Here is a 66,425-nt window from a genome sequence, read left to right as displayed (position 1 = left end):
ATCAAAGTCCCACTTCATGTGGTGTCTGGAGGGGATCGGGGCCCCACCCCTCACGCACTGTCTGCGGGGGTTGGGGGAATCAGGGCCCCGCCCCACACACAATGTCAGGGGGATCGGGGCCCCACCCCTCACGTGTTGTCTGGGGGGTTCAGGGTCCTGCCCCTCACATGCTGTCTGGGGGGGTTGGGAGGATTGGAGCCCCGCCCCTCATGCAATGTCTGGGGGGGAGGATGGGGGCCCCGCCTATCCTTTGCTGTCTTGGAGGGGGTCAAGGCCCCGCCCCTCGTGTGCTGTCTGGGGGGGTTGGGGTATTGAGGCCCCACCCCTCACACACTATTTGGGGGGTTGGGGGTTGAGGCCCCGCCCCTCACGCACTGTCTGGGGGTGCGTGGGGAATCAAGGTCCTGCCTCTCACGCACTGTGTGTGGGGGGTCGGGGGGAATCGAGGCCTCGCCCCTCACGTGCTGTCTGGGGGCGTCGGGGAATCAAGGCCCTGCCCCTCACATGCTGTCGGGGGAGGGCGCCTCTCACTCGCTCTCTTTGGGGGGGGGGGTGGAGGCCCTGTCCCTCGTGCGCTGATTTGGGGGGGTTTGGGGTCGAGGCCCCGCCCCTCACGCGCTGTCTGGGGGGTCGAGGCCCTGCCCCTTGTGTGCTGTCTGGGGGGGGTTGGGGTGTGATGGTGCTGCCCGTGGGAGCCAGCTGAGGTCACTCAATCAGGGTGAACTGCAAACAAAACGGGGCAGACAAACCCCACAAGCTGGTGGATATTCCAATACTTAGATTCACCAACCAGCACAAAACAGCTTCTGTATTACCTCACTGGTTACTCAGAAATACAAACAACGCAGTTCCCTTAAAGTACCCAGGCTCAGGCCTCCGTCCAGACACACACGTCAGATATGATGATGATTAATGAAAATCTTATCTCATCATATAAAAGAAAAGGTTCTTCCAATCCCAAAGGAACTGCCAGATACTCAGATTCAATTATAACTTAGATCCTACCCAAAATACACACTATAGTCAATTCTTATTAACTAAACTAAAATGTATTCAAAAAGAAAAGAGAGAGAGAGTTGGTTAAAAGATCAATATACAGACAGACTTGAATTCAATTTGTGAGGTTCAGATGCATAGCAGAGGTGAGCTTGTAGTTGCCAAAAATCCTTTTAGAAATAGTCCAGAGGTTGTAGTCCAATGTCCATATTCAGGGTGGTTCCAGTCAGTGACTGGGGATCTCAATCCTTGTGGCTTAAGGTTTCCCCCTCTTGAAACCCAAAGCAGATCTGAGCTGAAGAAGGATCGTGTCCCAGGGTTCTTATACATTTCCAGCAGCCTTTTGGCCTGAGAAAACAATAGGCCTAACTCTCCTTCTCCCAAACATCCTGGCAATTAGCACAGGTTAATTTATCCATTAAACAGTTCAGATACAGGTTACCACAACCTTCAAAGAGACATAGAGACAATAATACTATTTCACTCAAGGATCATCATAAATGTTAATATTCCTTTTTTGATCTTTGAATTAAAACTACAGCAATAGACAAGACTTGTTTGCTTATATTACAAGCCCTGAGCAAACATCTCCCCTTTTACCTCTAACAATACAGACTTACATTGCAAAGCTCTATTCATTTATCTATCTTCCTAACCAGTTTCTACAGTTCACCCGTGGGTCAGGTCAGTCTGTGAGCTAATTAACTCTTTCTGGCCCTATCACCTTTCAATGAAATATTATTTTACACTCATAACATCAAACCCCCAACGCAAAATTGATGCAGGAAGGGATGACACAAACATCACTGATTGCATCCCAAAAACTCCCCATCCTTGGCTCTCTCATTACAGCTTGTACTGGGTTAGAAGCCGTATCAGGGTAGAACAGAAATGGCTTATTAAAGTCCTGTTCAATCATATGATTGAATCTCTTTATGAACTTACGGTAAAACTTGGTTAGCACCATAGTGGATTGGATCTTCTGTTGCAGCATGGTTCCTGTATGATTCATGTGATCTTGCCCAGAGCTAAAGAACATAGCTACTTTATCCATACAAGCTCTGGCAAATGTTTGGAACCCAATTAACATCAAATCAACGTCGATATTAATGTTGTTCACAGTGTAGGAATCTTGGCATTTAGCCGTGAAAGCAATCTGGTAGTGTGTCTCCGTTTCCCTTTTCATACAGCCCATCAAGTCTGGAATGTCTTTTCTCCTGTGAAAAGTTCTAGTACTGTTTACAGGCACTAACAGTAAAAAGAACAGGAGTACTTGTGGCACCTTAGAGACTAATACATTTGGTAGTCTCTAAGGTGCCACAAGCACTCCTGTTCTTTTTGCGAATACAGACTAACACGGCTGCTACTCTGAAACCAGGCAGTAACGGTGCAACATTAGCATTACAAGGCCTTTTAACGTAAGGTGTGTTCTTATGTTTCACTTTCAACATGTTCAAGGGATTTTCCAATAGATTAGGCACATTGTACATTTTCACAGTTCTTGGTAATAGCAAAACCAAAATTACCCTTAGCAACAACAACAAATTCATTGCAAGTGTCCATTTGCTATGCCACACCTTTGGCTCAGTACCATTGGGGTTTGGGCCTTTTAGGGTTACCCTGTGGTTTCCCTTTGCAAAAGTAAGTTTTCTCTTTCCTCCTTCTCCTGAAGGATTAAACCCGGATTTCTCTTGCTTAACAGAATTCACTGGCTGATTGGCTGGGCTCTCTGTGCTAACAGCTATTAGCAGTAATAGCTCAAATAAATTTGTTAGGGCTGGTCTACACTGGGGGCGGGATCGATCCAAGATATGCAATTTCAGCTACGCGAATAGCGTAGCTGAAGTTGAAGTATCTTGGATTGAATTACCTGGGGTCCAGATGGCGCGGGATCCACGGCCGCGGCTCCCCCATCAACTGCGCTACCGCCGCTCGCTCTGGTGGAGTTCCGGAGTCGACGGTGAGCGCGTTCGGGGATTGATATATATCGCGTCTTAACGAGATGCGATATATCGATCCCGGATAAATCGATTGCTACCCGCTGATACGGCGGGTAGTGAAAACATACCCTTAGTCTCTAAGGTGCCACAAGTACTCCTGTTCTTTTAGCTATTAGCAAGTCTTTCTTCTCCCCATCAGCCAGGTACTTTGCATCAACACAGATGCTAGCGTTTAGCTGCTACCAATTCCAAGGCTGGACTCTGTCTTACAGAGATACCACACAAATCCAAAGAGTCTGAGGCCTTGGCTACACTGGCAATTCACAGCACTGCACTTGCTGCGCTCAGGGGTGTGAAAAAACACCCCCCCGAGCGCAGCGAGTGCAGCGCTGTAAAGTGCCAGTGTAATCAGTGCCGGACGCTCGCTCGCAGCACTGCAAGCTATTCCGCTCGGAGAGGTGGAGTACATACAGCACTGCGAGAGAGCTCTCGCAGTGCAGGCGGTGCGACCACACTCGCGCTTCACAGCACTGCTGCGGCAGCGCTGTGAATCCGCGAGTGTAGCCAAGGCCTGAGGGTGAGAGTTTGCTTGCTCTCCCCTGCAAACTGTTCTGCTTTGAAACACCAGTAACTAGGGTTACCATATCTAATAAATAAAAAAAGAGGACCCTCCACGGGCCCTGGCCCCGCCCATTTCCCCACCCCCTAGCCCCGCCCCAACTCCGCCCCTTCCCTGCCCTAACTCCGCCCCCTCCTCCCGATGAGACGCGATAATTCAATCCCCGAGCGATCGATTTCTACCCGCCGATTCAGGCGGGTAGTGAAGACGTAGCCTAAGCAACAATTCACCCCTCACAGAAATTCTGCTCTTACCCTTTTCACCTAGGGCTTGCTCTGAGCCACAACAGACTCTTTCTGGGTCTTACATCCATGATCACCTTTGGCCCATCAGGCGGATTTCCACACAATCCCCTTTCAGGCAAACTCATAGACTCACTAGATAAAAGGTTAGAGGTACTCGCCTTCCCTCTGCAACTTTCCTCAGAGTCACTGGCAACTTGCAAGTTGTTAAGCTCAACACACACAAGTTTAGGAATCATTTTTTCCTTGTGGCAAGTTTCCACACCATCAGTAGGTAACACAATTAAATTATCTTTCTGCTCTCCTTGTGCCCTGGCTAGGATATCACCCTGATCAGACAGTGCTACACCCTTTTCCAGCCACACATTGGCAACAGGCAAAATATAAGCACCAGAATTATCTGGTCTCTGGGATTTTGCTAAGACACTAACCGGATGCAACCTAGTTACAGGACCGTTCTCCCCAGCACACACAGACTTAGGACCGTTCCCTTCCAGGGCTTTAGTTGAATTCAGAACCAACTCTGAGACAACTGCACTATTCTCAACCACCACAGGCTGAAAGGCACCTTCTGTTTGCTCCAAAGCAGAGCTGAAAAAACCTTTCCCTTTAACAGACACAGCTCGGGATTTCATTTCCCTTGTCCCAGCACACAGGGCTGTTCACAGACACTGGCTTGGAGGCTGGGGTAGCTCCCTCCATAGGCAAGTCAATCCCCCTGACAGACACAGGCACATTTCCTTCACTGTTAGAATTCTCCACGCAGGTAACAGGTAAGGTCTAGGGACGCTGTCACCTTTCAATGAAATATTTTACACTCATAACGTCACATGGGGTATTGAGGCCCCGCCCCTGACGCTGTCTGGAGGGTCGAGGCCCCGCCCCTCGTGTGCTGTCTGGGGGGGTTGGGGTCGAGGCCCCACCCCTCGTGTGCTGTCTGGGGGGGTTGGGGTCGAGGCCCCGCCCCTCACACGCTGTCTGGAGGGTCGAGGCCCCGCCCCTCGTGTGCTGTCTGTGGGGGTTGGGGGTCGAGGCCCCGCCCCTCACACGCTGTCTGGGGGGGGTTGGGGTCGAGGCCCCGCCCCTCACGCTGTCTGGAGGGTCGAGGCCCCGCCCCTCGTGTGCTGTCTGTGGAGGTTGGGGGTCGAGGCCCCGCCCCTCACACGCTGTCGGGAGGCCCCGCCCCTCGTGTGCTGTCTGTGGGGGTTGGGGTCGAGGCCCCGCCCCTCACACGCTGTCTGGGGGGTCGAGGCCCCGCCCCTGACTCGCTGTCCCTGGCTCCAGGCCCGGCGCTGGTGGCCTACAACGACGGGCTGTTCTCGGAGGCCGACTGGGACGGGATCCAGAGCACGGGCGACAGCCACAAGCTGCGCGACCCCGGCACCGTCGGCCGCTTCGGCCTGGGCTTCAACTCCGTCTATCACCTGACAGGTGAGCGCCCTGGGGGCAGGGACCTCACGCGCTGGGAAGCTCGGGGGGGTGGGGGGTTGGGTCACAACTGGGGGGGGGTCCCTGGGGCAGCTCGGGAGGGTCTGCGTCATAGCTGGGGGGGTCTCTGGGGGAGCCCAGGGGGTCGGGATCACAGCCCGGGGGGTTTCGGGCAGAGCCTAGGGGCGTCTCTGGGGAAGCTTGGGGGGGGTCTGGGTCACAGCCCAGGGGGGTCTCTGGGGGAGCTTAGGGGGTTTGGGGTCACAGCTAGGGGTCTCTGGGGGAGCCTGGGGAGGTTTGGGTCACAGCCAGGGGGTCTCTGTGGGAGCCCGGGGGGGGTCTGGGGGAGCTTAGGGGGTTTGGGGTCACAGCCAGGGGAGCTCGGGGGGAACTTAAGGGGTTTGGGGTCACAGCTAGGGGTCTCTGCCGGAGCCCGGGGGGGGGGTCTGGGTCACAGCTAGGTGTCTCTGCGGGAGCCCGGGGGGGGTCTGGGGGAGCTTAGGGGGTTTGGGGTCACAGCCAGGGGGTCTCTGGGGGAGTCCAGGGGGGTTTGGGTCACAACCAGGGGGGTCTCTGCAGGAGCCCGGGGGGGGTCTGGGGGAGCTTAGGGGGTTTGGGTTACAGCCAGGGGGTCTCTGTGGGGTTTTGGGGTCACAGCTGGGGCTCCCCGTCTCTCATCCCCTCTCCCTACAGACCTGCCGGCGGTGCTGAGTGGCCCCTGGCTGGGCGTGCTGGACCCGCAGCGTGTGGCGTTGGCGGACGGCGGGCAGCAGTGGCACCTGGAGGAGGCAGCGGAGCTGGCCGACCAGTTCACACCCTTCTGGGGGGCGCTGGAGGTCATGGGGCACGGCAAGGGGTCCCCGGCGGCCGGCCGCTTCCCCGGGACCCTTTTCCGCTTCCCGCTGCGCCACGAACCCTCCGGCATCTCGGACAACCTGTACAGCCCCGAGCGCGTGCGCCAGCTCTTCCTGGCCTTCATCCACGACGCCCCCACCTGCCTCCTCTTCCTCCGCCACGTCCGGCGCCTGGCCCTGAAGATGGTGGATGGCCAGGGGGCCACGACGGAGCTGCTGGAGACTACAGCCGCCCTGCGCCCGCTCAACGGGCCGGGCTCGGTCCAGGACGACGTGGCCGCTGCGGCGCTGGCCACCGCAGCCTGCATCAAGGCCGTGGCTGCGCACGGCACGGCCGCTGACGGAGACGCAGAGCGCGAGTGGCTGGTGGTCTCGGCCGTGCCAACCGAAGGTGCCTTCCCGGAGCTGGCGGAGCTGGCGGGCGCGCTGGGGAGCTTGCCTGGCGTGGCTTTGGCGTACCCGCTGCGGGGCGGCTGTGCCGGGCATCTCTGCTGCTTTCTGCCACTGCCAGCCACGGAGGAGAATGCCACAGGACTGCCCCTCCACATCAACGCCCCCTTCCACCTGACGGACGACCGGCGGCACGTCCAGTGGGTTGAAGAAGACTGCAGCCGGGACCACGCCGCCCGGTGGAACCAGCTGCTGACCGAGGCGGTGCTGCCGCTGGCCTACCGCCAGGCCGTCGTGGTGGCGGCGGCTTGTCCCGGCGACCCGTATGGCGCCTGGCCCGACCCGGAGCTGAGCCGGCACCAGCAGCGCTACCGGAGCCTGGCGGAACGGATCTGCCAGCAGCTGTGGGGCATGGAAGCACTGGTGCCGGCCGGCCAACCCGGCACACGCCGGCTCCGAGCCACGGACGCCGTGTTCCTGCCGCAGAACGGGGCCGGCGAGGCCACGCTCCGGGTGCTGGAGGACGCCCTGGTGCAGGCGGGTGAGCCGCTGGCCACGGTGCCAGCCCATGTGCGCCGGGCGCTGGCCGCGGGCGGCCCGGCAGTGAAGGAGGCTACTCCGGCCTATGTGCGAAAGGTCCTGGGCCGTGTGGGGTCTGCCCGATACCCGGCCGACAAGCGGCTGCTGCTGGAGTACGTGTCCGGAGACCAGCGCTACGAGGGACTGGCGGGCCTGGAGCTGCTGCCACGTGCTGATGGGGGCTTTGCCTGCTTTGGGGGTGCCGGCGGCACGGTCTATGCTGACAGCGAGGCCTTCCCCAGGTAAGAGAGCCCCTGGCCCCTCCACCCGCCTCCCGGGCCAGAGGACACCTAGTGAGCGCGGCTTCGCCAGCCCGCGGCACCTGGGAAAAGCAGGTTCTGTTGGGAGCCGGGCTGAGACACAGGGACCCGGGCCACGAATCAGCCCATGGAACGGGGATCCCACTGCCCCCGCCCAGCCAACCAGCCCCCTGGTGTGGGGCCAGATGGGAGCTGGTGCCTCCTAGAGAGGAAAGGCCCCATGTCCCATTCCCCACCCCCCTGAGCCAGCCAGTCCCTGCCCTGGGGCCAGATGGGAGCAAGCACCCCCTAGAGGGGACAGGCCCCATTCCCTGCCCCCCCCCCCCCCCCCCGCCTACTGTCTTAACTCTCTGAATTCCTGGTTTTCAGGATTCTGCTCCCTGGCCTGGCTGACAGTTTTCTGCCGGAGGATCTGACGCCCGCCCTGCTGAGTCACCTGCACCGGATCGCGGAGCAGGGTAAGTGGGAACCATCCGTCCTTAGGTGCCCGTCTCTGCCCGGTGTGCCTGGGGCAACATGAACGTTGCTGGGCCCCGTTACCCAGCCCCTGCACCCCATCCGAGAGGCAGCCGCATCTCAGTGCCGGGTGAGGGGTCCCCGTATAACCAGCCACCCGCACCCCACCCCAGAGGCGGCTGCATTTCCGGTGGACTATATTACGCTGCTCTGGGTTTGCCTGCGGGACTGGGAGCCGACGTGGTTCTGGTCCGGCTGTGATCCCGGGTGTCTCTGGTTCTTGCAGGGCTGTTCAGGAACCTCGTCTCTCTGGACCTGGCTGTCATTAAGCAGAACCTGAAGGCCGCCCTCCCCGCAGACTGGTTCAAAGGCGGCTCTGCCCACGTCACTTGGTGCCCGGGCGACCACCCTCGCCAGCCTCCCCGCCAGTGGCTGGCTGCCTTCTGGGACTTCCTACAGCACCATGTCCGCTCCCTGGAGCTGTTTGAGGGCCACCCGCTCATCCCCCTCACCCCCCCGGGCAAGGGCGCCCGTAGCCTCCAGCTGGCGCGGCTCTCGCCCACGCCCACGCTGCTTTTCCGGAGCTGGGAGGGGCGCAGCCTTACTGAGGATGAATCTGGCGTCCTGGAGGCTCTGGGCTGCACGGTGATCCACAGTTGGGACCAAGCACTCTGGCACCGGCAGCTGATAGACTACGTCCTGGCGCCCACGGCCGGCAACGCGCTGAGAGCCTTCGACCACCTGGGCGTGGCGGGCGTGGCTGCCCGGCTGCGCTCCCTGCCCCCAGATCGCGGCAGAATCCTCTGCCAATTTCTCTCCCAGGCGCCCGCTTCCTCCCTCTCCGACCGGGAGGCCGTGGTGCTGGGCAGCTTGCCCATCTTCCAGAAGATGCCCTCCGTCGTGCCGCCTTGCCCGGCCGGGCTGGTGGCAGCCGGCAGTTACCAAGCTTTGGAGAGGAGCACGGTGCCGGCGGTGCCTGAAGACCTGGTGCTGCCGGAGCCGGTGCTGCGGTGCCGGGACGAGGCGGACCGCCGGCTTTTGCTGCAGAGCCGGGACAGGCTGCTTGGCGCGGCAGAGCTGGCGTTGCTGGCGGTGAGGGCGGTGAAGAAGGGGGTGTACGCCAAGCGGGCGCCGGACGCCGAGCGGCTGATGCTGTGGGTGCTGCGGCACGGGGACGCCCTCTTCGGGCACAGCAAGGAGCTGCAGGCGCTGTGCGAGGAGCTGGCCTTCATGGACCGCGGCGGGACCCTGGCACGTGCCAACGAGCTCTTTGACCCCCAAAACATGATTTTCCGGGCCTTGCTGGGCCCCCATTGCTTCCCACCCATGGCTTTCCGGGAGGCGGCCGTGCTCCGGTCCCTCTGTGCCCTGGGGCTGAAGACCAGCGAGACAGCCATCACCCCAGACCACGTGCTAGCGGCAGCCCAGGAGGTGGGCCGGCTCCAGCAGGCCAGAGACGCCCCCGGGGCCACGGCCAAATCCCGAGCGTTGATCGACCTGTGCAACCAGACCTCCGCGCTGCGCCGCTTCTGCCAGAAGAAACTGCAGCGGCTGCGGGACCTGACCTGGGTGCCCGCCACCGACCCGACCGAGCGCCAGCCGAATGGACCTTTCCTTCCCCCGGAGAGGCTGCGATCGGCCCGTTACGCCGGCCTGGCGGGGCTGGCGATGCCGCTGACGGACGCCTTCAGAGAGCCGGCCGAGGACAAGTTGGGGTTGAGCCGGCCGCCCCCCCCGGAGAAGGTGCTGGTGAACCTGCTGCTCCTGGCACAGGGGGACCAGCCCAAGGACACCAGGACGCTGCTGCCGAAGCTTCACGTCGTCTACCAGCACATGCAGCAGAATCTGAGGCAGTTTCAGGTGGCGTTGTCCCACGCTGTCGTCTGGACCGGCAATGGATTCTCCGTCCCAGCCAAGGTGGTGCTGGCCTACCCTGCCGGCCTGGACTTGAGCTGCCTGGTGCCGAGGGTCCCCCAGGAGCTGCTGCCTTACCGCCGGCTCTTCCTGGCCTGGGGGGCGCGGGATACAGTGGGCGAGGAGGAGCTGAGCCAGGCCCTGTGCCGGCTGGGGAAGGAGATCGAGGGTCGCGCCGGAGGTGGCACCGAGGCAGAGCTGCGGCTGACCGTGGCCATCCTAGACTGGCTGAAAAGCAGAGGGCACCGAGGCGACAGAGACCTGCCAGTGCCGGTGCAGGCTCCGGGAGGATCCGGCTTCACTCTGCGTCCAGCCTCGTTGGCCCTGTATTGCGACATTGACCGGGCCAGCCTGGCTGATCTGGAAGGTGACGACGCGGAGTTGGCCGTGGTGCATGAGGCGGTGGCGCCGGCTACGGCCACCTTCCTGGGGGTGGCGCTGCTGAGCACGCGGGTGCTGCAGCCGCAGCTGTTTGAGGCGTGGGGGCCCTCGGAGCCCATCACCACGCGGATCTGGAACATCCTGCGGGAGTATACGGAAGAGGCCGACCTCTTCAAAGAGCTGATACAGAACGCGGAGGACGCCGGTGCCAGGGCATGCTCTTTCCTGCTGGATCTGCGGCGCCACGGTGGTGGCACGGCCGGGCTGCTGGATCCCGGCATGGCCCCCTGCCACGGCCCGGCCCTCTGGTCCTACAACGATGCAGCCTTCACCGAGGAAGACTTAGTCAACATCATCCGGGTGGGAGCCGCCACCAAGGAAGGGCAGGAGGGCAAGATCGGCAAGTTCGGTCTGGGCTTCAACACAGTCTACCACGTGACCGATGTGCCCTCTGTGCTGAGCGGCAGCAGCCTCTTGATCTTCGACCCCAACGTCACCCACCTGCGGAAGCACATCCCCAACCCGGCCTGCCCCGGCATCCGGCTGGACCTGCGCCAGCGCCCGGCCACGCTGACCACCTTCGCCGAGCAGTTCCGGCCTTACCGGGGCTTGTTTGGGTTCCAAACGCAGGAGCCGTTCGACTTCCCGGGGACGCTCTTCCGCCTGCCTTTCCGCACCGAGGAGGAGGCCCGGGAGTCGCGGATCAGCCAGGTGGCTTTCAGCGTCGACCGGGTCGAGAGGCTCCAGAGCGGCTTCCGGGACTTTTGCCACCTCTTGCTGCTCTTCCTACGTGGGGTGCGGGAGGTGTCGCTGAAGCGCCTTCCCAACCAGGCCCCCTCCCCAGAAGCCACCCAGTCCCTGGCCACGCTGTGCCGGGAGCAGATCAAGTGCCTTGAGAATGCTGGAGATTCCAGGACGGGCCAGTCCAGCATCGAACAACTGACGGTACAGTGGGAGTCGGACATCACCATCAGCCACTACCTGGTACACACCGCCCAGGGCACCGGAGAGTCCTTGGTTCTGTTTCAGCAGGGGATGCGTGATGGGACCCGGCCCTCGCCCCCCAGCGCCGGAGTGGCTCTGCCACTCGCCCCCACTGAGCCGGGGAAGTGGGCTCCACATCTGGACGGCTTTGATGGGCGCGTCTTCTGCTTCCTGCCCCTGCCCATTGCCTCCGGCCTCCCGGTTCACCTCCACGGGGCCTTCGCCGTCCTCTCCAATCGCAAAGGACTCTGGGATGCCACAGCTAAGGGCGAGTGGAACTGGGCGCTGCTGCGCGACGCGGTGCCGGCTGCCTGGCTCCAAGCACTGAGCCTGCTCCGAGACATGCACCAGGAGGGTGACCTGGAGGACTACGAATACCACACCTTTTGGCCGGATGCCGGCAAAGCCAGGCATCCCTTCACCGAGGCCGTGAAGGCCTTCTACCACGCGCTGGCCGATGGGCGGGACCTGGCGCTGTTCTCCGACGGCCGGCGATGGTGCACCATGAACAACGCCCGCTTCCTGGACTCCACCATCACCCGTAACACGCAGGTGGGGCAAACGGCCGCCAGGGTCTTTGCCAACTTGCTGCCCGAGCCCCTCCTGGCCGTGCAGCTGCCGAACTGGGTGAGATCTGGGTTCCAGGCCAGTGGCCAGGAGGACACCCTGCTGCCCAACACCTATGACTGGGTGAGGTTCTACCAGAAGATCGTGTTTGCCAACATGGGCACGCTGGACGCACCCGACCGTGACGCCTTGATTCTTCACGCCCTGGACATGAGCGATGCCATGGTAGACCAGCTGCTGGCCTCTGTGTCCTGCATCCCTACCACCCCCCGAGGGCAGCTGCAGCCCATCAGGAAGCTGGTGCACCCCCGGGGCAGAGCCGCCCCGCTGTACGACCCCCAGGACGGGCGCTTCCCCACTGGGACTGGCTTCCTGGCGCCGAAGAGACTGCTGCGGCTGGAGGAGCTGGGCATGGCCAAGGACGTGGTGCCGATGAAGGAGCTGCTGGAGCGGGCCCGCACCGTGCAGGCTCTCTGGCAGCGTGACCAGCGGCAGGGCTGTCAGAGAACCTGCTGCATCCTGGAGCTGCTGGAGCAGCTGTTGGAACAGGGTTTGGACAACACTGCCCAGGTGGCCTTCCGTGCCGTCCCCTTCCTGCCGGCTGCCTTGCCTGGTGCCCGCCATGAGCTCTGCCGGCCCACCGACCTCTACCACCACAAGCACAGGAGCCTGGTGGGGCTGATCCAACCCGTCCTGGCCGACAAGGACCTGGGAGGGGACTCCAGGTTCTCCAAGGCGCTCAAGGACTTCCTGGGGCTGAGCCGCAAGCCGCCGGCCGGCATAGTGCTGCAGCAGCTGGTGGAGGCATGCCAGGGCTCCAACGCCCTGCCCAAGCCGGAGCTGCAGGAGACCGCGCGGCAGTGTTACGCCTACCTGGACAAGCTGCTGAGCAAGCAGCCCACATGCAAGAAGGAGGTAGCTGAGAAGGCTGCAGCATTCTCCTTTGTCCTGGTGGGGGCGCAGTTTGTGTCGGTGAAGGCAGTGGCCCGGGCGCTGTCATTCGAGGCCTCTCCGTATCTCCACCAGCTGCCGCAAGAGTACTGTGGGTTCAAGGCGCTGTGGGGGTGCGTGGGGCTGCAGGAGACCTTCGCCTTGGAGAACTACACGTGGGTGCTCCAGGACCTGGCCGGGAAGACAGCTGGGCGGAGTCTGTCCCCAGAGGAGCTGCAGTTGGTGCTGAGGCTAGTGACCGTCGGGCTGATGGAGGACTCGCCGGATCGGCAGCCGGTGGGCGCTTACGAAACTCAGGGCATCTTCTTCCCGGATCAGGAGGGTGTCCTGCGCCCGGTGGCCAAGTTGCACTTCGATGACACACCCTGGCTGCCCCGGGAGGAGGGGACGCCCTTGTGCCATGGCCGGATCCCCCGGGAGGTGGCACTGCGCTACGGCGTGCCCACCACCAGGCACCGGGCGCTGGCCCAGGGGAAGATCCGGGGGCTGGAGCTGGCACCGTGGGCGTCGGAGTTCGGCGCTCGGGAGGAGCTGACCGTGCGGCTGCGGAACATCCTGCGGGAATACTCCTCGTCCTCCCGCGACGTGCTGAAGGAGCTGCTGCAGAACGCCGACGACGCCGGCGCCAGTCGGATCCACTTCGTCTGGGACCGGCGCCACCACCCCACCCAGCGCGTCATCTCCGAGGAGTGGGGCGGCCTGCAAGGCCCCGCCCTCTGCGTCTACAACGACAAGCCCCTGACGCAGGAGGACATCGAGGGCATCCAGCGGCTGGGCGTGGGGGGCAAAGGTGGGCGGCAGGACAAGACGGGCAAGTACGGACTGGGTTTTAACGCTGTCTTCCACCTGACAGACTGCCCCGCCTTCATGACGGGCGACAGCGCCCTGGGTGTCTTCGATCCCCATCTCCGCTACGTGCCCACGGCCAGCGAGCACTACCCGGGCGCCATGTTCAGCGTCAACGGGGACTTCAAGAAGACCTTCCCCGACGTCTACACCACCTTCCTGCCCGACCTCTTCGACCTGAGCCAGGGCGTGCTCTTCCGGCTGCCGCTGCGGACGGCGGAGGGCGCGGCTGGCTCGCGGGTGTGCCAGCAGGTTATCCATGAAGAGGTCCTGGAGGCGATGCAGGAGGCGCTGGTGCAGGAGGCAGAGAGCTTGGTGCTGTTCCTTCGCCATCTGAGGACCGTCGTCTTCTCCGAGATCACCGAGGGCGGGGCGCAGCCACGGGAGCTGCTGCGGGTGGAGACGGAGATGGAGGAAGGCAACCTAGCACTGCGAAGGGCGTTCCAGGAGCGGCTGAGCCAAATGGCTGTCTCGGGCAGCGAGGAGGCCACGCCGGTGAGGGTTGTCTACACGATGAAAGTCAGTCACGGCCGCTCTCGGCCTCCCACCAGCTGGGGAGTGGTGTGGCAGGCCGGGGTAGATGAGGCAGCCAAGAAGGAGTCTCCGGACCCGGAGCGCCTACCGTACGGCGCCGTGGCCGCCTGCCTGGACGCAGTCCTGCCTGGCAGGGCCTTCTGCACCCTGCCGCTGCCGCTGGAGACCGGCCTGCCCGTCCACATCAACGGCAACTTCTCGGTGGACTCGGCTCGCCGCGACCTGCACAAAGAGGACGGCGGGAGCCGGAACACGGCCTGGAACAGTTTCCTGATGCAGCGGCTGCTGGCCCCGCTCTATTGCCGGCTGCTGGATTGGCTGCGGAAGAAGCTGGGGGAGGCGCTGTGCTTCATGACACTGCAGGCCTGCTTGGAGATACTGGATCCAAAATATCTCCGATACTTCCCAGCCGTGAGGGAGTGCGTGCCCCCGCCCTGGCACCAGCTGGTCAAACAGGTCTACGAGCTCATTGCGGAGATGCAGCAGCCCCTGATACCCGTTTACCAGACAGAGACCATCCGCCTCCATGTGCACAGTGTGGAGATGGTGAGAATCACATGGACTGCGACTGGTGAGGGCCACCTGCTCCAGGAGCCCTTCTTCCTGCAGGGGGAGGCCCGTGACTCCATGAGCCGAGTCCTCCAAAGACTTGAGATGAAGCTCGTCCCGGCCTTCCACAGCCTCCGACAGATCCACGCCGAGTTCACCAGGGCGGGCGTGAAGGTCCTGACCTTGAATCCTGGATCTCTCCGCTGCTTCCTCAAAGCGCTGCCTCTGGATCCGCCCTGCCAGGTCTCGGAGACGCCCCTGAAGGACCAGTCCAGCTGCCACCTCCTGCTGGAGTTCTGCCTGGAGGAGCTGCGGAAAGGGGACGTCAGGGACCTGGAGGGGCTGCCACTCTCCGTGACCCACGACGGCATGCTGCGGCCGTTCAGCACCCGGGAGCCGGTGTTCCAGAGCACAGCCCACTGCCTCTTCCCGCGGCAGCATCACCAATTCCTCGCCTACCACGTCAGCCACAAGCCGCTGCTGCTCCAGGCCGGCTTCCTGAAGGCATTCACCCTGAAGGAGGCGGCCAGGTTCATCCAGGAGGTGCTGGGGCAGCCGGACTGGAAGGCCCAGTCGGCAGAGTCCCGGAAGTGGCTGAAAGAGGTGTGGAAGCTCTTCAACCACATGATCTATGAGGCCAGTGAACACAAGGAAAAAGCCATGAGCAAGGCCTTCAAAGAGTTGGTCTCCCTCTTCGAGTACTCGGCCATCCTCCCCATCTGCAGCGACCAGCCTGGAGACGAGCGCCTGGTTCCTCTGGTCTCCCTGCCCAGCATCATCCATGGGTACACCAGCGAGGTGGAAAACTCTCTGGGCAAGCTTGGCTTTGCCAGGCTGGATATCCTGATGATCCCCCATGATATCCGCTTCCACTGCATCTGCCCACGCCTGCTGCAGACACACGACCCCGTTTCGGTGCTGAAGCAGCTGTCCGCTAGGACTGGTCTCAGTTGGGATGAGCTAAAGTCCTATGAGACCGTCGGGCTGTTGAGGTTCCTCACGCAAAAGGTGGAGGAGCTGGCGCACGACCTGCTGGCTCAGCTCCAGTCCCTGCCCTTGTTCCAGACGCATCAGGGGACGTGGGTGGCGCTGGCCTTTTACCACAACGTCTACATCCTAGAGACCAAGATCCCCAAGCTCTCAAAGGACTTCCAGGCCTTGTACCAACTGGACCAGCAGACTGTCTTGCTCCAGGACAACGATCTCCATCGGGAGCTCTCCAAACATCTTGGCATTGGCGTCTTGAACGATCTGCAGCAATTCATCCGCCATCTCCTGCCCCGTCTGCCCCGTCTCCCAGAATCCCAGCTGCTTGAGGCCTTACGGCTGCTCTTCACCATCCAAAAGCAGTACGTGGAGGAGTACCAGGCGGAGAAGAAGACCATCGTCTCGGCCTTTGGGCCCGTCAGCTTCATCCGGGACAAGCAGGGGGTCCTGCACCCAGCTTCCTACTTCTACGACGGAGAGATGCTGCTCTTCCAGACGCTGCGGCTCGACGCCAGGTTCGTGCCCGACGCGTTCTTCCAGGAGGTGAGGGTGGAGAAGTTCATGGTGAACTTCTTCCTGCGGGATGTGGGCATGAAGCGGGAGCTCTCGGAGGATGACTTTGTGGAGTTTGCCACGCGGATCGAGCGTCAGGCGGGGCAGGAAGGTGCGGCAGCTGGCAACCTCCCCGACCAGCGGAAGGCGCTTCTGTTGCATCTGCTGTCCCAGCCCAGTGACTCCCTGTCGGACCAATTCCTGGAGAGAGTCTCGTCCATCCGCTTCCTCACCCCACGGAGGGTGCCAGACGATCTGAGGAACTTCCATCCACCCTGCGTCCTTCAGACACAGCCCGTGGCCCTCAAGGGTGCTCTGGTGGTGCCACAGGAGGAGGATGTGGCCCTGGTTTGGACGTCCGCTGTGATCCTTGCCCTGCCCTTTGGCCCTTGCATGACGAACGCCCAGTCCGTGCTGGAGCGTCTGGGAGTGCTGCAGGCTGTGCCAGCCCTGGTGGTCCTGGACAACCTGAAGAACGTGTGTCAAGCGCGGTGTGAGACCAAGGAAGGGCGGGAAACCCGGACCCGTGTCTTCATGCAGACATACGGCTACCTGGAGCGCGACTTGAGGGGCTTCGACGCTGACTGCCTGGCGGGGCTGCCGGTGGTACTGGTGAAGGAGATGCAGGTGGCGGAGGCCAGCCAGGTGGTCTTCTCCTTGCGGCATGAGCAGGAGTTTCGGCCTTATCTCTACACCGTGCCCCCGTTGGTGGCTGTCTACAGCGAGCTGCTGCAGAAGCTGGGCGTGGAGCAGGAGCCCTCCGTCCGGCACTACGCCCGGGTGCTGCGCCGGATCCACCAGGAGACCCAAGACAAGGAAACCCTGCAGCCCAACCTCACCAAGACCGTCCTGCGGGCCACCCAGCATCTCTTCCAGCTGCTCAGCCAAGGGAAAGCGGACTTTTCTGGGGTGGAAGAGCTCCATCTGCCTTGCACCGATGGGAAGCTTTACCGCTCCAATACCCTGGTCTTCAGTGACTGTGCCCCTGCCGATGTTAGCCAAGCCTTGGGGAGCACCTTCCGTTTCCTGGTGGACCTCTCCAGATGCCACCTGCCCTTTCCAGATTACAACCCCTGGGAGCTGGTGCGGCAGCTGCCCCAGCCCCTGAGGCCCCAGCTCCTGTCAGAGATCACAGAGCTGCAGCTGGAGGAGGACTCTCTAGAGCTGTGCCCTTACGGTGAGTTCTGCGAGAGACAGAACCAGCTCCACGGCATCCTTGTGTCTCCCGAATTCCGGGAGGGCTTGGCGGCGCTGCTGAGGTGGCAGAGACGGGACGAGGAAGAAGAGGCGGAGACAGCCAGGAGGGAGCGGGAGGTGGCTTTCTCTGCCGAGCGGCTGGAGGTGGTGTGCTGTGAGAAGATCCAGACGACGATGATGCACCGCGGGAAGCGGCTGGAGGGGAGCCAAGTCTCCCAGGTTGTCCATGTGGTCCTGCATGCCGATGGGAGGCGCCGGGTCTACCTGCTGCACCAGGAGAGGATGGTGGATCTGGGCCAGTCAGTCCAGATTCTGAGCAGCTTGACCCAGGAGGTGGCCAGTATTATGGGAGGGATGTTGCGTTGGAAATCCATGTCAATCCTCATGCAGATGTTGGCCAGCACGGACCCCGGCCAAGTGCTCAGCGTGCTGGAGAGGCACGGGGTGCCCTTGCAACCCAGCGCCTACACCGACGCCTACACCCTGCCCAGCCCTGGTACGGAGATCACCCAGGAGTGGTACGACAGCCTGGACATGAGCATCCTCAACACCTTCGCCCCGGGTGACTACGTGGGTTACCTGGACCCGGCGGCACCCAAGGAGCGCTACCAGTACGCCGTGGTGCTGGAAGTCCTGCCGGATGGCGCGGTGCCCATGTACCGCATCGACCTGGGAGCTGGGCGCCAGGAGGAGGTGAGCGCCAACGACCTGTATCAGTTCAAGAGGATCCAGGTGGATGGCCGTGGTCGGGCACTGGTGCTGGTGCCGGACCAGCAGCGGCAGCAGGAGAGGCGGGAAGCGTGGTACCGCCAGTCGCTGGGGCAGGTGAAGGAGGAGGTGGACACCTGCCTGGCCCAGATCTGGGAGCTGCCCGAGGGCGAGCGGCAGAAGGCGATCCGGCGGCTCTACCTTCGCTATCACCCCGACAAGAACATGGGGCAGGAGGAAATGGCCAACGAGGTCTGCAAGTACCTGCGGGAGAGGCTCCAGGAGCTGGAGGAGGGCAGGAAGCCCCGGGCAGCGGGCAATCCCCGCAGCCCCCAGGCCTCGGGTGGCAGGCACCATCCCAGTAGCCACGGGGGCTTCTCAGCCTCGTGGGACAAATGGGATGGGGAGGCCAGGCACCACAGGCAGAGCCGCAGGGAGTTCACCGGCCAAAAGGCCCATGGTTTCCATTACGATTTCTGGTCGTACCACCGGGCCCAGGCCGGCCGGCGTCCCCAGGCCAAGGAGGCCGGGCGCTGGCTCCGGCAGGCCCAGAGCGACCTGCGGGCGGCTGGCCACGACGTGGGGCAGCGCTGCACCAACTGGGTCTTCTACAAGGTCCACCGTGCCGTGGAGAAGGCCCTGGCGGCTGCCGTGTACCATCGGGGGGAGCGCTTTGAGCGGGAGCAGACGCTGGCCTCGCTGGCGCAGAAGGTGGCAGCCTACGACCCCGGGCTGGAGGGGCTGCCGGCACAAGTGGCTGAACTGCGCCGGCATGGCGTGGACGACAAGACCACGCAGTATCCCAGCTACCACCCCCCGCCCACCATCCCCAACGAGGCCTTTCCGGCCGGAGAGGAGCAGGAGGTGCTGCGGCTGGCGCAGGGTCTGCTGGATGTGGTGCAGGTGCACGTGGCCAGGCACTGAGGACTGGGGACGGTGCCACAGGGATGGTGCTACTCAGGGCAGTGAGAGCGCCCCCTAGGGGAGGCACCGGGGGCTGCACCAGAGGGACCTGCGCCTACTACTGTTAGCAGCAAGGCAACCCCCAATCAGGGACTGTGCCATGGAGACCTGGCTTTTCTAGCAGTGACAGTGCCTCCGGGGGGAGCAACTGGGGACTGCACCATAGGGACCAGCGCCTACTACTGGTAGTAGCAAGGGCAACCCCCTACCAGAGCCTGTGCCATGGAAACCCGGCTTCTTCAGCAGTGACCGTACCTGTGGCAGGGGTGGGGGCACTGGCTCCAAGCTGCTGTCACTGTGGGTGCAGGGGGATGGGGGAGGGACAGGGGCCTTTGTGGGCAGGGGGTTAGCGTAAGGTTGATGCTGTGATGGCTTGTATGGGGCTGCCCCAAAGGCGGCTTGACCCTCTGCCCCTGGCCCTGCTGTTTGCCTCGTCTCTGCTCCCGCACTGGCTGGCTTTTGTACTAGGAGAAATAAACCCAGTTACTCCAGTAACCCAGCATCCTTGAAGTCATGGTGTCAGCGCTTCGCTCCCGGACAGTCCTCTCTTGGGGGGAGGGTCCTGCCACCTGCTGGAGGGGGTGAGCCTTGCTTTCTGGGGGTGGGTGGGTTCCGGCTGCCCATCCCCCTCCCGCCAAGGTCCCTTCCCTGAGGCTGGCAGTGATAGAGCTGGGCACACTCCCCCAACACACACACACACACACGCTGTCAGGGCTGGGGCCCTGCCCAACTCAGAACAGGCGCTGGGGGGCAGGGGGATTCCATCTTTAGGGTGGGTCACAGATGACCCAGAACTCGTGTGGCCAGGGGGCAGGTAATAAGGCACAGGGCACTGGCTCCCATCTGGCCCCAGGGGGGGTCTGGCTGGTTCAGGGGGGGCAGGGAATGGGGTCTGGGGCCTTTCCCCTCTAGGGGGCACTGGCTCCCATCTGGCCCCAGGGCAGAGACTGGCTGGCTCGGGGATGGGGAATGGGGCCTTCCCCCTCTAGGGGGCACTGGCTCCCATCTGGCCCCCATCTGGCCCCAGGGCAGAGACTGGCTGGCTCAGGGATGGGGAATGGGGCCTTCCCCCTCTAGGGGGCGCTGGCTCCCATCTGGCCCCAGGGCAGAGACAGGCTGGCTCGGGCATGGGGAATGGGGCACACGGAGCCTTTCCCCTCCGTGGCTAGCTGTGGTTTCCAGCTGTTGTGTGGCCCCTGCCTGAAATGGGTTCACTGGGTCTCAGCCCAATTCCTCGTGGGATGGGCCTCGGAGCCGGAGCCCTGCTCTGCCCCCTAGCGGCGGGTCCCCCAGGGTGGGAGGTAGCTGTGGGGACAGAGGCTCATGCTGCCATTGGGTTCTGGGGGCTGCTGCCTGTGAGGTTTGGGGCCCAGCCCCTCTCAGGGTGTCTACCCTGGGGCCCTGCCCTGTCCTGGGGGCCTTGCTGGAATGGACCATGGTCCAGTTCATTGGAGACCTGCACTGAGTTGAGGCCTGCCCCCAGCTCCATAGGATGGGCACTCCTCCACCATGCCCTGCAGTCAGTATGGGCCAGAGAGACCCTACAATAACAGTGATGGTGGCAGCCCCATTACCCCAGAAAGACCCTACAATAAAAAACTAGGACTCAGCCTCCATTTCTCCCAAGAGACCCTACAATAACAAATCAATACACAGTCCCACCACTCATGAGAGACCCTACAACAACAAAGCAGCATATACATCCCCATTGTTCATGAGATACCCTATAATAACAAACCAGTGGATGTAACCCTAGTGTGTGTTTGGGGGGCTTTTGCAGTCATTTCCTGTGTTGCCTGTTTTGCCCCTGTCTTTGGCCTGGTGGGGGGGGGGGGGGGTGTCGCACTGCTGTTGGGGGGCTGGAGGTCATCACACATGAACCCGATGCACGGATGGGTCAAATGGATCATCTCATCGGGTCAAGCGATCATCGCATCGGGTTAAGGGGCATCGGACCGGGCCAAAGAGTCATCTGACAGGGTCAAGAGGCCATCAGGCATGGATGCATTGGTGATGGTTCCTAGAGATGGATGCTGCTTTAGTGAGATGCCTCGCAGGCAGCGGAGGACTTCAGGGACTGCGGGAGCGTGTCGAAGCAGAAGAATAGCCAAGCAATCTTATCCGAGATCGTTCCCGTCCCACAAGCAAAGGGAAACAGAAGGCTGGAGAGTGTGGAAGTGAACCACTGGCGAGGTGAGCAGGGACTGGTTGAACATTGGGCCACTTTCTGTGTGAAGAGGGGGATGTACGGGTTGCATGGTCTCCACCTCAGGAAAAGGGGCACCAATCTCCTTATGAACAAGCTGGCTAGAGTAGCTGGTGTGTGTGTTAACCTGTGGTTCTCAAACTAGGGCCGCTGCTTGTTCAGGGAAAGCCCCTGGTGGGCCAGGCCGGTTTGTTTACCTCCCGCATCCACAGGTTTGGCCAATGGGGGCTGCAGGAAAGGGCGGCCAGCACATCCCTAGGCCTTAGCATAAGGAGCAGGCAGAAAGAGGGAAGAAACTAACACGCCGCACAAAATTGAGATGCTGAGAAGCAAATTAATGAAGGAACCGAAGGGCACGAAGAGAAGAAATTCTTGAATTGCCTGTGTACCAATGCTGGCAGCCTGGGGGAACAAAGAGGAAGAAGTGAAATTGCTCATTTGTGAGCATAAATGCAATCTAGTTGGTATCACTGAAACCTGGCGGGATGATTTGCACGACTGGATTGTTAAAATGAATGGTGATACACCTATTTAGGAAGGAGCAAGAGGGCTTTTTAAGTTCTTGGCTTTGCTTATTAAATGGACGCCACGCTTCAGCTGCTAGGTTCTGTTGAAATGCAGAGAAGGCAGAAGTACGGTCTGTTCTGGTTTGGGAGAAAAAACAGATGATATCGTCTCATCGTATGGTGATGAGAACACTCTTGCCATTCCATCTCTGGAGGATGTTAAACAGAAGCTACTAAAGTTAGACATTTTAAAAGCACCAGGTCCAGATAACTTGCATCCACGAGTTTTAAAAGAACTGGCCGAGGAGCTCTCTAACCCGTTAATGTTTTTCAATAAGTTGTGGCGCACGGGGGAAGTTCCAGAAGACTGAAATAAAGCTAATGTTGGGCCAATATGTAAAAAGTGTAAAAGAGATGACCTGAGTAATTATAGACCTGTCATCCTGATGTCGATCCAGTAGCTGATATAGGTCAATTAATAAAGAATTAAAGGAGAGTAATGTAATTAATGCCAATCAACAAGGGCTTATGGAAAATAGATCCTGTCAAACTAACTTGATATCGTTATTACAAGTTTGGTTCATGAAGGTAGTAGCATTGACGCAATATACTTAGACTTCTTAGAAGGTGTTTGACTTGGTACCGCGTAACATTTTGATGACAGAACTAGAACGATTAGGGTGACCAGATGTCCCGATTTTATAGGGACAGTCCTGATTTTTGGGTCTTTTTCTTATATAGGCTCCTATTACTCCCCCACCCCCGTCCCAATTTTTCACACTTGCTGTCTGGTCACCCTAAGAACGATAGAATATGAACATTGCCCACATTCAATGGATTAAAAACTGGCTAACTGATAGGTCTTAGAACAGGGGTCGGCAAACTTTCAGCAGTGGTGTGCCGAATCTTCATTTATACACTCTAATTTAAGGCTTTGTGTGCCGGTAATACATTTTAACGTTTTTTAGAAGGTCTCTCTATAAGTCTATAATATATAACCAAACTACTGTTACATGTAATGGGTGACCTGCTGGGACTCCAGGCCCGAAAGCAGGATAAGCAAGGGCTGGAAACCAAGATTGGCAGCTGAGGTGAGTGGAGTAGGTGGCTGGTAGGCCTGAGCAGGGCTGGAGGCCTGGACCCTGTCTGCAAGAGAGCCTCCAACCGGAAGCAAGGTGAGTGGAGCTGCGCGGTAGAGACCCCTGCTGGTGAGGGGCCAGCAGCCAGAACCCCAGAGCAGCGACTGGCTTGGCCTGCCGCCACTCTGGGGTTTCTGCCCCCAGCTCCTGCCCGCGGCCAGCCTGGGGTTCCTTAACCCAGGCCGGCAGTGGGTGCTGAGTGGGACCTGCGGGGACCCCGGCTGGCAGGAGCCGGCAGCGGGAACTCCAGAACGGGGTGGGCTGAGCGGCTCAGCCCACGCCGCGTGCCAGGAAAAATCGGTTTGCGTGCCAGCTTTGGCACGTGTGCCGTAGGTTGCCGACCCCTGTCTTAGAATGTAAATGTAGATGCGGAATCGTCATCAAGCAGCTGTGCTTTCAGTGGGATCCTGCAGCGAGCGGTTCTTGGACATAAGCTATTTAATGTTTTTATCAATGACTTGGGAAGAAAATATAAAGTCGGCATTGATCACGTTTGCACATGACACAAAGATTGTGGAGTGGTAAATAACGAGCACACGTCACTGCTACAAAGCGATCTAGAGTGCTTGATAATCTGGGCACAAGCAATTTCATTTTAATACAGCTAAATGTAAATGTATCCGCCCAGGAACACAGAATGTTGACATGCAGATGGGGACTCTATCTTGGGAAGGAGTGGCTCCGAGAAAGATTTGGGGGTCGTGGTGGCCAATCAGCTGAAGATGAGCTCCCAGTGTGACACTGTAGCCGAAAGAGCTAATGCGATGCATCAATGGGGAATCTTGAGTAGGAGCAGAGAGGTTCTTTTTCCTCTGTGTTTGGCGCTGCTGGAATCCTGTGTCCAGTTCTGGTGCCATTCAGGAAGGATGTTGAGGGTTCAGAGAAGAGCCACGAGAATGATTAAAGGATTAGAAAACTTGCCTAAAAGTGACAGACTTAAGGAGCTCAATCTATTTAACTTAACAAAGAGAAGGTCCCGGGGTGACTTGATCCCAGTCTGTAAGTACCTACACGGCGACTAAACGTGGAACAATGGGTTCTTCAATCTAGCAGAGAAAGGTCTCCCACGATCCAACGTCTGGAAAGTAAAGCTCGACCCATTCCGACTGGAAACCAGCCGTATGTTTTTAGAGGTAATTAACCCTTGGCACAAACTGGCACGGGTCACGGTGGAGTCTCCAGCCCTGGGACTGTTGAACATCCGGGCGGGGTGTTTTCCGATCGCTCTGGGATGGTGTTGAGGGGGGTCTCAGGCACCGGTGCCAGGCGGGGTCAGACGAGAAGATCACAAGGGGCCCATCTGGCCGTGCAGCCTGGGCGTCCAGGCCCGGGCGAGGAGCCGGGTACGGGGCCAGGGCGCCCGCCACGACACGGCCAGTCACGGGGATGTGGCAGGGGGTCATGTGGGGGTCAAGGGGTCACGGCGGGTTAAGGGGTCACGGCACTGGGTCAAGGGTCACCAAGCTGCGGGGCCTGGGGGTCACTGGGGCGGGGCAAGGGGCGCACATCCCGCCGCAGCGCTGCCCCCGGGGCGGGCGGGGGACGAGGCGCGGAGCTGCCGCTCGGGCTTCGCGTCTCTATGGGCGCGGCCGGAAGTGACGCCACGGCGAGGGCGGAAGCCCGGCGCTGCGGAGGGAGGAGGAGGGCGGAAGTGGGGCCGGGCGGGCGGCGGCTTCCGCTTCCGGTGCGGAGGGTCCAGCAGCCGCGGCCGCCCCAGCCCAGCGCCGAGCGGGGACGCGGAGCCTCCGGGGCCCATAGAGACGGGCTAGAGCGGCCCCCCCGCGTGCGCGCGCGTCAACCAGCGGGGCCCCCCGGTGGGGCGGGGCCAGAGCTCCAGACCCCCCCCCCCCCCGCCCCAGGGACCCCCCCCACCCAGGGGTCCCCCACAGCTCCCCGCCCCCCACAGCTCCACCCACTGGCCCAGAAATCCCCACCCCCAGGGGCCCCCTTAGGGAGGGGCCCAGCCCCCCACCTCCTCCAGCTCTCAGAGACCCCCCCCCCGCCCAGGGGTTAGGGACCCCCAGGGGAGGGGAACCCCCCAGTCAGAGCGAAACAGCCCCCAGAGCCCCCCCCCAACACAGGGGCAAAGGGGGCATCTTCCTCCTCCCCCCCCCGCATAGGGGCCCCAGACATGCCCCCCCTGGGCCCCTGCTCAGCCCAGCTGTAGGGGGCGGATCAGAGGTGGTAAGGGGTGGGGGTGGGTAGGTGGGCGAGAGACCCCCTCCCTGCCCCTGAGACCCCCACCCAAGGCAGGGCAGCGGGGGGGCTTGACATCTCCAGGGGGACGCTTCTGCCTCCCCCCTGCCCGCCCGGCTGGGGCCTGAATCCAGACAGGAGGTGCCCACGGAAGCTCAGGCCGGCCCAAGGCCCCGGTAACGGGGAGAGGTGCCAGGAGGGGACGCCAGCCTCCCCACCCTACTGCAGACTGGGTGCGGCTTGAAGCGGACCCAGGAGTCCGGGTGACCTGAGAGGCTTCCACCTCACCCCCAACGGGAGACGTGAGGTGAGTTCTCGACTAGGTGAAGCCTGCGGGGTGAGTCTTGTCTCTGGCATTGCTGTCAGCTCTCCTGGGAGCAGGGTCTAGCAGTTAGAGCAGGGGGGCTGGGAGCCAGGACTCCTGGGTTCTCTCCTTGGCTCTGGGAGGGGAGTGAGGTGGAGCCAGGACTCCTGGGTTCTCTACTCGGCTCTGGGAGGGGAGTGGTGTCTAGTATGTAGAGCAGACGGGCCTGGGAGTCCAGACTCCTGGGTTTAACTCCTGGCTTTGTTGCTGTGAATTTAAAGGCAAGTCACTACTCTTCTCTGTCTCAGTTTCCCCACCTGTGAAACAGGACTTGTACCACCCCCCCGCCCTCGCTGCATGTTGGCCGGGTGCTTCGGGATCCTCCCGTGGAAGGCTCTGGGCCTGGGCATTGCCCCTTGCCAGCGATCAGGGATGGGGACAGGGTGCCCCTGTGCTCTGATTGCTTTTTTGCAGGCAGGGGAGAGCGGGAGGAGGGAGCCCGTCATTGTGAGCCAGCTGCCTGTCACCCCTTTGCTGGGCCCATAGCGCGGCGCGCACGGTGCTGTCCAGAGTTCACAGGAGGGCCGGGCTGGGAGAGGAGGTTGGGCTGGTGCCTTTGGCTCAGGGCGGGGGGCAGCCTGCTGAGGGCAGGGAAGAGACCGGTGCTACCTGCCGTTGGGGGATCCGGGCCCCAGTCATTGTGGAGGGGCAGGCTCTCGCGCCCCCACCAGCTTTGCAGGGTGTGGGAGGGCTGCAGTGGGGGAAGGAGGAGGCCGTGGGGGGAAATCCAGAAGAGGCCGGTCTTGTGCCCAGGTTGGGGTGGGAGGGCATCTTGCTGGGACACTGCAGCCCCCTTAGGGGGTGGAGTGGAGTCACTTGCTCAGACCAGCTCCAGGCCTGGGGGCAGCTGGTCTGTGGGGCCCTGGAGAGGGAGTGCTCAGAACTAGGGAGGAATTGGCCTGCAGGGCGTCCTGGGGACACAGTGCTGTGAGGGAGTGGAGCTGGCCCTGGGCAGGGAGATCCCAGAGATGGAGAAATGGGGCTGGCCTGAGGGTGTCCTGGGCAGGGAGATTCCCAAAGATGGAGAAATGGGGCTGGCCTGGGGGTGTCCTGGGCAGGGAGATCCCGGGGATGGAGAAGTGGGGCTAGCCTGGGGGTGTCCTGGGCAGGGTGTGGGGAGGGGGACTGGCCCAGGAGTGCCCTGGACAGGGAGATCGGGAGGGTGGGGGGCTGGCCCGGGGGTGTCCTGGGCATGGAGATCCTGGGGAGAGCGCGGGGAGGGGGGCTGTCCTGGGGGTGCCCTAGGCAGGTGGATCACTGTGGGGGAGGAGTGGGGCTGGCCCTGGGGTACCCTGGACAGGGAAATCCCCAGGCAGCGAGGGAGTGGGGCTGGCCTTGGGGCGCCCTGGGCAGGGAGATTCTGGGGAGGGGGAAGTGGGGCTGGCCCAGGGAGATCCCGCCGGTGGGGGTGCGGGGGAGTGGGGCTGGCCTGGGAATGCCCTGGCCGGGAGATCCTTGGGGGGCGAGAGAGTGGGGCTGGCCCGGGGCACCCTGGGCAGGTGGAGGGCCCACTGGCCAGCGGTGTTGACCAGCACAGGGAGTGGTTCTAATCCCCCAGCCCAGCACTGTGCCTCTGATGGTTCCTTGTCCGTGCTCTGTCCAGATCCTCCCCGTCTGGCTCTCGGGTGACAGCCCAGGGTAGGGGTGTGTGTGTGTGGCCCTGATACGTGCCGCTGGCACTGCAGCGGGGCCAGCTGCCCCGTGGGGTGATATAAGGCCTGGATGATTTATTACATCCTCTCCCCCTCCCCTCCCACCCCCCCGCGAGTGCATCCTGGAAGTGTCTTTGTGCTGGTGCATACCCACCTGCTCCCACCCCATCCAGACAGCGATCTGGCCGCAGCCACCTGGGGGCTGCGGGCAGCTGGCGGGGTACAGAGGGGACTGGGGCAGGGCTGGACATACCTCGGCTCGCGTCTCATCAGCTGCTGCTGTCTCCGTTGCTCCCACCCCTCGCCGGGCGTGGGGCACGAGGTACTTCCCACTGCCTCTTTAGGGGTCGTGGCAGAGCTGGGAGGGGGGTTACTTCTAAACCAGCCACGTCAGGGCCTTAAATCTGAGCAGGCACCTGGTAGCCACAGCGCTCGCCCTGCCAGCTGGTGCTTGGGAGTTCCCTCGGGTGCAGCTTTAGGGCGCCCATCTGGCCCGTGGGCCTCTGGCTAGCGAGGGTCTGATGTGAGCAGCCAGGCTGGCTAGTGGGGAGGTCTTTCCTGCCTCCCCCCAGCCTGTATCAGCCGTCCTTGCACCCACCGCCCTGGTCAATTTCACAGCTGCCCCGAAACTGACCAGAGCCTGTTTGGCTCCTCGGTGCGCACCCTGGATGGGCAACGGGTGGGGTTCCTGCTCCCCAGAGCTGGGTGGGGGTTGGATCTGGCACCAGAGACCCCTGGGGTTGGCCTGGTGGTGCACGGGTCAGGGAAGAGCTGAGACAAGACCTCCCAGCAGTGTGTGGTTATAGGGGTTTTCAGGCTGGGGTGGTCCAGTGGGTAGGAGGCCTAGGGTGATCTCGGCGACTCTGTGTCTGGGCAGCGCCCAGCCTGACGGGGCCCCAATCTTGGCGACTGTGGGTCTGGGCAGTGCCCGGCCCGACGGGGCCCCGATCTCAGTGACTCTGGATCTGGGCAGCACCTGGCAGGACAGGGCCCCGATCTTCATTAGGATCTCAAGTCACTACCAGAATATAAACAACAAGCTCTAGGAATGGGATGCGGGGGTGTTTTCTGAACTGAACCCTGTGGGGCTTAGTAGGGGAGGGCCTGGCTTGTCACTTGGGGCCACCTTAACATGGGGAGCCCCTGTCCTTTGAACTGACCCCCGCCTACCCTGTCCCTTCAACGGCCACAGGGATGCGCTCGCCTGTCTGTTCCGCCGTCAGCGTTTGACTTGCCTTCCCCGACTTGCCGTGCAGTCTGGTGGTTAGAGCAGGGAGACAGGCCGCCTGGATTCCTGGGATCTATCCCTGGCCCCTCTCAATGTAGACAGGTGCATCAGTGGCTGCAGCCCCCAGCCCAGAGAGCTGCCCTGCCTCAGGCAGCAGTGGGGTGGGGGTGCTGCACAGGAACACGGAGAGGGGTCCCCTGGTTCATTGGCCCCTCAGCCCAGTCCCAGGAGCACCGCTGGGTCATTGTGCCGGCTCTGATGGAGGGGGGGGTGTCACCTGAATTCCTCCCCCTGGTGGTCTACAGCCCCACGGGTCTTCTCGTCCCAGCCGGGAGCAGCCAGAGGGGAAGGAAGTGAGGCCTTCTGCATTTCTGAGACGTGAGTCATGGCGCCAGGACGCCCGGAGATTTCCTTCCTCCCCTCCGCTGCGCCACACTCTGCTTGGTGCCGCGGCCACCGTCCCCGGGCGCTCCGCAGGGCATGGAGATGCGGCTGCCTCTGGGCTGGGGCGTGGAGGCTGGTTATCTGGGGACCCCTTGCCTGGCACAAAGATGCAGCTCCTCTGGGGTGGGGCTGGGGCTGGTTATACGGGGACACCTCGCCCGGCGCTGGGACAACGGCCCCTCTGGGGTTGGGGCTGGTTATCTGGACACTTCCTGCCGCAGGCTGTGACACGGCTGGTTACCTGCCGACCCCTTTTGCCAGCAGCTGGGAATGCGCGACAGGATGGATCACTCGATTCCCTGTTCTGTTCATTCCCTCTCATGCACTTGGCATCGGCCACTGGGCTAGATGGGCCTTTGGTGTGACCCAGCCTGGCCGCTCTTATGCCCCAGCACTGACTGGAGGGTGGAGCTCTGCAGCCCGGCACCCCTAGACCCGCCATGTCCCTTCCTTTCTCAGGGCCTTTCAATGGGGGTCCATTGCCCGTCCCCAAAGGGGCTGAATTCTGGCTGCCCTTGGCACCCCTCTACTGGGGACGCTAGAGGTTGGCAGCTGGCTCTTCCTGCTGTCTGGGGGGTCATCTCCCGTCGGGCGGCTGGGCATGTTCTCTCTGGGGTCGGTCCCTCCCCGCCAGCCCTCCCTCCATACGCGCTCCCTGCGAGGAGGGACCGATGTCAGAATTCTGGCTCCCAGCCCCCCTGCTCTAACCACCAGCCACCACACTCCTCCCAGAGCTGAGGAGAGAACCCAGGAGTCCTGGCTCCCAGCTCCTCTGCTCTAACTAGACCCCACTCCCCTCCCAGAGCTGGGGAGAGAACCCAGGAGTCCTGGCTCCCAGCCCCCCTGCTCTTAACTATACCCCACTCCCCTCCCAGAGCCAGGGAGAGAACCCAGGAGTCCTGGCTCCCAGCCCCCCTGCTCTGACCACTAGACCCCACTCCCCTTCCAGAGTCAGGAAGAGAACCCAGGAGTCCTGGCTCCCAGCCCCTCTTGCTGCATCTCATGCCAGCCTCAGGCCCTGCTCTGGGTGTTTTGAATCACTGATCTCGCTCTCTCTGTCTTGCAGATGCGGCTCAGGCCCGGCTCACCCGTGCCGTCCCGGGCACAGATAGCAGCCTGACCACCTCCCTGTCGCCCGCTGGTGCCAGCTCCACCCCATTGCACAGACACAGGGGGTTTCCTGCCCCCCCCCCCCAGGACTGGGATCCGGGGCCCCCCATTGCACAGACACGGGCTTTTCTGCCCAGACTGGGATCGGGGTCCCCCCTCATTGCACAGACACAGGGAGCTTTCACGCCCCCCCCCACCCCCCCAGGACTGGGATCAGAAGCCGCCCCGCTGCCGGGCCGCTCCCCCGTCCCACCCCCGCCATGTCAACCTCATCGCTGCGGCGCCAGATGAAAAACATCGTCCACAACTACTCGGAGGCGGAGATCAAGGTGCGGGAGGCCACGTCCAACGACCCCTGGGGCCCGTCCAGCTCGCTCATGTCGGAGATTGCCGACCTCACCTACAACGTGGTGGCCTTCTCCGAGATTATGAGTATGATCTGGAAACGGCTCAACGACCACGGCAAGAACTGGCGCCACGTCTACAAGGTGCTGCCCCCAGGGCCCTGGCTCCCACCCCCTGCGCTAACCACTGGCCCCCCACCCCCCAGAGCCGGGGAGCAAACACAGGAGTCCTGGCTCCCAGCCCCCTGCTCTAACCACTGGCCCCACCTCTAATCCCCAGAGCTGGGGATAGAACCCAGCCCCCCTGCTCTAACCACTGATCCCCCACCCTGAGAGCTGGGGAATGAACCCAGGAGTCCTGGCTTCCAGCCCCCTGCTCTAACCACTAGCCCCCACTCCTCTCCTGTGTGCCCTTTGCCTGGGAAGGGGTGGAGTATGAGGAGCGGCTCTGTGACTTGGTAGGCAGGTGGGCTGTGGGTGTGGGGTGTTTGGGTGGATGTGTGGGAGCTGTGTGGTGTATTTGGGGACTGCGGTTGTAGGGGAGGGCTGGATGGAGGCGGACAGAGGGGCCGTGGGTGGCAGGGCGGGGGGGGGAGGGCGGTGAGTGGGCTGCGTGGCTGAGGCTGGCCTGCCCCCCCAGGCCATGACGCTGATGGAGTACCTCATCAAGACGGGCTCGGAGCGTGTGGCCCAGCAGTGCAAGGAGAACATCTACGCCATCCAGACGCTGAAGGATTTCCAGTACGTCGACCGCGATGGCAAGGACCAGGGTGTCAACGTGCGGGAGAAGGCCAAGCAGCTGGTGGCCCTGCTCCGGGACGACGAGCGGCTCAAGGAGGAGCGGGCCCATGCCCTCAAGACCAAGGAGAAGCTGGCGCAGACCTCCACGGGTGAGCCGGGGCTGGTGGGCGGTCCCTGCTCTGTCCCCCATCTTGGTGCCTTTTCCCCCAGGACCTCGCTCAGATCCTGGCTTGGCTGGAGCTGGGGTCCTCCCTCGCTTCCTGTCCTAAACCGGGCCTTGCTTGCCCCGGGGCCCCACCCGCCCTTCAGCTCTGAGGTTTGGGCACTTGGGGGGCAGTTCAGAGGGAGGGTGGTGGCTGTGAGGTAGGGGGGAGGTGGCTCTGAGGATTGGGGTGGCTGGTGACTTCTGTGGGGCTGGGGGGGGCTCTGAGGTTATGGGGGGGCTTGTGACTGTTGGGGGGCTGGCGACAGCTGTGGGGTTCAGGAGGCAGCTTGGGGGCTGGTGATGGTTGGGGGGCTCTGGGGAGCGGGTGAAAGCTGTGGGGCTCGGGGGGCGGCTCTGAGGTTCGGGGGGCAGGTCATGGCTGTGGGGCTCGGGAGGGTGGCTCAGGTTCAGGAGGGCTGGGTGACGGCTGTGGGGCTCACGGGGGTGGCCTGGGGGGGGGGCAGGTGACAGCTGTGGGGCTTGGGGGGGATCTGAGGCTCTGGGTGGTGGCTGTGGGGCACAGGTGCGGTTCCGGTGGGGGGATGGACGGACTGTGTGTAGGGCCCCCTCTGCCCTCCACTGGCCCAGGCAGCTCCGGGTTCCCTGCCCAGCGGCTGAACCCCCCAGCGCTGCCCCGGTCACTGCCCACAGGGTTCGCCCTGGGGCGCCGGAGCCTGCGAGTGAGGGGCGGGGGGCGGGGGCTGATCTTGCCCCAACTGGAGGAGATGGTGCTGTGCCCCACCCTGAGGGGGGTGGGACATGTAGGGTGCAGACAGGCAGGGCCTGGAGCCAATCAGAGGCTGTGCCATCCACTGCCCATCTGCTGAACTTTCACCCCTGCTGGCTCCGCCCCCTGCTTCCCACATGGCACCCCTCCCAGCCAGCACAGCAGCTGAGTGAGCCCCTCCCCCCAGCCCTGCTGGTGCCCCTCACTCCCCACCTGCAGCCCCTGCTCGCCCAGCCCGCAGTGGGTAGCAGCCAAGGGGTGAACACACGTGTCCCTTCCCCCAGGCCCTGCCCCACGGGCTCTTATCGGGGCTGAGCTGCCAGCGACCTTCGTGCCCCTCTGCCAGCCAGCGCTGATAAGGGCGGGGAGGGGAACGGCCAGCCCTTAAAGAGACAGTAACACCATTCTGCCCCCCTTGATGGCTCCTGGTGCTCCTTCCCCCGTCCAGCCCTACAGCCAGGGCCCCCCGTCACGTCCCCCTCGGTCCGCTCCTCTGCGTTCGTCATCCCTCTGTGGGGTATGTGGCTCTGCCCCCCCAGCAGAGCTGCCCCCTCTGTTTCTCAGTCCTCCCTCTCCCCCCCCCCGATCAGTTCACTGGCCTGGGGGGCAGTCGGCTCATTGGGGCAGATCTCGGGGCAGACCCGGGCACCTCCCACCGGGGGCGCAGGCTTCATGCGAGGGAGAGCGTCCGTTCAGCAGGGCGGCTAACCAGGGCTGACAGCTGGTGCCAGGGTGTCTGCGGGGGAGTGGAGCCTGCCTGTCCCTTGGCACTGCCGTGACTCCCCTCCCCAGCACCGGTTGGGGGCGGGGCTCAGGCGGTGGCACCGGGGTCTCGAGCCAGCCCTGGTAGGGGGACGGGCGGGGGATGAGGGCCAGGCCGAGGTGTGAGCTGGGTTTGTGGGTGAGAGAGCAGGTGCTACAACCCCCCCCCATGCAACCCGTGGCCCCCCCCATATGCGCACACACACCCCGCACCACCCCACGCACCCCCCTATACACACACCCCTGCACCCACCTCCCTCCCACATGGTCCATGGCGCTAATAACAATAACATATATTTGGAGTCAAGCCCCTCGCTCCCGACCCGCAGCCCCTGGAATAACTGTGTGTGGGGGGGGGGGGAAGGGGAGGGGGGGCTGTTGATTGGAATGGGTGGGGGACAGCAGGTGGGGGGTCTGCGTGTGGGGGGACGGGAGCGAGGGGGTTCTGGGGGGATGGGAGGGCGGGGGTTCTGGGGGGATGGGAGTGAGGAATGGGAGCGAGGGGGTTCTGGGGGGGGATGGGAGCGAGGGGGTTCTGGGGGGATGGGAGGGCGGGGGTTCTGGGGGGATGGGAGTGAGGAATGGGAGCGAGGGGGTTCTGGGGGGGGGATGGGAGCGAGGGGGTTCTGGGGGGGATGGGAGGGCGGGGGTTCTGGGGGGATAGGAGTGAGGAATGGGAGTGAGGGGGTTCTGGGGGGGATGGGAGTAGGGGGCGGGGATTCGGTGGGGGATGGGAGTGGGGCGGGAGTCTGTGGGGGGATGAGGGGGATTGTACCCCTGACCCAGCGTCCCCTCCCTCCCACTGGACCGTTGCTGGTCCGGGGGTTGTTTGGCTGCCCTGGGGAGCCTGTGGCCAGGAGCCAGCACAGACGCCAGCTGGTCCCCCGGCTGTTTGTTTACCAGCCAGGCCAGGCCAGCTGCTTCCTGGGCCCCACGGCCCAGCCCCGGCCCCACGGCCCAGCCCCGGCCCCACGGCCCAGCCCCAGCCCCAGGGTGTCCCTGCTTCGCTCGGAGAATAAAAATAAAGCCCCAGGGCTGGTTTTCCTGGTGCTCCTTCCCACACCCTCGGGCCTCCTCTTCTCTCCCTGGGCTGGGTCCCCGTATACCCAGCCCCTGCGCCCCACCCCAGAGGAGCCGTGTCCCAGTGCCAGGTGAGGGGTCCCCGTATACCCAGGCCCCGGGCCCCACCCCAGAGGAGCCGTGTCCCAGCACCAGGCGAGGGGTCCCCGGGTACCCAGCCCCCGGGCCCCACCCCAGAGGAGCCGTGTCCCAGTGCCAGGTGAGGGGTCCCCGTATACCCAGGCCCCGTGCCCCACCCCAGAGGGGCCGCGTCCCAGCACCAGGCAAGGGGTCCCCGGGTACCCAGCCCCCGGGCCCCACCCCAGAGGGGCCGCATTGCTCTGAGCCCTTGGCTAACAGTTTAACCCTTTCTCCCCCACAGCCTCCTCGGCCTCAGCCGCTAGTGCCCCGGCAGAGGCGGAGCAGGCCTGGCCGCAGAGCAGCGGCGAGGAGGAGCTGCAGCTGCAGCTGGCGCTGGCCATGAGCAAGGAAGAAGCGGAGCAGGTAAGGAGCAAGGTAAATCTGGAGCGGCGGCTGCGGGGCACGGGGGGGAGGGGGGTTGGCGCGGCTGGGGCTGAGACGCCGATCGAGATGGGGCCCCCGTGGCGGCTCCACGGGGCGTTGGTCGGGCCGGGACCGGCTGCGATTGTCCCCCCCCCCCCCCGAGGGCGTCTGCTCCCAGGGTGGCGTCCAGCCCTTGGCCTCCCTGCTGCCATCCTGGGGGGGAGGCCCGTTAGCCCCTGATCGTGGCCAGGCTGCCTCTGACACTGGGTGCAAGGCTGGGACCAGCCCAGCTCGTCTCCCTGATGGCAGGGGTTGGTTCGGTGCTGCCAGAGCGGGACCGGCATCTCCTATTGGGGAGAGGCCCTGTGCCCCATTTCTCGTCCACCTGAGCCAGCCACTCCCTGCCCTGGGACCAGATCATGGCTGGCACCCACTAGAGGGGAAAGACCCCATGCCCCGTTCCCTGCCCCCCAAAGCCAGCCAGTCCCCCACAGAGGAGCAAGCCTGTATTTGCTCAGCGTATCGGTGGGGCTGAATTCTGGCCCTTCCCCTGCACAGGTGTTGGGGCAGGGGAGGGCAGGTACAGTGGGGTGGGGGCCAGGGAAAGCCGGCTGGGTGGGGAGGGTTGTTCATAGCATCTCAGCTGGGGCGTGTCTCTTTGTGGCCTGGGTTATCTGAGATCCTGGGCTGCTTTAGGTACACAGGTCTTGGGAGACATCTGCACACAATGGGGGTACGGTCCCCAGGCCCTCCAATAAACTTCCACAGTGCTGCGGAGCAAAGGACCAGAGCCTGTTCAAAGCTACGTTCACTCCCACCCAGCAGGGGCTGTAGATGGGGAGGGTCGGCCCCCTGATCCTCTCTGCATCAGACAGGGTCCTGTACAGCCCCCCCTCATTCACCCCAGCTCAGCCTCCTCCCCATCCCCTTACAAGCCGATTCGCTCCCCTGGACCAGGCCGCGACTTGTCTGCTTAGAGGGGCTCTCCCAAAATAGAGCCATCCATCCCCTTCCTGCACCTCCACTGCCGTGTCTGCCTGCGCCCCCATCCTCTGCCCCCCACCCACTGCCCTGCCTGCCTGGGCCCGGCACCATGGGCCCCCCCCCCACGCCCCTTCCCCGTCTGCTGCCCTTTCTTTCTCACCTCCCCTGCATTTCCCCCTTTGTTTGTGCATCTAGCTCCCAGGGGGACATTGGGGGGGGGGTCACGGGCCCACCTGGTCCTGTCTGCTTTCCTATCCATGGACCAAGCCTCGCCTCGCCCCTCTCCTGTCCTTCCCCCCCCCCCCCCGGTGTGGGTGTGTGCCCTGCTGCGCCTTCATTCTCTGCTCTCTCCGCCCCCGCCAGCCCCCCGTCGCCGTCGCTGAAGAGGACCTGCAGCTCCAGCTTGCTCTTAGCTTGAGCAAAGAGGAGCACGACAAGGTTAGAGCCGACCCCGGAGGATCTAACACCCTCCCCCTGAGGGGAGCGGGGGCCGGCCTTCCCCCTCCCCCACTGCACTAACCCCCACCCCCGACTAGATCAGCGCTAACTCCACTCACTGCTCGCCATCGCCTCGAAGGGCTTTTCTCTCCTCCAGGGAAAGGATGCTTTTAAAAGGGGGTGAACTTTCCAGTCAGTTTCGCTTCTGGTCAATTTCAGTCACTCTGAGTGCCAGGGTTGGTTTTGCTCCTGATCAGTTTCAGTCCCGCTGGGTACCCAGGTCAGTTTCGCTCCTGGTCAGTTTCAGTCCCTCTGCATGGGAGGGTCAGTTTCGCTCCTGGTGAGTTTCAGTCCCACTGGGAGCCAGGGTCAGTTTCACTCCTGGCCAGTTTCAGTCCCACTGAGGGCCAGGGTTGGTTTCACTCGTGTTCTGTAGCACCTCCTGGGTGCTGTTGGGTGGTCTCCTGGTTGCGTGCCCCCCTCGCATGCACTTGGAAGTGCTTAGCAGGTGAACTCCCCAGCTTTCCCCTGTTAGGGGCATGAACCCTGGTGGCTGGGCCCAATCCCATCTTGGATCATCCCCTTTCCCCTCCCTAAATCCACACGCTCTCCACCAGTTCCCCCATCACTTCCTGTCCCAAATGGCCGTTAAGCACCTGCCTCACCCCAACCTGCAGCTTTTAGTGGTGGATGGAGCAATTTGAGCGTCAAGCTTTGGTTCTGTCCAGCGCTCTGGAAGGGGAATGGGGTCTAGTGGTCAGAGCGGAGGGGCTGGGAGCCAGGACTCCTGGATTCTCTTCCTGGCTCTGGAAGGGGAGTGGGGTCTAGTGGTCAGAGCAGGGGGGCTGGGAGCCAGGACTCCTGGGTTCTCTCCCTGCCTCTGGGTGGAGAGTGGAGTCTAGTGGTCAGAGCAGGGGGGCTGGGAGCCAGGACTCCTGGGTTCTCTCCCCGGCTCTGGAAGGGGAGTGGGATCTAGTGGTCAGAGCAGGGGGGGTCAGAGCCAGGACTCCTGGGTTCTCCCCCTGGGTGCTGGCTGGCCTACCAGGCAGTGTTGCCAAATGGACCTACCCAGCCCCTTCTCCCAAACTCGACCCCCACTCTCCCTTCTAGTTTGAAATGTCCCTGATGCCTGGCCTCTTCGGGGGGCCGCTCGGGCTCCCCCAGGGCCCCTCGTCGCTTCTCTGCACCTTGTTTAATTCCGGGGCACGATGCCAGGACCCCCCCGGTCGCACCCAGATCCCGTCCCCCCCCCGAACGGAGGCAGCGGAAGGTTCTGAAAGGTTCTGGCCGGGTCTCTCTGGGTCGTTTGGGTCTCTCCGCGGCCGCTGTGCTCTAACCCCCCTCCCCCCATTAATCCTCACTCTGATTCACACCCAGCGCTAATCTGTCTGTCCTTCCTCCACCACCCAGCTTTCGCTCTGGTTAATTGCCACCTCGGGGTCCCTGATTCGGGGCGGGGGCCAGTGCTGATATGGGGATCTCGTCAGGGCTCCGTGTTTCATTTGGTGTGTCTGGAGTTGGGAGGGGCGGGGGCTGCCGCTGGCATGGCAGGGAGGGCGTTTGTACCTGGTTTCTGGGGGGTGGGGCAGAGCTGAAAAATTGAGGGGAGCTGGGGGGGGGCATGCCTGGGGGGATCGGGACTGCACCAGGTCGGGGGGGAGGGGCTGCTGCAGGCTCAGGAGTCGAGACCTCAGTGGGGGGCTGTTTTTATACAGTCTCTGTAGGGCATGGATGAGGGATGGGGGCCGTGTCTCCGACTGCAGCTGAGGGGAGAGAATCGAGGACCCGCCCCCCCCAGTGGATCCAGGTTAAACCCCATCCCCTGCCTAGCCCCCTCTAGTCCCCAGGGAGCAGCGCTATGTGGGGCAGGCCGCAGAGCCCATAGCGAGTGGAGTAGGGGCATGGGCCGGCTGCACAGGGTGCAGATCAGGGGCGTGGCCAGGGCGCTGTGCTGTTCCCTGCCCCCCAGGGCCCATAGGGGGCGGCTCGGGCTTTGCTGCTGTAGCCGTACCGGCAAAGCCCTGTGGTTGTGGCCACCGGTCCCCTGGCCGTGCCGGGAACCACCCCCGGTGGAGTTTCTACCCACAGAGTCCTTTGGCCAGCAGAGAAAACCCGGTCCCCTGGTCCGAGAACTGCCTTGCTGGGGGCACTCCCTGGAGATTGGGGAGTTGCTGAGCCGGCAAATCTCCTCCAAAAGTGGCGTTGCCCCGGCCGGTGTCTGCGCCGGGCGGTTTGGCCGGTTGCGTTTGTGCCGGGCGCTAGAGCACGGGCTGCCTTTGCCAGCTCCCCCCGCCCCGGCACACACCGGGTGCCCCGCGCGTAAACGTCCCTGTGCCTGCCCTCTGGCACATTTCCACAACGTGTGGTGGGATCCTGGTGCCCTCAGGGAATTGTGGGAGCTGGGGGTCACATTCCCCCACTTCCCTTCGCCCTGTCCTGCTGCCGGCTCTTCTCGGGCAGGGATACGGCTTATACCGGACCAGCCGCGTAACGCTGCCCACCGCGAGCGAAACCCGCTGCGCCAGTAACAGCCATGCAGAGCCAGGACGCCTGGGTTCTGTCCTCAGCTCTGGGAGAGGAGCGGGGTCTGAGGGGGCTGGGAGCCAGGACTCCTGGGTTCTCTCCCTGGCTCTGGGCGGGGAGTGGGATATGGTGGGGAGAGGGTGGAGCTGGGAGCCAGGACTCCTGGGTTCAGTCCCTGGCTCTGGACGGGACTTGATCTGTTAACGCTGTAGATGCCAGTCAGTAGCGATGCCACAGCCCGCTCTGCGTTGCCAGGGAATTATGGGATAGAGTCGGGCTGGGGGCAGGCAGCGACCTCCCTGGCTATAAGGAGCCCCGGCCGGGAACGCTGCCAGGCCAGCCGTAGGTGAGTACTCCAGCTCCCCTCCCCCGCCCCCCGATTGGGGCTGGGCCGCCCCTCCCTGCTGACACCCCCCCATTTCCCTTGCCTCCCCCCAGGAGGAGCGGATCCGGCGCGGGGACGACCTGCGCCTACAGATGGCCATCGAGGAGAGCAAGAAGGAGGCGGTGCCGGCCAAGGGCGAGGAGGTAACCCCTCCCTCTGGGGCTAACTAGGGGGAGGGGCTGACATGGGAGTGGAGCCCGGGGCAGGGAGCAGGGTCTACCTGGCTGGGGCGGGGCCCAGCTTGGGTTCGGGGGTCTGAGTTGGGGGTGGAGACGGGGTGGGGTTTAGCAGGGGGCTCTGACTTGAGGGTGAGGTCTGATTGGGGGCGGAGCCTCTTGCAGGGGCTGGGGGCTAGCAGGGGGCCCAGATTCAGGGACAGAGCCTGGGCTGATGTCGAGCTCAGGGGTGGGCAAACTACGGTCCGGGGGCGCATCCGGCCCTCGAGCTCTCGCCGGGGAGCAGGGTCGGGGGCTCTGCACGTCACCCCTCCAGCTCCTATGCGTAGGGGCAGCCAAGGGGCTCCATATGGTGCCCCCGCCCCAAGCGCCGCCCCTGCAGCTCCCATTGGCTGGGAACCACTGCCAATGGGAGCTGCAGGGGCGGTGCCTGCAGACCGGGCAGGGCGCAGAGTCGCTTGGCCGCGCCTCTGCATAGGAGACGGAGGGGGGGACGTGCCGCTGCTTCCGGGGGTTGGTTCAGGTAAGCGCCGGCCAAAGCCTGCACCCCTGAGCCCCTCCCGTGCCCCTGCCCCAGTCCTGATCCCCTTCCTGCTCTTCGAACCCTTCAGTCCCAGCCTGGAGCACCCTCCTGCACCCCCACCCAAGAGCCTGCACCCCATCCCGCACCCCAACTCCCAATTTCATGAGCATTCAAGGCCTGCCATACAATTTCCATACCCAGATGTGGCCCTCGGGCCAAAAAGTTTGCCCACCCCTGATCTAGGTATTTGGGATCTGACTTGGGGGCGGGATCTGTGGCAGGGGGCGGGGTCTAGGCCTAGATTTGGGGGCGGAGCCTAGGTGTCGGGGTGTATCTGGGGTGACCAGCTGCCCTGTCTCACCACGTTTCTCCCCCGCAGTCGTCGCTGATGGACCTGGCCGATGTCTTCACCTCGCCGGCCCCCCCTGCTGCTGGGGACCCATGGGGTCCCCCCGCCCCCACCGACCCATGGGGTGCCTCTGTGCCCGCTCCCGCGGGGCCGCCTGCCCCTGACCCCTGGGGAGGGACTCCTGGGGGCGTGGCTTCCACTGGTGACCCATGGGGGGCATCCGCCTCTGTCACGGCCCCGGGAGACCCCTGGGGGGGGCCCCCGGCCGTCGCCAGCTCCGACCCCTGGAACCCTGAGGGGACGGGCCCTTCCCCACTCCCTGGTACGTCTCTGCATCGTGCGCATCACTCCAGTTCCTGGGCGCCGGCCCCTCTGGCCCCCTCCTGCCTTTGTCACTAAAAAATGCTGGGTCCCAGTGCGTGGGGGTGGGGGGAGTTCGGTGGCCCCATCCCTGTGCAAGGGGGGGCAAATCTGTGTCCCCCACTGAACACAATGGAGCGTGAGGGGAGCTATCAAAGCTCTTGCCACAGCAGGGTGGTATCCGCGTCCCTGATGGGGAAACTGAGGCACAGAGGGAGGCCATGGCAGGGCCAGAAACAGAACCCAGGTCGGCTGAATCCTGGCTCTCCCCATAGGGCCGCAGTGCTGGGGAAGCAGCCCCCTGGCTAGGATCAGCCCCAAGGGCCCCACAGCGAGGAGATGGTGACCCCCAGGCCAAGTCCCCTCCAGATCCCGGAGGCGGGTGGGCTGGAAGCAGGAGGTTGTGTGTTGCGGGGGGATTCTGAGCTGTGCCCGTGACGCTCCTCGGCCCGTCCCTGGGGATAGTCCGTGCCAGTCCTGGAGCAGAGGTGGTCAAACAACCCTGCCTGCTGGGGAGAGTGCCCCCCGCCGAGCCCCCCGGCGCTCCCTGCTGAGCTCCCTGCAGCACTGTGCCCCATAGCTCCATCACAGGGCATCGGGGCCAGCACTGTGGGCTGGGGAGAGTGCCCACACCCCCGCTCCCCACAGCACAGAACCCCCTGCTGAGCCCCCCGCCCCACTCCTCGCAGTCAGGCACTCCCTGCCGAGCCCCCTGCAGCCTAGCGCCACCTCGGGGCATTGGGGCCAGCACTGCCTGCCAGGGGAGAGCCCCCTGCTGACACCCTGCCCCACGGCCTGCAGTGCATTGTGGGTGTATGGGGGGGGAGGGTACTGGAGCCACTGGCCCCGGCTGCTAACTGCTCTTCTCTCCTCCAGCTGGGGGCGTTGCAGTGAGCGGAGCGGCCCCCGCCGGTGACCCGTGGTCGTCAGGCCCAGCCGCAGCCCCCCAGGGGAAACCCGCGGCCGACCCCTGGGCCCCCGCGCAGACCTTCCCCGACCGCTGGGGAGGGTCACCTTCGAGAGCCAGCACCAACGGCACCACAGGTAGACGCCTGGGTTCTCTCCTTGCCTCTGGGTTGGGACTGGGGGCTACTGGTCAGAGCAGGGGGGCGCTGGGACTCAGGACACCTGGGTTCTCTCTCCTGCTCTGGGAGGGGAGTGGGGTCCAGTGAATAGAGCGGTGGGGGGCTGGGAGCCAGGACGCCTGGGTTCTCTCCCATGTGTGGACTCCCCCTCGCTCCCCGTAACTCACCTCTTCCCCCCCCCCCTCCAGCCGGTGGCGCCTTTGAGCCGGACGAGTTCTTGGATTTCGACAGCCTACGCCCGGCGCTGCCCAAGTCAGGGAGTAGCACAGGTGGGCTTGGGGGGCCCCCGACTGCCTCCCCCTCCCCCCATTGCCTTCCCTCCCCCGTTTGTACTTCACTGCCCTGAGGGTGTGCCGGGCTGCTGGGAAATTGGGGGCGGGGGGCACTGAATACATTCTCCCTGATGGGAGCCTGTGCCCCATTCCCTGCCCCCCTGAGCCAGCCAGTCCCTGCCCTGGGGCCGGATGGGAGCTGGTGCTTGGGGGATGGGGGGGTGGGTTTAACCCCTTGTCCGGAGGTTGGGTTATGGGGTTATCAGTGGGTCACTGCCTGACCAGGAAGGTGTCTGCAGTGGGTCCCGCTGGGACCAGTCAGTATTTTCCCCAGCGATTGGGCTTGCGGCGATTGGGCTGGGCGGGTGTCTGAGCCCCTCCGTCCTTGCCCCCCAGGGGAGCTGGACCTGCTGGCCGGGGAGGTGCCGGTGTCGCGCTCGGCCGGCGCCCGGAGCCCCAGCACCTTCGACATGGCGGCTGTCGGGGGCTCGCTGGCCGAGGCCTCCAAACCCACCCGCAAGACCCCCGAGTCCTTCCTGGGCCCCAACGCCGCCCTGGTGGACCTGGACTCGCTGCTCAGCAAACCCCACGCGCCCCCCACCATCAAGACCTCCAACCCCTTCCTGGCCACAGGTGAGCGCCCGGCCGGACGCCTGGGTTCTTCTGCTCTGGGACGGGGGTGGGGTCTAGTGTTGGCCGGGGGGCGCTGGGAGCCAGGACACCTGGTTTCTCTCCCGGCTCTGGGAGGGGGGTGGGGTCTAGCAGTTGGGGGGGACTCCTGGGTTCTCTCCTGGTGTGTGGCTGGTCTCTCACCCTTCTCCCCTCCGTTCCAGGGACGGCGCCCGCGCCCGTGGTGTCGGCACCGGGAGCAGCCGCCGGTGCCTCGGCCACCAACCCATTCCAGCCGGCCCAGCCTGCCTCGCTGACCCTCAACCAGCTCCGCGTCAGCCCCGTCATGGGGCTGTGCCCCCCCGCTGCCCCCTTCGCCCCCCCCATGGTCTCAGTCACCCCCCTGGGGCCAGTCGTGCCCCTGGCCTCTGTCTCCCCCATGGTTGGGGTCCCGCCCCCTGGCCTGTCCCCCATGGCCATGCCCCCCATGATGCCCCCCCAGCCTGTCGTACCCACCAGCGCCTCTGTCCAGTCCATGGGCAACACAAACCCCTTCCTGCTATAAGGGGGCTGGCCCGGGGGTGGGGGGCATGAGGGGAGCCCCCAAAGGGGCTGCTGGGGGGAGGGGGAAGGGAGCCCTGGGGCAGCCCATGCCATGGGGGGGGCAGGTGGGAGGGGCTGCTGGGTGTGGCATCAGATTCTCCCCTTCATGGGCAGTACCCCCCCGTTACCTGAGAATTCATAAGTGGGGGCAGTGTTAAACCCCTCTCCCTGCATAGCTCCACCCCCATTGAGGCCATGCCTCACCCTAAGCTCCCCTCCAAGTCCTGCCCCATCTCTCGGAAGTGGGGGGTGCTCCTGCACCTTTAAGTTATAGCTGCCCCCCCCCCCCCCCCGGGACATGCGGGGGCCCTGCTGCTGGGGGGAGGCAGTGATGGCTGCCATGACACCTCCCCCACGCCAGCATCTCCTTTGGAGCCACCTGGGCGGGGCCACTGGACACCCCCCCCCTGAGGGATTTGCAGTCGGGGGGGGGCTGCCTTAATCACCCCCCCACCCCCCAAAAAAGCTCACGGAGCAGGGCCAGCCAGGCCGGCAGTAGGATAAACCTAGGACTGGACCCCGCCGGGGCTCTGCTGCCGGCCTGTGGACTGAAGTGTGTGGGGGGGGCAGTTCTGAGCCGCACATGCCCCCCTGTCCCTGCCCAGGATGTGCCGCATCGACAGCACCCCCTGCTGGCCGTGTGGTCGTAATCCCTGATTTCCCCCCCCCCCCCCCCCCCGCAGCATGATCCCTGCCCTCCGGGGGGGCAGGGGGCTCGCGTGAGTGGCTGTGATGTCGTGAACCTGGCTCCCCACCCCACAGACTCAACCCCCCACTGGAGGGGAGGGTCCCATAATGCCCCCCCGATTTCCCCCCAATCACAACCTGTGTATGAATTCTCCTAGTTGTGCCCCCCACCCCCTTCACCAATCAACTGCAGTGGGGTGGGGGCTGATCCTTAAGCCTGACCCTCTGCTGGGGGGAGGGGTCCCCCATCTGATTTCTGCCCCCCCGTTTGTGTCCCCCCCCCCCCCCCCCCCCCCGTGTATGCAGAATGTGCTAAAATGAATTAATAATAAAGTGAGATTCTTCTAAGGCACCAATGGGGCGTCTGTGGGCGGCTGCTCGGGGGGGGGGGGGGCATGAGATATGAGTATGTGGGGGAGGGAGAGGCTGGGGGGGTCAGCTGGGGGAGGGTCTTAATTAATCTTATGTAATGGCTGGGTTTCAGGGTGAGCCCTGCAGTCAGGGAGGGTGTTTGCCAGCAGGGGTGTGATATCAAGGGGAGCGGGATACTGGGGTAGAGGGGCCCATGGGGTTGTGGGAGGCAGGATACCAGGGGAGAGGGACCCGTGGGGCTGAGGGAGGTGGGATACCGAGGTAGAAGGGCCCGTCGGGTTGTGGGGCTGGGGGAGGGTGAGATGCTGGGGGAGGTGGGATACTGGGGTATAGGGACGCTGGATACCAGGGGAGAGGGGCCCGTGGGGAGGCAGGGTACCAGGGTAGAGGAGCCCGTGGGGAGGCGAGATACCAGGGTAGAGGGGCCCGTGGGGCTGGGGGAGGCAGGGTACAGGGGGCCAGGGGAGGTGGGATACCGGGATACAGCGGCCCGTGGGGCTGGAGGGAGGCGGGGTAGAGGGGCCCGTGGGGCTGGGGGAGACGGGATTCCGGGGTAGAGGGGCCCGTCACCTGGGGATTTTGGTTGGGGGAGCAGTTCAGTCACATTCTCCAGAAAAGCCGGGATGGGAAAAGACACCAACATTTAATGAGTCACGGTCCCGGCCCCTTGCTCCGCGGGGGCCCCATTCCCCATGTCTGTGGGGGTCCCGGCCCCTTGCTCTGCAGGGGCCCCATTCCCCATGTCTGTGGGGGTCCCGGCCCCTTGCTCCGCGGGGGCCCCATTCCCCAGCTCCGTGGGGGGCCCCGGCCCCTTGCTCCGCGGGAGCCCCATTCCCCAGCTCCGTGGGGGCCCCGGCCCCTTGCTCCGCGGGGGCCCCATTCCCCAGGTCCGCGGGGGGCTCCGTCCTGCCTGCCGCCGGCCTTGCTCGCCGCCTATAACAAAGGAAGGCCCTGTCCCCGGGCCGGGGTCTCAGGCTGGTGCCTCCCAGTCAACCCCACGCCCCCTCCGCCCCTGCCCAGAGCCAGTGCCCCCTAGAGGAGTGGCTCCATCCCACTCCCGCAGCCAGCCAGGCCCCACCGCTCCAGACCGGAACCAGTGCCCCCTAGATGGGAGTGGCCGCATTCCCCATCCCTCTCCCTCCCAGCCAGCCCCCAGCCCTAGAGTTGGATCGGGGCCCATCTCCATTCTCTTCTCAAGGACGCCTGGGTCCCACTTCCCTCTCTGCCGCCCGCCTCTGTCTGATCCCCACTCACCCCACTGCGGCTCCCAGCACCAGCCCCCCCAGGGTCAGCCCCACAGCCAGGATCACGGCAGCGCCTGGGGGGAGAGAGGGGGCAGAAGTTAGGGGGCTGGGCTGGGTGTGGGGCGGGAAGGGGGCTGTGGGTTGGGGGGTCGTGGAGGGGGATGAATGGTTTGGGAGGGTGATGGGGAGAGTTCAGGGGGGTGCTGAGGTTTGGGGGCTGGAGGGAGATGGAACTAGAAGAGGCCATGGGGGGTACTAGAGGGTGAATGGGGGGTGGGGGGAAGACTGGAAAAAGGGTTGGGGGAGTTCAGGGGGCTGTGGAGGATGCTGGGATTCGGGGGAGCTGCTGTGAGGGGTTTGGTGGCCAATGGGGGGTGCAGGGGGGTGGAGGGGTGTCAGAGTTTGGGGGGCTGGGGGTGTCGGGGTTCGGTGGCTGGGGGTGTTGGAGTTCGGGGGTGTGGAGGAGTGTTGGGGCTTGGGGGGTGTCAGGGGTTACCTGCGCAGACCCTCTGGTCCCTGCATCGAGCTTGGAGGCGTTCACAGCTGTCGCACTCGGACAAATCGAAGGGCTCGGACCGGCCTGTTGGGGGGGACCCCATTAGAGAAACACCCCCAGGGGAGCCGTCCCAGCCCCGCACATTCCTGGGGGCCCCTCCCCAGGGGGCAGCGTTGCGGGGGTGGATACGGCCCCACTTGGGGGCCGGCCCAGGGCGCGAGCGGTAGGTTCGTGTTGCGGGGGCTGCAGCCCCCCACCCCCCGGGAGGCAGCCGGATGGACAGACGGACTCACCACAGGACGCGCTGCACACTGTGGGGAGAGAGACACGGATCAGCGCAGGCAGAACGGCCCCGGCCCCTAATCCAGCTCCCCGCAAGCCTTCTGCCCCCCCCAGCCAGGATGGAACCCAGGAATCCGGGCTCCCTGCCCCCCCCAGAGTGGGAAGAGAACCCAGGAGTGAGGGGCACTGGCAGAGCTGGGTGCAGGGGCAGAGCCCGGGGCTGGGCTAACTGTGGGTTGGGAGTGAGGGGCACCGGCAGAGCTGGGGGGGGCAGGGCTGGGCTAGCAGGGGCTGCGGGTTGGGAGTGAGGGGCACCGGCAGAGCTGGGGGGTGGCAGGGTTGGGCTGGCAGGGGCTGCAAGTCAGGAGTGAGGGGCATTGGCAGAGCTGGGGAAGCCCAGGGCTGGGCTGGCAGGGGCTGCGGGTTGGGAATGAGGGGCACCGGCAGAGATTGGGGGGGCAGATTCCAGGGCTGGGCTAGCAGGGGCTGCAGATCGGGAGTGAGGGGCACCGGCAGAGCTGGGGGGGGCAGGGCTGGGCTAGCAGGGGCTGCGGGTCGGGAGTGAGGGGCACCGGCAGAGACTGGGGGGGCAGATTCCAGGGCTGGGCTAGCAGGGGCTGCAGATCGGGAGTGAGGGGCACTGGCAGAGCTGGGGGAGCCCAGGGCTGGGCTGGCAGGGGCTGCGGGTCGGGAGTGAGGGGCACCAGCTCGGGCAGCAGGCGGGCATGGCGGGTACCTTGCTGCCGGACGGCTGCCGATGCTGCTCTCAGGCGCTGGGTGAAGTTCTGCTTTTCAAGCGCTGCCTCTTTCATCAGGCGCACTGGATCTGCGGGGCAGAAGTGGGGGAGGGGCGTTGGCTGTGGGGAGCGGGGCAGGGGAGGAGTTGGGGGTGGAGGGCGCTGGGTGTCGCACGCCTTATTTGGGCCATGCCCGGCCCCCGCGCACAGCTGGGAAGGAAGCGCCGTGCTCGGCCCGGAGCTGACCCGCCCATACGAGGCCACTGGAGCACGGGCCATGGTTAAAACTCAAGGTGATGTCGCTCCCCCCACCCCCTGTGTGTGCCGGGGCTGGGCCAACCTAGCCCCTGGGGTAGACGCGGGTAGGAGACGGCGTCCGGCGATGTCCCACAGGGAGGTGGAATCCCTCCAGCGATGGGAACATCCCCACCCCGTCCCAACGGTGGGGTCTGCCCCGTGGCCACTGCCGGGGCTGGACAGGGTCATACATTAGGGGAGGGGGAGAGAGACGTGGGCGAAGATGGCGATGAAGACCCCGATGGAAACCCCGGCGCATGAGAGAACAAACCGCCCGGGAGAGCTTTTGGGCACGGGGCTGCGTGGGAGGAGGCGCGGGATTGTGAGCAAAGGGCCCGTCTCCTGCGGTGTTCGGGGGCCAAGGGCCCTTCTCCCTCCCCGGCTGGTGCTCGAGTTGCAAGGGGGCCAGGATGCGACTGACAAAAGGGGATCGTCCCAAAGGTACCTGGCTGCACCTCCAGCCCCGGTTCGGTCTAACCCAGGCCGCTGGGCTCAGCGTGAGGGGGTTGGGGGCAGGGTGCTGGCCTGTGCTAGCGGGGGGGACGGGTCCGGCCAGACGATCAGACCATCCCCACTGGCCTTAGAATCTAGGGCTCGATTTCTCCTCTGATTGGCAACGGGCCACAAGACCGTGAATTTCGGCTAATGGCTCAGGTCAAAAGGGGAAAAAGTCCCAACTTCTTGTCATCCCTTAGTTACGGGAGCAGGGTGGGGGGGCTGGTAGCCCGGACTCCTGGGTCCTCTCCCTGGCTCTGGGAGGGAAAGGCAAGCCCTGATCCATCATGGGGTTTGCTGCTCCCTCCGCGCGGGGCAGACAGGGCAGGCGGAGTTGGGGCTGGGCCCCTGGCGCTCACCCTGCCGGTTGCGGTTGATGATCTGGTCCAGGCGATAGAAGAGCTTCCCGGCTTCTCGCTCCAGGCGCTCCCGTTCTGCGGCCGGACAGACGGACAGAGGTGAGGTTTGCTGCCCGTCAGCGCCTGCAGCACCCACCATGCCCCTCGTCCTGACTCAAGGAGGTGCTGTGCTGCGGGGAGCGGGGCAGGGGCTTGGCAGGGGGCGCTGGGCTGCAAGGAGGGGGGCAGGGAATCAGCAGGGGGCGCGGGGCTGTGGGCTCAGCAGGGGGCGCTGGGCTGTAGGGGGTGGGGTGGGGGGGCTCAGCAGGGGGCGCTGGGCTACAGGGAGGAGGCGGGGGTCAGGGGGTCAGCAGGGGGCGCTGGGCTGCAGGGAGCAAGGTCGGGGGCTTAGTGGGGGCGCTGGGCTGCGGGGAGGGGGGCAGGGGGTCAGCAGGGGGTACTGGGCTGCAGGGAGGAGGCAGGGGTCAGGGGGTCAGCAGGGGGCGCTGGGATGCAGGGAGCAGGGTCGAGGGCTTAGCGGGGGCGCTGGGCTGCGGGGAGGGGAGCAGGGGGTCAGCAGGGGGCGCTGGGTTTCGGGGAGGGGGGCAGGGGGTCAGCAGGGGGCGCTGGGCTGCAAGGAGGGGGGCAGGGAGTCAGCAGGGGGCACTGGGCTGTGGGCTGTGGGGCTGTGGGCTCAGCAGGGGGTGCTGGGCTGCAGGGGGTGGGGCGGGGGGCTCAGCAGGGGGCGCTGGGCTGCAGGGAGCAGGGTCGGGGGCTCAGCAGGGGGTGCTGGGCTGCAGGGGGTGGGGCAGGGGGTCAGCAGGGGGCGCTGGGCTGTGGGGCTGTGGGCTCAGCAGGGGGCGCTGGGCTGCAGGGAGGAGGCGGGGGTCGGGGGTCAGCAGGGGGCGCTGGGCTGCGGGGAGGGGGGCAGGGGGTCAGCAGGGGGCGCTGGGCTGTGGGGAGGGGGGAGCTATGGGAGCAGGGAGTGGGGGGGGCTCGTCAGAAGCTGTTATGGGGGAATCGGGGGGCTCAGCAGGGGTCACCAGGAGGGAGTTGGTGGGAGGGGTCTCAGTGGGGGACGCCATGGGGGGCAGGGCAGGGGGTGCTGTGACAGGTGGGCCAGGGGGGTGTTTGTGGGGGGCCCCATGCCCCACCCCTCACCCATGAGGTGGACGCCGTGGTCCCCCCCCAAGATGAGCGCACTCAGCTCCCTCTCCAGCCACGCGGCCCCCCCGGGCTGCGCTGCCCCCAGCAGCAGCCGCACGTCGTAGTGGACGTAGCGGGGGGCGTCCGGCCAGCAGCGCAGGCAGGGGGCGGCGCCCGGGGCCAGCAGGGGCAGCACCAACACCACCAGCACCAGCATCGCCCCGGCAACCACTATGACCTCACTTCCTGTTCTCTTCTAATCCTTCCTGCCTCTGACATCACTTCCTGTTCTGCCTCCAGTCCTGCCATAAAGGTCTGTGCCACTTCTGACATCACTTCCTATTCCGCCACTGACATCACTTCTTCTTGTGCCTCAATTCTTCTTTAGCCCCTTCTTCTACGTCTGACATCACTTCCTCTTCTGCCGCTGACATCACATCCCAGTTTTCCTCAGATCTCCTGTGACAAAGGGGGGGATTTTCTGTAATATTTGTACTAAGCCCGTGTGTGCCTCAGTTTCCCCCGACACGTTCAATGGCTGCACTTTCCCCTTCACTTTCAACAAACCTTCACTGCTACTGTTGTTATATTCAATATATTCAATAATTGCTCGCGAAGTGTTTCAACAGGCAGTTTAACTCAACAGGTTTCACTCGGGACCCACACCCAGAAACGAGCCCATCACCACCATCCATGAGTTGATGAGCGCATGAGAATTCGAATGAAGTTCTCCAGCCAGCTCCCTAGAACTGGTTTGTGTCTCAAACCGGCCCTTCCTCCTGCTGCCCCAGGGCCACGGCTGGGACCCAGGGGACTCTGCCCGCGGGAACAGGGCATCGCCTGGTGCAGGGGGATGGAGATCAAGGTCAAGGGTTGGCAATCCTGCATCACTTCCCATTCTGCCTCAGTCCACCTCTGGGCCCCTTTCCTGCTTCTGACATCACTTCCTGTTCTGTCTCCAATCCTTTCTAAGCCCCTCTTCTGCTGCGAACATCACCTCCCATTCTGCCTTCGACATCAGTTCCTGATTGCCTTCAATTCTTCTTTAGCCCTAACTTCTGCCCCTGACATCACTTCCTGTTCTACATCCGCTCCTCCCACTAGATGCCTGTTCTGCTTCTGACATCATCTCTTGTTGTGCCGCCACTTCTTCTTTTAGCCGCCTGTCCCCGGGCGAGGCTCTGGACTTGCTCCATATGAAGCCAGGCAGGACTCGGGGGAGCCTCCTCTCTCGGAGCCGACTGTCTCCAGGGCAAGAAGCCTCCACAGCTTCCACCTTCCTGGGTCTGACCCCGGAGCATTCAGCATCCCCGTCCCCCCGTGCGCTTCCCACAGCGAGTCCACCCAGGCGGGGTCCTGGGGAAGCCAGAGGGCCCTGCCCCCCGACTCCGCAGTCAGACGTGACTCTCAGCCAGCCACTAAAACAGAAGGTTTATTAGACGAGAGGAACACGGTCCAAAACAGAGCTTGTAGGTACAGAAACTGGACCCCTAAGTCAGGTCCATCTTGAGGCCTCTCTTTCCCCAGCCAGCTCAAACTGAAACTCTCCAGCCCCTCGGCTCTTTCCCGGGCCAGGAGGTCACCTGATCTCTTTGTTCTCCAACACCTTCAGTTGGCACTTGCAGGGGAGGGCCCCAGGCCATCAGTTGCCAGGAGACAGGGTGTTGGCCATTCTCTGTGCAGACACCATCGCACTGGCCCTCTAGGGCTCTGCAACAACCACACCCCCTTCTCCCACCACCCTAGATAGTTAAGAAATGCATAGGGGAAACTGAGGCACCCACACAGTATTCAGAGAAAACATTAAGAACATTCCCACTTTGTCACACTGCCTCTTCTGCCTCTGACATCACTTCCTGTTCTACACCCACTCCTCTCATTAGACCCCAGTTCTGTTTGTGACATCATTTCTTGTGTTGCAGCCAACACCTTCTAACCCACTCTTCTGCCTATGATGTCATTTCCTCCCCGCCCAGGGAACACTCTGCCCCTCTGGCTCTGTGATGTCACCAGGCCGATGAGGTCACAGCGGGGCCGGGGATCTGTGGCCATGTCCTGCTCTCTCCTGCTCCTCCTGCTGCTGCTGCGCCCCCGGGGGGCGGGCGGCTGCCTGCACTGCGACCGGCCCTTCCTGCGGGGGCTGGGGGTGCTGCTGGGGGAGGCGGTGCCCTCTGAAGTGCCCAACCGGGATGCCCTAATTCAACGCCAGGTCCAGGCCTTTGAGCGCCTCTACAGCACCCACCTGCCAGAGAAACACCACCGGGTGCTGGGTGTGCGGCCCCTCCCCCGGGGGCACCTGGGCTGGGACAGCAGGGGGCTTCGGGTTGGGAGTGAGGGGCACTGGCAAAGCTGGGTAGCAGGGAGCCCAGGGCCGGGCTAGCAGGGGCTGCGGGTCGGGAGTGAGGGGCACCGGCAGGGCTGGGGTGGGGGGAAAGGGCCGGGCTAGCAGGGGGCTGTGGGTCGGGAGTGAGGGGCAGCGGCAGAGCTATGGGGGGAGCCCAGGGCTGGGCTGGCAGGGGCTGCGGGTCGGGAGTGAGGAGCACTGGCACAGCTGCTGGGGGGCAGAGGGTGCCCCCTTTGACCCCTTGGTTCCCTGTACAGATGTCCGCGGGATGCTGGCTGTGAAAACTGCTCTGAGCAGCTGGCTGAGGGCTCTCAAGGAGACGCCTTGGAAAGGTGTGTGTGTGTGTGGGGGGGTGGATCTGGCGGGGCTGAGAGTGGCCCAGGCTGGGGGGGGCAGGGCTGGAGTTCCCGGGGGGCAGGGATGCTGGGCAGGAGCCGGCAGTGGCTGGGAGGTGGGGGGCGGGAGTGGGGCTGTGGGTCTCCGGAAGGGGGTGTGGACCACATGACAGGTGCCCGGCATCTCGGCTGGCATTGGGGGAGGGGTGCCAGGTGCGCGTGGGGCCGGCTGCCCCCCAGCAATGTCTGCCTGTCCCCCAGGGGTTCACCTGCTGCAGCTGACGCTGGCCCAGCACCGCGACTCCCTGCGAACCCGCCTCCGAGAGGCCATGGAGAGCTTCGCCGACTTGGGTACGTGCCCCCGGAGATGGGGGGCTCCCCCCACACCCCTCTGTGACGAACTGGGACTGTTCTTGCTGGGGTGTGTGAATGCTGACAGGGGAGTGTGACTAGGATGGTCTGCATCGGGGGATGGGAGCCGGCCCAAGGGAACATACCTGAGCTTGTAACATGAGAACCCAGGAGGGGGTTGGAGGTCAGATGACTCCGGGGCCCGGGAAACTGAACAAAGGCTGTGGGAGGGGTCGCTGAAGGCAGAGTGCTGGAAGCAGGCTGGAAGGAGGCTGGAGAGATGGCTGGGAGGCAGAGATGGCTCTGACCCCCCAAGGGGGTGGGCTGGCATGCCCTGGGACCCCAAGCTGGACCTAACTGAGGGGGGCCCTGTTGTCTGTGCCTGCAAGACCTGTCTTGGACTGTATTCCTGTCATCCAAATAAACCTTCTGCTTTACTGGCTGGCTGAGAGTCATGGTGAATCGCAGGAAGCCGGGGGTGCAGGGCCCTGAGTTCCCCAATACTCCGTGACAACTGGTGGCAGCGGTGGGATCTACTGCACCCCGTGGACGGCGCTTCCTGCAGTAAGTGACTGGGGAGCAGTAAAACGAAGGGGGATGGACGGGAACCAGGCCTGCTGAAGAGTGGGAGAGAGACGGTTATTACCCCTGGGAGTGTGTGACCAGCGAGAAGGACTTTTGCAGTAACAGGGTCCCCCGGGGGGATCGCAGCGAGTGGTCCCAGGGGCGGAGGAGTCTGCAGCTCGACCCTGGCGGAGAGGCGGTGACCTCGAGAAGGGCTGGCACACTAGGGGGCCCCCTGGGAACTGTGGGGAGCTGTGAGCACACAGGCCGGTGAGTGGCCAGCAGGAAGATGTATGCCAAGCGGCTTAAGAGCGACCTGGTGGAGCTGTGCAAGCAGAGGCGGCTGCGCATTGGGAGGCTCACCAAAGAACAGCTCATTGCCCAGCTGGAGGCGGAAGATCGCGCGAATGAACTGATCCCTGTGTCTCAGGGAAGCAGCCTGGCAAATGCAGCGCAGGCACCAGTGTCTGTCCCAGCTGGGAGTGGTCAGCCCGCTGCTGAGGGCTTCCCGAGACCCCTCCTTCCTATGCCTAGGGGAAGGGTGGGGAGGAGCCCAGCAAATACCGAAGGCGCCGTGACCCCCCCGGCCAGCAGGGGGTCCCCCCGGCGAAGCTCGCCGGCCAGCAGAGGATCCTCCCGGCGACGTTCGGCATCCGGGGAGCGGAATTGGCTGGAATGGGAGAAAGAGCTAAAACTGAGGGAGCTGGAGGATCGTGAACAACAGAGACAGCATGAACGGGAGGAGAATGAGAGACAGCATCAGCGTGAACGGGAGGAGAAAGAGAGACAGCATCAGCGTGAAGAGAGACAGAGACAGCATGAACGGGAGGAGAATGAGAGACAGCATCAGCGTGAACGGGAGGAAAAAGAGAGACAGAGACAGGAGAATGAGAGACAGCGTCAGCATGACCTGGAACTGGCGAGATTGAAGGGCAGCGAACCCCCGGCTGCGGTGAGTGAGGGGGGACCCAGGACTGCACGGGGCTTTGATAAGTGCATCATGGCCCCATACAAGGAGGGGGAGGACATGGATGACTTCCTGGAGGCCTTTGAGACGGCCTGCGAGCTGCACCGGGTGGATCCCGCGGACAGACTCCGGGTCCTTACCCCCTTACTGGACCCCAAATCCGTGGCATTGTACCGCCAACTGGGAGAGGCAGAGAAAGGGGACTACGAACTATTCAAAAAGGCCCTGCTACGAGAGTTTGGGCTGACTCCTGAGATGTACCGGGAAAGGTTCCGGAGTCAGGATAAAACCCCTGAGATCTCATATCTGCAACTAGCCGCCCGCATGGAAAGATACGCCAGCAAGTGGGCTGGTGGGGCCCAGACGAAGGAGGACCTGATTAAACTGCTGGTACTGGAGCAACTGTATGAGCGGTGCCCATCCGACCTGAGGCTGTGGTTGGTGGACAGAAAGCCAGAGAACCCGCGACACGCCGGGCAGCTGGCTGATGAGTTTGTAAAGAGCCGGTCAGGGGGTGGCAGGGAGGAGCCCCAAAGGAACAGGCCCGCCGCGATGCAGAGAGAGAGTCACCCTGGGACCTCCCAAAGGGGGAATATGGGGAATCCCCTCCCACGGGGAATGCCCAGCGTCAGGGACAACCGACCGGCTCGAGGGGACCCACGGGACCTGAGCTGCTATTACTGCGGCCGAAGAGGCCACGTTCGGGCCCAGTGCCCCAAGCTCAAGGACAGACTGAGCAGACCGAACCCGCACCGGGTTAACTTGGTAGAGGCCCAGACGGACGAGGGGCAGGCTTCTAACGCAAGAGGGGCTGGCAGCTTATCAACTGCTCAAGAGAGAGAAGGGCCCCAGGCCAGCTTCTCTGGGGGGCCAGATGCTCCGGATTCAAAGTTCTCCGTTTACAGGGTTGGCGCGGGGCTGTCCCTGCGGAGCGAGTGCCTTGTTCCCCTGGAGGTGGATGGGAAGAAAGTTTATGGATACTGGGACACGGGCGCAGAGGTGACACTGGCCCGGCCCGAGGTGGTGGCCCCAGATCGGGTGGTGCCCAACACCTTCCTGACCCTGACCGGGGTGGGCGGGACCCCATTCAAGGTTCCCGTAGCGAGGGTACACCTGAAATGGGGGGCCAAGGAGGGCCCCAAGGACGTGGGAGTGCACCACCATTTGCCCACTGAGGTGTTGATGGGGGGGGACCTAGAGGACTGGCCAAGCAGCCCCCAGACCGCCTTAGTTGTGACCCGCAGTCAGAGCCGGCGAGGGGCACTGCGCCCTGGCCTTGGGGGGGGTGCCTTGCCTGAGGCGCAGGACCCTAACCTGGTGGGGAGGGAACGCCCAGGGACACGGCGCAGGGAGGCTGCAGCTTCGGACCCAGCGGGCGAGAAAGAGCAGGTGGCCATCCCTGTCCCAGCTGCTGAGTTCCAGGCCGAGTTACAGAGAGATCCCTCCTTGCGGAAGATAAGGGACCTGGCCGACCTCAATGCGGTACAGACCATGGGACGAGGTGGCCGGAAAAGGTTCCTGTGGGAGAAGGGGTTCCTGTACCGAGAATGGGCTCCCCCAGGGAAAATGGAGTCAGGGGGGATCAGGAGGCAGCTGGTGGTACCCCAGAAGTATCGCCGCCAGCTGCTGTGCCGGGCCCATGACATTCCCCTCTCAGGGCACCAGGGAACCTGGCGTACCCAGCAGAGGCTGCTACGGAGCTTTTACTGGCCTGGGGTCTTTGTTACTGTCCGACAGTACTGCGGATCCTGTGACCCCTGTCAGAGGGGGAGGAAGGCCTGGGACAAGGGGAAAAGAGCTTTAGGACCCTTGCCCAGCATAAAGGATCCTTTCCAGAGGGTGGCCAAGGTTAAAAGGGCGGCTCTAAACCAAGAGAGCCCAAAGCACAGACCTCCAGACTGGAGCGCTGGGAGAAGACCACAGCCCAGTTGGAACCCCAGAGGTATGGGGGTGGGGAAAGGGCACAGGCCGCATAAACCTTCCCACATGCGAACTGCGAGTGCCATCAAGCACCCCCGACCTAAGGGGGGGCGTGGAACGGAAGGGGCCTGGTGTAATTCTCACCAAGGAACTGGAGGGATGCGGGGGCATCCATGGGAACGGGGGTAGGTTCGAACTTCCCCGGGTCACTGGCTAAAGTGACCCTGCTCAGTTCGGTCTCGAAGGGGGGAGAGATGTGACGAACTGGGACTGTTCTTGCTGGGGTGTGTGAATGCTGACAGGGGAGTGTGACTAGGATGGTCTGCATCGGGGGATGGGAGCCGGCCCAAGGGAACATACCTGAGCTTGTAACATGAGAACCCAGGAGGGGGTTGGAGGTCAGATGACTCCGGGGCCCGGGAAACTGAACAAAGGCTGTGGGAGGGGTCGCTGAAGGCAGAGTGCTGGAAGCAGGCTGGAAGGAGGCTGGAGAGATGGCTGGGAGGCAGAGATGGCTCTGACCTCCCAAGGGGGGCTGGGCTGGAATGCCCTGGGACCCCAAGCTGGACCTAACTGAGGGGGGCCCTGTTGTCTGTGCCTGCAAGACCTGTCTTGGACTGTATTCCTGTCATCCAAATAAACCTTCTGCTTTACTGGCTGGCTGAGAGTCATGGTGAATCGCAGGAAGCCGGGGGTGCAGGGCCCTGAGTTCCCCAATACTCCGTGACACCCTCCCACCCCCCATGCGACAGCCAGGGACCCCCCCATCTCCAGCCGCATGAGACGCAAGCAGCATTGGGGGCGGAGCGGGGAGATCTGGGTCCAGCGTCCCTGAGATCAGGGTAGGGCCCTCTGGGTGATGGGCGGGCGGTGGGGGGCTCTGAGGGACGTGGGGGGCAAGGAGTGCCCCATGAGAGAGGGTCTCTAACGCTGTGTCTGTCTGTGCTTCCCCCACAGCCTGCTCCGAGGACTGCAGTGAGTGTGGCCCCCTGGTGCCTACCCACAGTCCCCTGCCAGCGCCCCCTGGAGGGGATAGGCCCCGTGCCCCGTTCCCTGCTCCCTGAGCCAACCAGTCCCTGCCCTGGGGCCGGGTGGGAGCTGGCGCCCCCTTGAGGGGAAAGGCCCCCTGCCCCATTCCCTGCTCCCTGGGGTCAGGTGGGAGCTGGCACCCCCTGCAGGGCACGGCGGGGTCTCCCCGTGGGTCCCTGACCTGGTCCCCCCTTTCCACATCCCAGCGGTTACAGAGGGACCAGTTCTCGACTGCTGGACCTGCCTTCGCATCAATGCCCAGTGCTTCGACGGGGAGCTCTGCGGAGGTAGCTGCTGCCGTGGGGTTGGGGTGGGGGGCTGGGCAGTGGGGGGCAGATGGGGGTGGGGAGGACAGGGGAGCTGATGGGTAGTGGGGTGAACGGGGTTAGCAGGGGGTGTGGGGTACTGGGGGTTGGGGGACAGTGGGGTGAATGGGAGCCTGGGGGGTGGCAGGGGGTGTGGGGTACTGGGGGGAACCAGGGGTCTGCTGGTCAGTGGGGTGGAGGTGTGGGGGGCTGTGGGGGGGGCTTGGGGCTCACCCCCTTTCTGTCCCCAGAGGAGGACCCGCGGGATGCGGAGAGGAAGGAAATCACCCTCTATCTCTTCCTGGTCTGCCAGTCCGTGCTGCTGGCCTCGGCCGCCCTGCTGTGAGTGCCCTGCTGGGATAGAGTGGCTCAGGATGGGGGGCTGCCCTGGGTACCCCACGTTCCCTACCTCTGATGCCCAACACCCATATTTTCCCCCTTCATCTTCACGGCATCCCCGCCCCCATGCACCCAAAAACCTCGGATCACCCCTAACTGAGGCAGATTCTGGGGACCTCTACCCCTCTGGGCTCATCGCAGATACTGAAAGTGGGGTGACCCCACCCAGCACTCAGTGAGAATCTGAACAGCCCTCCCAGAGCCAGGGATAGAACCCAGGAGTCCTGGCTCCCAGCACCCCCCTGCTCTACCCACTAGACCCCACTCCCCTCCCAGAGCCAGGGAGAGAACCCAGGAGTCCTGGCTCCCAGCCCCCTGCTCTACCCACTAGACCCCACTCCCCTCCCAGAGCCAGGGAGAGACCCCAGGAGTCCGGGGGTGAGGGCAGGGGGCAGACCCTGACAGCCGCTCTCCCCTAGGTACTGCGTGTGCTGCCGACACCGCAGGTGGCTGGAGGACAGGGCCTGGGCCGGACAGGGCAGGTGGCTGGCGTGTTAGCCAGGTGAGGGACTGACAAGGGGGCAGCAGGACCCAGCCCCTCCCCCACCTGGGCATGCCAGGCCCCATGGCTTCCCCAGTGTAAGCCTGGAAATAAAATACTGGTGTAGTTTGTACATAATTCCTCACTGGGAGTGGGGGCTAGTGGTTAGAGCTGGGGGGCTGGGAGCCAGGACTCCTGGGTTCTCTCCCCGGCTCTGGGAGGGGAGTGGGGTCTAGTGGTTAGAGCGGGGAAGGGGGTGAGGGCTGGAAGCCAGGGCCCTACCCAAAACCTTGTTGTCTGTGTTTAATTTCAAGCTGGGGTAGGAGGGGTCTGAGATCTGGGGGCTGGGGGCTGGAGCTAGCGCCTCCTGCCTGCGATCTCCACCTCGGCGGCTCCAGCATCCTTCCAGCCCTGTCCCCAGGCGGGTGCCGGGCCCAGGTCGGGGTGCGTGTGTGGGCGCTACTGCCTCAGGGACTGCTGGTTCCTCCAGTAGGTGACGGCCCTGGGGGGCGAGAGACAGAGTCAGACTGGCCTGGACAGCGATCGCTCGCTTGCGGGGGATGGAGCTGTTCTGGGGGTCTCAGGGGATGCAGCCGGCTCTGGGGGTGGTGCGGGGGATGCAGCCGGCTCTGGGGGGAGGGGAATGTAGGTGGCTCTGGGGGGGGTGCGGGGGATGCAGCTGGCTCTGGGGGGAGGGGAATGTAGGTGGCTCTGGGGGGGTGCGGGGGATGCAGCCGGCTCTGGGGGGCCATTGGGGATGCAGCCGGTTCTGGGGAGTTTCAGGTGGGTCTCAGGGGACGTGGCTGGCTCTGGGGAGTCTCAGGGGATGCAGCTGGCTCGGGGGGGTTTCAGGGGATGCGGCCGGCTCTGGGGGGTCTCAGGGGGTGTGGCCGGCTCTGGGGGGTCTCAGGGGATGCAGCCAGCCCGGGGGGGGGGGCATGGAGGATGCAGCCGGCTCTGGGGGGCGCGGGGGATGCGGCCGGCTCTGGGGGGTCTCAGGGGATGCAGCCAGCCCAGGGGGGTTTCAGGGGATGCGGCCGGCTCTGGGGGGTCTCAGGGGATGCGGCCAGCTCTGGGGGGGTCTCAGAGAATACGGCTCTGGGGGGTCTCATGGGATGCAACTGGCTCTGGGGGGCGTGGGGGATGCGGCCGGCTCTGGGGGGCGCGGGGGATGCAGCTGGCTCTGGGGGGTCTGAAGGGATGCAACTGGCTCTGGGGGAACGGGGGATGCGGGCAGCTCGGGGGAGGGTGGCTCTGGGGGGTCTCGGGGGATGCAGCTGGCTCTGGGAGGGGGTCTTAGGGGATGCAGCCAGCTCGGGGGGGGGGACACGGAGGATGCGGCCAGCTCTGGGGGGCGCGGGGGATGAGGCCGGCTCTCGGGGGTACAGAGGATGTGGCCAACTCTGGGGGGGTGCGGGGGATGCAGCGGCTCTGGGGGGGGTGTCTCAGGGAATGCAGCTGGCTCTGGGGGGCGCGGGGGATGCAGCCGGCTCTGGGGGGTCTGAAGGGATGCAACTGGCTCTGGGGGGCACGGGGGATGCGGCTGGCTCTGGGGGGTCTCAGGGGATGCGGGCAGCTCGGGGGAGGGTGGCTCTGGGGGGGTCTCGGGGGATGCAGCTGGCTCTGGGAGGGGGTCTCAGGGGATGCCGCCAGCTCGGGGGGGGGGACGGGACACGGAGGATGCGGCCAGCTCTGGGGGGTGTGGGGATGCGGCCGGCTCTGGGGGGCGCGGGTTCCTCACACTCACGCGACGCTCAGCGCCAGGAAGAGCAGGGCACCCATGCACAGCACCACAGAGACGCCGGTCCGGGCGATGGCCGGGCCAGGGGCCGGGGGCCGGTACCGCAGGGAGAGCCGGGCCTGGGAGTCCACTGTGTTGGGGAGGGAGGTTAGGAGCTGACAGAGCTGAAGGCCCCTCCTGGGTACCCCCCACACCTGCTGTCTGCCCCCCTCCCCTCCCCTCCCCCTCCCCCACGTGGGGGGCTGGGGTCAGTGATATCCCCCGGGCATCAGCTCCATGCCCCTCCCTGCCCCACGGCCCTCCTGGAGCCCCCATACCCTCCCCCGACCCTGCACCCCACAGCCTCGCTGGACATCGTGCTCATCTGCCCATGGCCCCCAACCTCTCCCTGCCCCCCACCCCCTGCCCCCCAACTCCCCCCTACCAAGGCAGTGGTGCTGCTTCAGACACACGGCTTTCGCCTTCCTGCAACTGGTGCAGTCGAAGACGTCATAGTAGAGCCAGCCTGGGAAGGGGGAAAGTGTGAGGCCCCCAGCCAGCCCCCCCCCGCCCCATTCCTTGACCCCGAACCAGCCAGTTCCTCCCCCCGGGCCAGATCGGGGCCGGCGCCCCCTAGGGGGACAGGCCCCCTGCCCCATTCCCCGAGCAGCGATGGAAAGTCAACTTACCACAGGTTTTGGGGTTACAAGCTGGGGAGAGAGAGAGAAAAACCGATTGTAGCCCCAGACTGTGACTGAAGGGCCCCCCAGAACTGGGGGATTGGGGGGTTTGGAGGAAGGGGCCCAGGGCAGAGGGGCAGCCCCCCCACCCCCACCCCGGGAGCTGGTACCTTTTGCCTGATGTTCCTTCAGAGCCGATTTCAGCTCCATGGTCGTTCTGCGCCTGAAAGCGACCAGCGCGTCCAGCAGGGCCTGGTCTGGGGACAGATGGGGAAGTGACTCCGGTGGAGGGGGGAGGGCTGTGGGGCTTGGGGCTGTGGGGTACCGTGGGGTGCAGGACTGTGGGGCGCAGGACCATGGGGCCCTGCTGGTGCTGTGGGATGCTGGGGGAGCTGTGGGGTGTGGGACTGGGGGATGCTGTGGGGTGCTGGGGGCACTGTGGAGCACAGGACTGGGGGACACTGGGGTGCTGGTGGTGCTGTGGGGTGTGGGACTGGGGGGCGCTGGTGGTGCTGTGGGGTGCTGGTGGCACTGGGGGGTGCAGGACTGGGGGGGCGCAGGGGGCGCTGGTGGCACTGGGGGTGCAGGACTGTGGGGCACTGGTGGCGCTGTGGGGTGCTGGGGGCACTGTGGGGCACAGGACTGTGGAATGCTGGGGGCACTGGGGGGCACTGGGGGTGCAGGACTGTGGGGCTGTCACCTGTTAGGGCGCTTCGTTCCAGGCCGGCTGCCGTCAGCCTCACGCGGTGGATCAGGGCGTTGATGCTGCTCAGAGCTGGGAGGGGGAGAAAACATCGGCCCCAGGTGGACTGTGGCGCCCACCCCACATCCCGCCCCCTGCAGCACAGCGCCCCCTAGCGCTGCCCTGGGGCCAGCCCTGACTGCCAGGGCAGTGTGTGGGGGGGAGGGGGTTGGGTACAGAGGGGACAGTGGAGTGTTGGTGGATTCATACCTCATCCCTTTGCCCTATGGCTCCCCCCCCATGCATTGTCCTCAGGCCATGCCCGCTGGATACCCCCAGTCGTGCCCCCCCAGAGGTCCCTGGGCCGTGCCCCCTACCGGCCGTGCCCGCGAACTGGCTGGTGGCGTAGTGGCGGAAGAACCCGCCCTCCATGCCGCGCAGCAGGGCCTGGGCCCGTGCCCGCAGGCGGCTGTCGCGGATCTGCCGGGGCACCAGGCCGGTGCGGAGCGATTCCAGGGTGCTGCGGATCTGCCGGTCGCACTGCAGGCAGCCCCCGGCGCCCGCCGCCAGCCAGGCCCCCAGCACGAGGGGAGCCAAGAGCGCCATGGTGCAGCCCGGCATGACAAGTTCTACCCGTTCTCAGCCCTGCTGCGCGCCAGGCACCAGGGAGAATCCTCGGGGCGAGAATGACATCACAATGCAGTGTGGGATTGTGGGTACGGTGTGGGCAGAGGGGGTTGCAGGTATGGTGTGGGCGGAGGGGTGTGTGGGTACAGAGTCGCGCCGGGCGCTGCCCAGACACAGAGTCGCCGAGATCGGGGCCCCGTCAGGCCAGGCGCTGCCCAGACACGGAGTCGCCGAGATCGGGGCCCCGTCAGGCCGGGCGCTGCCCAGACACAGAGTCGCCGAGATCGGGGCCCCGTTGGGCCGGGTGCTGCTCCAGGCAGATAGAGCAAGAGAGATTCCCCGTCCCAACGCTCACCCAGTCTAACCGGACAACGGGTGGGAGGGGACGTATAACGTAGCCCCAGCTTTGCCGTGGCCCCCCTGAGCCTGGCAGCAGGGCGTGTCCCCTCTTGGTGGCATGGGAAGACCCCACCTCCTGATGCTGCTTGGTGCCCGGGCTGGGGGTGACCGCAGGGGGCTGTGGTGGGGGTGGCACAGAGTGGCTGGGCAGGGAGTGGGGGGGTTGCCAGGCCGGCTCCTCCTGCCAGCCAAAGCCACTGAATTCCCAGGCTTGGTGCTGGGCTCCCGGGGCCCGGCAGCTGGGGCTGTGTCATTGCAGGCTGGGTCCGGGTCCGTGGCAGGCGCAGGAGCCACCCCAGCCTGGCAGCAGCCAGTTCCAGCCCCTGGGCGGCTCAAGCCACAAGAGCTCAGGGGAACCTAGAGCCGCTGGGCGGGGCAGCGGGGTGAGCGGGCCGGCCCGGGGGGCTGGGTGGGGGTGTGTGAGCGAGTCGGCCTGGGGGGCTGGTCAGTGGGGGGGTGAGCGAGTCGGCCTGGGGGGCTGGGTGTGGGGGGTGAGCGAGCTGGCCCGGGGGGCTGGGTGGTGGGGGTGGGGGGTGAGTGAGCCGGCCCGGGGGGGAGTGACGGGGGGGTGAGCGAGCCGGCTTGGGGCGGGCTGGGCAGTGGGGGGGGGGGTGAGTGAGCCAGCCCCGGGGGCTGGGCAGTGGGGAGATGATCGAGCCGGCCCGGGGGGCGAGTGAGCCGGCCCAGGGGGGCTGGGCGGGTGGGGGGGTGCCGGCTTGGTGCTCCATGTGCAGGGGATTCGGACAGAGGGTCGAGCCCGGCAGCCGCTTGGGACCTGTGCAGGGGAGACTGGGGTCCTGTTCCCAGCTGTGGGAGGGGAGTGGGGTCTAGTGGTTAGAGCAGGGGCAGAGAGTGTGTGTGTGTGTGTGTGTGTGTGTGTGTGTGTGGTGGGGGGGCTGGGAGCCAGGACTCCTGGGTTCCGCGCCTGCGGTGGGAGGGGGACCTTTGCTAGTCCAATGACTATCTGCCCCCCCCGACTCTGGGCCCCAGACAATGGGCCCCATTGATCCCTCCATCCCCCGTCCCCCCCCAGCTTCACACAAAGCGCCCCATTCAGTTTCCACTCGCCCCACCCCAAAAGCATTTCCCCTCCGCCGATTGGCCAGAGCCCCTGCCACTCACCTTCACCTCCCGCCCACGCCGTAGTGGGCGTGGCCTTCCTCCCCCCACCAACCTATCTCAGGGCGGCTGTAGGGTCCCACCCCCCTGCCATTGGTGGGCTGCCTCCGGAGGGGGCGGGGCCAGCGCACGGGGACACCTCCCCCCAGTCCGGGACAGCTCAGTAGCTCCTTGGCCGCTGGACCGGTAGCACCTGGGCTGATGTGGGGGGACCGGGGGGGCCTGGCTTTGTCCCCTCCCCCACTCTCCTGGGGGGGCACCCGGCTGGCGGGGGGGGGGGGCTTGGGCCTGGATGCTTCCAAAAATGCAATAATCTAATTGCATAAATTTACATAAATTTACATAATCACCCGGCTGCCTCTCCGGGCCAGTGAGCACGGCTCGGCCTTGTCAATAGCCCGTGAGAGCTGCGCCCCCTCCGCGGCCAACACCTCCCCGGCCCGGACACCTTCCTCCGGCCCTGCTCAGGTAACCCCAGCGCAGGCGGGCGCCGGTCCCGGCCCGTGAGAGGAATGGGGGGGCCCGTGATCCGGTCCCAGGGGGCCCGTGATCCCCAGCAGGGACCCGGCCCGGGGGTCCTGTTACCTCGTCCCAGGGGTCCCGTTATCTGCAGCAGGGAGCCGGGCCTGGGGGTCCCGTTATTCGCAGCATGGACCAGCCCGGGGGTCCTGTTATCTGGTCCCAGGGGTCCCGTTATCTGCAGCAGGGAGCCGGGCCAGGGGGTCCCGTTATCCACAGCAGGGGGCTGGCCTGGGGGTCCCGTTATCTGGTCCCAGGGGTCCTGTTATCCACAGCAGGGGGCTGGCCTGGGGGGTCCCGTTATCTGGTCCCTGGGGTCCTGTTATCCGCAGTGGGGGGTCCCATTATCCGGTCCCTAGGGTCCCCTTATGCTCAGCAGGGTGCCAGCCTGGGGGTTCCCTTGTCCGACCCCAGGGGCCGGCCTGGGGCAAGGCCGAGTTCGGTTTGTTCCTGTGCAATGACATGCCACGATTCCCTTTCCAGGCGAGATCTGGCGGGTGGGGTGGGGAACGGAACCTGCTCTCCAGCGGGTCCGTGTCTCGCTCGCATGCCCGGGGCAAAGAGCCTGCGACCTGGAGCCATTCGGAGGAGAGGAACCAGGCCGGCCAGGCACCTTGAGCCCCCAAAGCGGGGTCTCTTAGGGCGAGAGAGGCTGGAATTTTTCTGTGGCTTATGCTGGCCAAAGCGGCTCAGAACGTGGCATGAAATTCCCCCGGCGCGGGGGGAAATTCCCGTGTTGGCATGTAGGCCGGGGAAGGCTTTTCGGTGCCACTCCGCGCGTGGGACTGAGGCGGGTTTGTGCCTGGGGGAAAAGACGCCCGGACTCTTAGCTTTCCATAGGAGTTAAGTCCGTGAGCCGGCGGCTCTGCCCTCCCCACTCCCTCGCGTGCTGAGCGACGCTGGCGACTGGCAAGACATCTGTCCTTGTTTTGCTGGGCCGTGGGCCCCGCGTCCCAGGAGAGGGGCTGGTTTCTAGCCGCGGTGGGTCGGCCCTGGCAAACGCAGCGGCTTGTGCCCGGAAGTTTATGTACGACCTGAGTGCTCGCGGGTATTTTGTGTGGCATCGGGTACCCGCGTTGCTTGGCGCACCAAACTCCTGCTGGCTCGTGCCAGCCCAGCCCAGCTGAATGTGGGGGCGGTTATACCGAGCTAAAAGTGCTGGCACGGGTCTACCTGCTGGAATAAACTCCCCCGGGGTAGGGCCCCTTTCATACCGGGAGAGAAGTCCCCACGCGTCTAGATTTTGCAGGCTGCTCTCCCAGTACAGGCCCCTCTCCCCAGGCCCGGCACCCTGGAGAGAATTGCACCGTATCAAATCCCCCCTGCGCCGTTTTGCCAGGCCCAGCCAGTCTCGGGCTGGAGCTGCAGCCGTAAGGACTGGGTTAGGCTCTGAGCGGCACTGGGCCGTGGTGGGGACGGGAATCGTAGCCAGCAGCTGATTCAAACTGGCGGGGGCGGAGCGGGGGCCCCCGTCCGGTTGAAAGGGATGAGGGTGGGGATGGGAGGGCCCCATCTCCGGGAGGGAGGGCGCCCGTCACTGGGGCGTCTGGGCGCCGGGCCGGCTGTATTTATATCCCCGGCTCCTTTTGCACCGAAAATAGGCGGCCGGCCCTCGAGTTCTTGGCAGGAGCCCTGAGCCCGAGGGGAGGCTGCCAGACCAATTAGCTGGCGCGTCGGGATCGGGGAGCCAGGGGGGTGGGGGGGGCGGAAGATGGGCGGTGGGGAGATGGGCGGGAGATGTCTCTTCAGTGACAGTGCAGGGTTGGGGAGGGAAGGAAGGGAGAGAAGAGGCCGCCGGGCATTCTGGGACCGGGCCTTTCCTTCGGGGACTTTGATCTTTCAGATTGGCGGGGGCAGGGAATGGGATGTGGGGATGTTTCCCTCCAAGCTGGTCCCATGGCTCTAACCACTAGTCCCCACTCCCCTCCCAGAGCTGGGGAGAGAACCCAGGAGTCCTGGCTCCCAGCCCCCCTGCTCTAACCACTAGATCCCACTCCCCTTCCAGAGCTGGGGAGAGAACCCAGGAGTCCGGCTCTGAGCACTAGACCTCACTCCCCTCCCACCTCCATCAACCCCCCTAGGCAATAACTGCTCCTGTAGAGGGAGGTTGAGGGCAGGACAGGCCAGGGAGATGGATTCCCCCCCACCCCACCCCCCGCGCATCTACCCCGGGATCCCGCCCCCTCTCTGCCCACTGGCCCATCTCCCCCGGCATTGGCAGACTCCCTGCCTGGTGCCCGCTGAGCTGGGGGGAGGCCCGGCCAGACGCTTCATGGGGGGCGGGGGGGGAGGGACGGACGTAGCCCGACCTGTGGGTCTCAGAGGCATTCTTGGCATTCCACAGCACAGACCACAATTATGCGCTGAGAGAGCACCCCCCTCCCCCCCCCCGCGCGATGGGCCTGGCTCGGAGCCCTGACCCTGCCAGAGCCGGGGAGCGAACCCAGGAGTCCTGGCTCCCAGCCCCCCCCCCCCCCCAACCACTACACCCCACTGCCCTCCCAGAGCTGGGGAGAGAATCAGTCATGATGGCCAAAACCTGCTTGTGTCTCCTAGGGATTATTTCCCCCTTAGGCATCGGGGCCCATCCTGCCTGCCCAGGGAGAGCCCCCTACTGAGCCCCCCACCCCCCGCTCCCTGCAGCCCAGCGCCCCCTAGTGCTGCCCTATGGTATCGGGCCCATCCTGCCTGCCCGGGGAGAGCCCCCTGCTGAGCCCCCCTTCCCACCCCTGCTCCCTGCAGCCCAGTGCCCCCTAGTGCTGCCCTGTGGTATCGGGGCCAGTCCTGCCTGCCCGGGGAGAGCCCCCTGCTGAGCCCCCCTTCCCACCCCCGCTCCCTGCAGCCCAGCGCCCCCTAGTGCTGCCCTATGGTATCGGGGCCCGTCCTGCCTGCCCGGGGAGAGCGCCCCCTGCTGAGCCCCCCTTCCCACCTCCGCTCCCTGCAGCCCAGCGCCCCCTAGTGCTGCCCTGTGGTATCGGGGCCCGTCCTGCCTGCCCAGGGAGAGCCCCCTGCTGAGCCCCCCACGCCCCGCTCCCTGCTGCCCTGTGGTATCGGGGCCCGTCCTGCCTGCCCGGGGAGAGCGCCCCCTGCTGATCCATCCCCAGGGCAGTCCGGTGGGTCCAGCCGTGTTGTGTCTCCTCCACGTGCTGACCTGGCCAGAACCTGCTTCGCCAGCTTCCCCACTTGGCAGCAGCGCAGTGGCAGGAGGTTCCCCAGGTGTCTCAGGGGCCTCTGGCTCAGCCGCGGCGCGCCTGGCAATGCCTGCTCCGGGCGCTGATTGATGAGCTAATTAACGGGCTGGCTGGGCACAGCTGGCAGGGGAGTGGGGGCTGGGCTGGGTTCCCGTCCCTCCCAGGGCCGGGGTGTCGGCTAGGACGCAGCCGATCACTGGGGTCGGGGTTCTCTCCCTGGCTCTGGGGGGAGTGGGGTCTAGCGGTTTAGAGCAGGGGGCTGGGAGCCAGGACTCCTGGGTTCTCTCCCTGGCTCCGGGAGAGGAGTG

At 64.4% G+C, this 66,425-nt stretch overlaps 4 protein-coding genes across 11 annotated transcripts; 2 read left to right on the top strand and 2 right to left on the bottom strand.

The window, feature by feature from the left end:
* Nucleotides 1–24,390: 24,390 nt before the first annotated feature.
* On the top strand, nt 24,391–43,370 carry EPN1 (epsin 1). 7 transcript variants are annotated; one of them, XM_008175993.4, is made up of 11 exons: nt 24,393–25,251; nt 29,699–30,230; nt 30,727–30,976; nt 33,963–34,084; nt 35,432–35,506; nt 38,468–38,557; nt 39,493–39,784; nt 40,699–40,866; nt 41,096–41,176; nt 41,576–41,812; nt 42,013–43,370. In XM_008175993.4, exons 2-11 carry the CDS (start codon nt 30,003–30,005, stop codon nt 42,351–42,353), a joined length of 1,884 nt encoding a protein of 627 aa, XP_008174215.2. In that variant the 5' UTR covers nt 24,393–25,251; nt 29,699–30,002; the 3' UTR covers nt 42,354–43,370. The 7 variants fall into 7 exon arrangements, with proteins under 7 accessions (XP_065426973.1, XP_065426974.1, XP_065426975.1 ...); XM_024112486.3 differs by having other exon boundaries at nt 33,963–34,096; XM_065570901.1 differs by lacking the exon at nt 41,096–41,176 and having other exon boundaries at nt 24,391–25,251; nt 33,963–34,096.
* Nucleotides 43,371–44,042: 672 nt separating this feature from the next.
* Nucleotides 44,043–47,563, bottom strand: TEX51 (testis expressed 51). Of its 2 annotated transcripts, XM_065571494.1 has the most exons (6): nt 47,361–47,563; nt 46,209–46,298; nt 45,484–45,501; nt 45,191–45,274; nt 44,705–44,768; nt 44,043–44,401 (listed from the first exon to the last, which is right to left on the bottom strand). In XM_065571494.1, the coding sequence occupies exons 1-6, from the start codon at nt 47,497–47,499 to the stop codon at nt 44,047–44,049; spliced, it is 750 nt and encodes a 249-aa protein (XP_065427566.1). In that variant the 5' UTR covers nt 47,500–47,563; the 3' UTR covers nt 44,043–44,046. The 2 variants fall into 2 exon arrangements, with proteins under 2 accessions (XP_065427566.1, XP_065427567.1); XM_065571495.1 differs by lacking the exon at nt 44,043–44,401 and having other exon boundaries at nt 44,615–44,768.
* A 2,431-nt stretch (nt 47,564–49,994) lies between these two features.
* IZUMO3 (IZUMO family member 3) lies at nt 49,995–56,805 on the top strand. Its single transcript, XM_065571879.1, has 6 exons — nt 49,995–50,815; nt 51,087–51,161; nt 51,426–51,515; nt 55,924–55,945; nt 56,032–56,282; nt 56,552–56,805. The coding sequence occupies exons 1-6, from the start codon at nt 50,437–50,439 to the stop codon at nt 56,644–56,646; spliced, it is 912 nt and encodes a 303-aa protein (XP_065427951.1). The 5' UTR covers nt 49,995–50,436; the 3' UTR covers nt 56,647–56,805.
* Nucleotides 56,806–57,639: 834 nt separating this feature from the next.
* Nucleotides 57,640–60,868, bottom strand: IZUMO2 (IZUMO family member 2). The gene is made up of 7 exons (XM_065571878.1): nt 60,640–60,868; nt 60,281–60,355; nt 59,751–59,837; nt 59,590–59,610; nt 59,346–59,426; nt 58,928–59,051; nt 57,640–57,682 (listed from the first exon to the last, which is right to left on the bottom strand). Exons 1-7 carry the CDS (start codon nt 60,866–60,868, stop codon nt 57,640–57,642), a joined length of 660 nt encoding a protein of 219 aa, XP_065427950.1.
* Between the last annotated feature and the right edge of the window lie 5,557 nt (nt 60,869–66,425).

Source organism: Chrysemys picta, chromosome 17, assembly GCF_011386835.1.
Source record: "Chrysemys picta bellii isolate R12L10 chromosome 17, ASM1138683v2, whole genome shotgun sequence".
Taxonomy (NCBI): domain Eukaryota; kingdom Metazoa; phylum Chordata; order Testudines; family Emydidae; genus Chrysemys; species Chrysemys picta.
This window is presented reverse-complemented; position numbering and strand designations above follow the sequence as displayed.

Bases quoted from the DNA above. Each gene is read 5' to 3' on its own strand.
- TEX51 (XM_065571494.1), bottom strand. From the start codon at position 47,499: ATGGTGGGTGCTGCAGGCGCTGACGGGCAGCAAACCTCACCTCTGTCC. The intron at 46,299-47,360 runs GTGAGCGCCAGG...TCTGCCCCGCAG, and splicing joins CATCAACCGCAACCGGCAGG to ATCCAGTGCGCCTGATGAAA. The intron at 44,402-44,704 runs GTGAGTGGGGAT...GCCCGGGGACAG, and splicing joins GTGCTGGGAGCCGCAGTGGG to GGCCTTCCTTTGTTATAGGC.
- EPN1 (XM_024112486.3), top strand. From the start codon at position 30,003: ATGTCAACCTCATCGCTGCGGCGCCAGATGAAAAACATCGTCCACAAC. The intron at 30,977-33,962 runs GTGAGCCGGGGC...TCTCCCCCACAG, and splicing joins GCTGGCGCAGACCTCCACGG to CCTCCTCGGCCTCAGCCGCT. The intron at 39,785-40,698 runs GTACGTCTCTGC...TCTCTCCTCCAG, and splicing joins GGGCCCTTCCCCACTCCCTG to CTGGGGGCGTTGCAGTGAGC.
- IZUMO2 (XM_065571878.1), bottom strand. From the start codon at position 60,868: ATGGCGCTCTTGGCTCCCCTCGTGCTGGGGGCCTGGCTGGCGGCGGGC. The intron at 59,838-60,280 runs GTGACAGCCCCA...ATCTGTCCCCAG, and splicing joins GGAACGAAGCGCCCTAACAG to ACCAGGCCCTGCTGGACGCG. The intron at 57,683-58,927 runs GTGAGTGTGAGG...CTCGCCCCCCAG, and splicing joins TTCCTGGCGCTGAGCGTCGC to GGCCGTCACCTACTGGAGGA.
- IZUMO3 (XM_065571879.1), top strand. From the start codon at position 50,437: ATGATGTCATTTCCTCCCCGCCCAGGGAACACTCTGCCCCTCTGGCTC. The intron at 51,162-51,425 runs GTGTGTGTGTGT...CCTGTCCCCCAG, and splicing joins CAAGGAGACGCCTTGGAAAG to GGGTTCACCTGCTGCAGCTG. The intron at 51,516-55,923 runs GTACGTGCCCCC...CTTCCCCCACAG, and splicing joins GGAGAGCTTCGCCGACTTGG to CCTGCTCCGAGGACTGCAGT.